The sequence below is a fragment of the Drosophila gunungcola genome (genome assembly GCF_025200985.1).
Source record: "Drosophila gunungcola strain Sukarami chromosome 3L unlocalized genomic scaffold, Dgunungcola_SK_2 000003F, whole genome shotgun sequence".
Taxonomy (NCBI): Eukaryota; Metazoa; Arthropoda; class Insecta; order Diptera; family Drosophilidae; genus Drosophila; species Drosophila gunungcola.
The window spans coordinates 4856681-4927635 of NW_026453179.1; the positions used below are offsets into that span (position 1 = coordinate 4856681).

Here is a 70955-nt window from a genome sequence, read left to right on the forward strand (position 1 = left end):
TGAAACTATACAGGGGAATGGGGAATTCCTGCAATCCATTATGGAAGATTAGGTACGCTTTGGAAAATTGACTGGATGAGTGTGGAATACGAAACTACTCATTAAATTGTATAACTCATTTAGCGCGGCTGCAATTTGATGATGCATTTTTCCCCTGGACACTTCGAGAATCGTTTAGACTGGTTACTTAGGGGACTTACGGATTCTGGCCAGGACTCCGGCTTGTGTTCCCTGCTGCCAATCACAACTTTATATTTAGCTGGTCGTTGATTTTAATGACTTTGCCTTACTTAACCGTGAATGTGTTCCAAAACATTTCCAGGGCGTGTTCGCGCAATGGACCAAAATAAACACCAACTTAATCACCGACGTCTCGGAACGAGCCCCCAAAAATAATCGGTAAAAAGTAGCTTTTCTCAGGTATGTATATATATTTCCATTATTATCACATTGTCGTAAAAATTCGGCTAAAGTTGAACAAAGCGTCGAGGAACTAAACCAGTTTGTTGCACCTCATCAACTATACTGCACAAAGAAAGTTAAAATTAAAGCGCCAAAGAAGCGCGAAAGATTTTGTACTCTGATTATACGGATATATAGGAATTTAAATGCAAAATATACGCATACACTTCCATATATGTGTGTGTTTAATAGGCCAATTTAATGTTGTCGGTGACGGGCCCTTTTGGCCACTTGAAAATGTTTTTCTCTGGTCAACTGGCCAAACACTTGACCCGCTTAGCAAGGGGATTGTGTGGTGGTCAGCTCAAAAATCAATAGACTCCTGCCGATGACAGGTGTTGGATGGGGATGGGGATGGGGATGGGCTGGTGGTGGTCACAAAAACCGAAAACGGAAGCCCAACTCCTGGCTTTTCATTTTGCAAGTGCCTGTCTCTGGTTTTGATTCGCTTGCCAAATGTAAATCACACAGAATTCAGCTTAAAGAGGTGGATTCCCTGCGGCCAGGTGCAGCCGGGCCATTAAAGCCAAAGAAGTCACATGCTAATTGATGGCTCTGTCTGTCTGTCTGTGCCACAAAAGCCAGTTAGCTGACTCGACTTGGTCTTCCCCAACGCACTTGCGTCAAGCGCGAGTGTTGCTGCCTACAACTGCTATCTGAGTCATGGCCGATTGTCAGCTGAGATACTTTCAAAAAGTGGATATTTTTCCCAGTTACAAGGGGTTTTTTTTCGTGCGAGATCAACATTCTGATTTGGTTCTGGCACTCTTGTGCTAATTTCCAAATCGGAAATGCTGCGGTTGATCTAGCAAAAAAAGAAGATGCCTCCGATTACTCTGGGATTTCTGGGTGATTTGCATAATTCTGTGTCGGCTATTTCCTAGGAAACATTCTACACACGAGTATTTTCACAATGGTAAGCAATCGACAGTCGAATGATTTGACAGATTCTTTTTGGCAATGGCTTAACGCCATCAAACTGGTTTTCCCCAAAGCTATTTAGCATAGTTCGCTTAAAATGCTCCACTTAACGCCCAGTTTTGATTGCTACCGTTTGAGAATGTCCAAAATCCAGCCCGAAATTCTTGTCTCAAGCTGTCAAGGCAAGCGATACGAAATTCTAAGCCAATTGGTTTAGACCCAACGAAGGTCAAGCACTTTCTAAGGCCTTTTGTGCTGGAATGAGGGGTGTTAGCTAGTGGGCTCCTGTGTATTAACATAAATTACGATTCAATCGAGCAGCTGCCCATAAAAACAAGTAACAATTTCATTAGACCAGCTGCGATGATGTTTTGAGCTGTTGTCACACCAAGATACTTAGATACTTTCAATGCTTAAACGAGGGTGAAAAGTAGCGACTAATTAGCGTCAAGTGTCAAGAGTTGCCGGCGGGGTGAGCTCATTTGTTTGCTTCACTTCGCTTTGCATTTTATGTAATGCAATATTTAATCAACTGCCATTGCATTCTAAATTTAAATTACTCGCTTTACTTTGCGGCGCGTGCACGAAAATTCCGTTGAACTTGAATGCTGGGCAGGTTGGTTTTGGTTTCCACCTGTGCAGGAAGTCGCGTTCGCCGCTTAAGTCTTTTGATTATGTCGGAAACGCTCGAATAAACGTAAACGGCAATGTAAATTTCAGCGTCTACCTGATCGCCGGCCCTACAGCTACATAATCCTCTTCTAATGTCCCATTAATCATCAAAGTGTGGCCAAACAATGTTGTGATCAGCGATTATCTAATATCGAAGATGACAGGGCGCGATCTGTATTACATTAGCAACTATATATAAGGTATTGAGCATAGGCAAATGCTCACCATTTGTATAATCGCTCATTCAAAGGCCAAGCTCAAACCGCACCCTCTACAAAGCATTGTCTTAATGGCAAACCACAAACATATTGACAACTAAGGCCGGCAGCTCCGAAAAAAAGAGAAAAAAGCCAGAGGCTCAGGTTCAATGAACGGGGTCCAAGGGAACGCTATTTTTAAGTTCGATTTAATTTGATTTGTTCGCCTTAATTGCGCGGATATCTTTCTCCCAGTTGATTCACAAACGGAAGTCCAAGTAAACGCACTGACTAACCGACTAAAAAGATTCTTGCAAATTGAACGATAATGCAAGGTAGGGGGATCGGAGCAAGGCTTGTAATTTAAATTTAGAAAGTAAAAGGTGCATTATGTGGGATAAACAAATGCTAAATACTGTACACTGGCTGACTAAGCGACTCGGCAAACTGATTGCATGTTATTTGCACATTTTCCTTGATTTACACCGCCGCTAACTACACACGAAATCAATAAAAGTCAATTTTAACGTGCCCATTACAAATGTAATGTAATAATTACACATACTCAAGAACTATTTGTGACGGTGATTATATAATGCCCTAAAGAGTCGATCGTGATATTTAATATAATTGGTATTTGATTGGCCACTTCTTGAGAAAAGAAAGCTAATTGAAAGTAATTATATAATAATAATGATAGAATGAATTAAAATATTTCCATGCTGAAATTAAATCCCAAAAACATTTCTAAAAATTGCACAAGGACCATTGATTTTTTAATAAGTCAAAATAAATTAAATTTGTATTGTTCTTTGGTAACCAGTTTTTTATTAGCAGAGATTTTTAATTATTTAAAACTGAAATAATATATATATACAACAATTGTAAATTGGAAATATACAGCCTAAATCATAACAAAGGGTCAAAATTATATTCAAATTTCAGCTCCATTACCCCGTTAAAATTAAAGCAACCACCTTCAAACAGACAATATACCCAATTAAATAGCATGTTCTCTTCGAATCGCAGTGCAACAAATTTGTGGCGGGAACTGAAAATATATATATACCTTGTCTATGGAATATAATGCCTTAACGCCATAGCAACAATTACGAGTACAACTGCATAAATTGAATGACCTTTTTGGTCAGCAACGTAACGACGACGCACAATATTGAATTAAGTTTTTTTTCTACTCTTTCAACATGATTATTATGTATTATTTGCTTAGTTTCAACTCCAGCTCCGAGCTCGTAAATTATGCAACACTGCAACACATAAATCTCGGGCCGGAGGCTATTTTAGAATGCTGCTACTTGCCGGCAGGTGAAAATCGCAGCGTGAGTAAACACAATGACGGCCCATGTACGGAATGCCACGCCTATTTTCGGCCAATTAGAATATATCTAATATTTGAAATTCTCAGGTTAATCGACAAAGGCAAAGCCAAATGCTTGCGTGTCAATAACATCGAAAGAATTTCGAGCTCAGAATTATAACAATCGTTACGCAACTGCCGGCATTTAATTAACAAATTGCAATTTAAATATTCTCGAATTTATTATGCACACTTTGCATTTCATTATAATTTTAAATGCTTTCGCGCCGGTTTGACTTGAATTTTTTTTTTTTGGCGTTGTGTTTGCTTTAATTTTCATACATTTTCAAACTGTTTCGATCGCTGGTGAATAAACCAATTAGAATGCACACAGCAATTACAATAAATAATAATCAAATCACCGAGTTCTAACCGGATGAAAATTTTGCTTACCACCGGCAAGCCAAGTGGGTTCAGATCATTAATCACAAGAACTTGGGCGCCCCGCCTAAGCCATTTATATATAGAGGTATGACTCAAAGGCCATCTTTGATATAGATTACGACGTATTAATGGGTGTTGAAAAGCAATGTAATGGCTCCGCTAATTGCCGGATAAACCCAGGCAAAGAAGAGGGCATTGGATCAGAACAGGGGCTACAGGGGCTGAGCGTTAGTCACGCAGCGTGTTTTGGGTTAAGATTTTTATATTTAATTAGCAGCATGTTAGGGGTAATTGGGTGTTTTTCCTTAACCTGCTTTGCACCACGTCATCCGTCGTCGGAGTTTTGACCTCTCACCTCTCACCTCTCACCCCGGGGAATTTGCCCTCTCGAAAAGTCAAGATTCCTGGGATAACTGGGATAACTGGCCGCCACATGTCACTCCACTCTCCAAGACAATGTTGTAATCGCCCTGCTGGCGATGATAATTAAAACTGATCAATTGCTTTCAGCGATTCAATTCCGTTTGATTCGAAAGCCTTCAGTCCAGAGGCCGTTAAATGGCACAGTGCATTAGCAACACGCTTCCCGACTTCGTGCCGTTCTACAAGACCTGCACAGATGATCGATGGAGCTATAGGCTATAGGCTATAGGCTATAAGATATATGGTATATGGCATATACAGCGTTTCGATAGATATAGCCGCTCGATCGGCAATCAAGCGCACAGCACAGCTGTCTGCAATTGCAGTCTGGGAATTGGAAACTGGGAACACCAGCTGGTGAAGGGCAGTTGTAGTCGCAATCCGGACTGCAATTGTATGCAAATGAACGCGTGCCGTGTCGAGAGCCTCAAATTGCATAATAATTGTTGGGTGAAATTATCGCCTTGATTTGAAACATGAGTTCTTTGGATTTTTTCGTACAATATGCAATAGAATTCTTTATTGTAATTTACTTTTGTTGCTGCTGCTGTTGCCTATACATACGGATTTATGTATAATGTGCACTCGCTGCACTTACTGCATATAATATATATGTTTGTATATATATATATATAATTTATGTGTACATGTTCATTATTAATATAATATTTAGCTTGTGGTTCTTTAAATATGTTTGTTGCTGCTCTTTTATGCTCTAGGTACCGTCTCTTCGCAATTTCGTATCGCTCCTCTTTCATTTGAGGTTTATCAACTATGTTATCGTAATGAAATTTAAAATTTACGTTTGCAAAACGAAAGCTTTAACAACTTAACTGAATACGGGTTCTTTTGTTTATTGTTTTCACTATATAATATATATATATATATATTTATTAATAATATTATGGGCGCTCGGTTAATGCGTTTCATCTGCTCTGCTCGCTTTTAATAGCGACTAAGACACTTTTTCATTCATATTTCTTAAATTTCAATTGTTTTGCTTTTCGTCAAATCTATATCGATCGATTTCTTACAAGGTTTAAAGCTACAATTTGAGATGTGTAAAAACGACAAACGTTTTTACTTGTCTGTTTTTTTTTTTGTTTACTTCTTGTATGTACAGCAAATGTTTTTTTTTGAGGGGATTGGAGGGGATGAGGGATTGAGGCGGAATGTTGCACATATGTGAGCTCTGTGGGTTTACATTGGTTTATTTTACTTGAAGGGGAACTTAAAGATTAGACCGTATATTTAACTAAGCATATTTAACAAAAATTTATACATCTGCTTGGCGTTCTACAAACTAAAAGAGTTTTCCTCACTTAGATTTAAGCTTTAGTTGTGTGTTGCGAATCTCTTTGTTTAGTTGGATTAATAAATATTTCAACAAATCGCCCGCAGCACGAATCGATAATAGTTATAATAGTCATAGTACATAATCAATAGTAATAAAATTAATAATCGTAGTTAATTTACACGAGTTCTATAGTTACGAGTTAAATTCTGGAAAAAACTAAATTCTAATTATAGTCAGGGGGAGCTTTAGAGTAATTCTTTGAATTTTTTTCCATTATTTCTGCTTTGCCTTTCTGCTTAGTTTCTTTTGTGAAGCATTTTAAGCAAATTAAGTTCAATTAAATAATATTAGAGGCCTAATTTCTAAACCTATTAAAATTAATTGTCAATTAAACAGGAGACATAGAACCTAAAGACTACTGAAAAATACAAACTAGGGACCAAAAAACTTGCTAATTAGGCGTGGCCAAAGTCCAGGGCGCAACTGCAGTCAAAAGGAAACATTGCACAAAAGAAAATGGTCATAAAATACAACAAAATCGAAAATTGAGGGAGGGGCAGTGGAATTCGAGTCTCGCAAATAAGATCAAATATCAGTACAAAACAATCATGTCGCCATAAATTCACCACATGTACATACACCGAAAGTTCTGATTCCTAGCAGAAATTTAAGTTCTGATAAAAACCTTTCTTATAAAACGGAGTTTGGAATACCAAGTTTTTGAAGTATTTCTCAAGACAATAAGTTTGAACGGATAAATCGGAACTCTGAATAATTTAAATAATAAACCTAAAAAAGCGTGTGAACATTAACACACAAAGATCGGGGTTAAAAAATATAAGGATCAGATTTAAAAAAAATTAAATAACCAATCCAATTCCACCAAACGAAACAAAAACTCTGGTGTTTCCTAACCTCTTTGGAACCAATTTGCCTTCTGGTTTGAAACCTTTCTAAGCCTGTAGACTCCTTCGAACTTATCGCTGTGTGGCTGCCGCCGAAGCTGATGCTGCCGCTGATCCCGATGCTGTTCCAGTTGCCGCCCCCGTCAGGTCGTCCCCTTGGAGATCCACGTTGGCGGCACTGGCGTACTGCTAAAACCATGACTGCCGATTGATGTCGTACGGCTTGGGCATGCCCAATGTGGCGCGTTGGTAGGCGGACGGCGGCGGCGGCGGCTGTCCATAACCGGCTGCTGCCGCCGCCGCGGCCGGCCCGCCCAGCAGACTCTGGTTAAAGATCATCCGCGTGTGGAAGTCATCGCGTCGTAGGTACTGCTGGTACAGCTGCGAGTTGGGATCCGCAAACGGATAAGCGGCTGCAGCAGCCGCCGCCCGCGAAGAAGGATGTGCCGCCGCTAGGAAGGGATACGATCCGGCAGCCGTGTTCAGTGGGTTCTGGCTCTTATCCGCTGCATTGCCACCCGGATTCGCAGTTGCTCCGCTGTGCGCCGGCGCCGGTGGCATATAGTAGGGGTTGGGAGCATCCCTGAACTGATCCAGATAACTACTGGCCGCCGCCGCTTGGTCGCCATACAAGCCCAGTGCTCCTGGAGCAGGCGCAAAATTGAAGGCACTGCCCGGTACCATTCCACCGGTCGATGTTTTCAGCGAAATGGCGGCTGCATCAGCAGCCGTTTGATTGCTGGTGGTTCCACTAGTTGCCGGCGTTGCTGCTGTGCTGCCAACTGGCGAGGATACTCCTCCGGATTTTAAACCCGCATACAATTGGAAGCCTTGATGCAGCGCCTGCGCATGCGCCTGTAGCTGATTATTAGTGGCAGCGGTATTGTATTGTGGCATGGCTTGGTGTTGCTGCTGCTGCTGTGCGGTCACTTGTTGTTGCTGCTGCTGTTGGGCTGCAGCTTGTTGTTGTTGTTGTTGCTGCTGCTGTTGCTGCTGGGCGGCCACTTGTTGCTGTTGGGCAGCAACTTGTTGCTGCTGTTGTTGTTGCTGCTGCTGTTGCTTGGCTGCCTCCGCTGCAATCGTGGCTGCCTTCTTTTTCCTTCCTCTTTTCGCTGGAGCCTTGACTTCGACTGGAGCAACTGCAGCAGGTTGTTGCTGCTGCTGCTGTTGTTGTTGTTGTTGTTGTTGCTGTGGCTGGTGTGCGGGATTGTTGTTGCCGGGAACATAATTACCGGGCAATTGCTGCGCCGGATTGCCGTAAGCCGTGGCCGCCGAACTTGAGGCACTGTACATATGAGCCGCCGGCGGCATGGTCTTGTCGAAGTAGTTTCCGGCATAGCCCAGCATCGACTGCATCAAGGGATTGCTGTAGGTTTGAGGCGGAGGCGGTGTTGGCTTGTTGTATGCGGCCAAATGATGCGTCTGGCTGAGATGATGCTGATGGGCGGTTGACGGCAGGTGCATCATGTTGCTGCTGGCATCACTGACCGCAGCAGCAACTGCAGACTGAGTTGTGGTAGGTTTGTCAGACACCGCAGATTGCTGTTGCTGAGCTGTATAATTGTGGTTAAGTTGCGTCTGCTGTTGCTGGTAGTTAAGTTGTTGCGGCTGCTGCTGTTGCTGTGGCAACTTTTGAGTCGGGTTTTGCTGCTGTTGTTGCTGCTGCTGCTGCAACTGCAGGATCTCCAGACTAGACTGTTGCTGGTGACCCATTCCTGCAAGAAATATATAACCAAATGATTAGAAGAAATGACAAATCTAGGTTTGAAAATAGGAAACACTAAAGTTAAAATTAATAAACAAAGTTAATAAAAGTTAAATGTACAATTTAAATCTATTTAAAAATACATTTTTGATAGATAATACACACGAGGACAGTAAAACTTTATAAGACATAATTTATTCTTGCAAAATAGTCTTCTATAATACAGTTAAACACAAATAGTAGTAAAATTCTTGTAAAAAATACTTACCAATCATATGCTGCGTTTGCTGTTGTCTCTCTTGTTGCTGCTGTGGCTGGGGCGTCTGCTGCTTGTTGCTAGCCACTTGCGGTGATTGCTGCTGCTGCTGTTGCTGCAGCTGACAACTGTTGTCTTTCGCAAAGTCCTTGGGGAAACCCATAGCCGCAGCTCTGTTATACATCTCAAATGCTTTATCCGGTGCAATGTTCCCAATCGGTTTGCCGAAAGCCATGGAACCCAAGAAACTATTAAACATTTGCTGTTGTTTGTTGAGCAAGGATTGCGTTTGGTTCTGTGTTTGTTGCTGTTGTTGTTGCTGCAACTGAGGCTGCGGTTGCTGCTGCTGTGCGGCAGTGTCGTCTATTTTTGGCATCTTATTTGCCGCATTTCCACTGTAATCCATGCCCATTCCTCTCCAGGTCGTTTGAGCGGATTTATTAATGTATCGGTTTTGGGAGGCTGCTGCATTTGATGCTGCATAAATGTGGCCATATCACTGCCATAAGTGGGCGGCACAATCTTTTGCTGTTGTTGTTGCTGTTGTTGCATGGTATCCACTGCATCTGCTGCTGCTGCAGCATTAGCTGCGGCATTTGTTGACTGATATTGCGCATAGGTTGGATATTTCGGCTTATGTTGCTGTTGATGCCCCAGCACCTGTTGTTGCTGCTGCGGTGTCTGCAACTGCTGTTGCTGCTGTTGTTGCGGTGTCTGCAATTGTTGCTGCTGTTGCTGTGGGGCTTGCAATTGTTGCTGCTGTTGAGGTGTTGTCTGTAACTGCTGCTGTTGTTGGGTTGTTGCCTGCATCTGCGGTTGTTGTTGCAACTGCCCAGATTGCTGCTGTTGCTGCTGCGTTGCCTGATTAACAGTATTGGTAATGCTAGGCGGCAACAGGCTGCGATTCAGGCTCCAATCATTGTTCGGCTTGGTTATAGAGGCAGTTGCAGTTGTAGAACTCGGCAGAGGATTAATCAAAGTGGCTGGATTATACAAGGATCGCTGTTGCTGCTGCAGTTGCTGGTAGCTGTCGTGAGTGGGCGCATAACCATTGTTGCTCAGAGCTGAAATACAGAAAGCAGTGGGTCAATGATAAGCATGAATTGTTTAAAGTCCCTGATTTAAAATTATTGCTATTGAAAAAAACATGAATTATTATTTTGCTCTTATAATTTAAATATAAAATGCAATTTTTACACTTAAAGGTCAAATCTCTTTTGTTGCTCTTATAATTTAAGATAAAATAAAACTTTTAATTCCGATTTTTATAAATTTATGTATTGAAATCGGGTCTATTGGACTTTAGTGTCTTTAGTCTTTAGCGATGCAAGTATATATACAACCATCATCATCTGAAGAATTTAATTTAATTTTAACTTGATGGTTAGGAAGAGTAACACAAACAAAGATTTCTGTACGATGTATCTGATGAAAGCCAAAAAGACATGATCATTTTAGTTTTACTTTTTACTTTATTATTATCGAGTGACCGACTATTAAAAACCTGTAACTCAGCTAACCTAACAGATCTTTCTCATTCTTCAGTTCTTAAAAATGTTGAAATAAACGCACATACTTTTCAACGAATATACCCATTTACTCTACAAGTAAATACCCCAAACATCTTATACATCTTTTACAGCAATAACTTTACATTCTTTTTATAAAGTAAATACTCACCCGCTGAAGGCACAGCACTTGTTGCTGGCTGTACAGGCGGCACCACAGGCGGCTGCACCTGTTGCTGCGGTTGCTGATAGGGGGACAGCACGGGCTGCTGATACGGCGAGTGCTGCTGCTCCGCCGGCGACTGAGCCAGCGGAGTGGGTGGTTGGGTGGCTGCCGAGGATGCCGGGGATTCCACGCTGTGCATGGGACTGAGCGCCTGCTGGTGGGCCGCCGGACTGTGGGATGGCTGCGAGGATTGCTGTTGCTGCTGGGTGGCGGGTGGATGATATGGTGAGTGCTGCTGCTGGTGGTACGGCGACTGGCCGTGATATGGCGACGGGTGCGTCGACTGCGATTGCTGCGGCGTGGTGTACGGAGAACTCTGGGGCTGCTGGTAGGGCGAGTGTGGATTCGGGGTGCTCGGACTCATCGACGAGTTGTAGTCGGATTCCTGGGAGCGCGGCTGCTTGTACTGGTCATAAATGGGAAGCGGGGATGTGGAAGAGTAGGCCGGGGTCTTGGACGCCTCTGAGCCCGAGGGATTGTAGCTGTTTCCACCGCCGTAGGGAGAAGTTCCACTCATGTCCGGAGTAGACACATTAGGCGACGAGGCGGAGGAGTAGATATGCTGGGAGTACTGGGGATACGGAGAGTTCATCTCCCTGGGGCTGCAACTCTTGTCCGGACTGCTTTTGGTCGTGGTGTCCTGGTAGAATCCCACTTTGATAGCTCCATTCAGGGGATAGGGTGAGGCTGGTTTGCCCATATCATCATTGGGCTTGGGGGAAACCATTATGGGAGACGCTCCAATGGGTGAAGGCACCGATTGGCGAGGTATAAGAACCAGCCGCATACGATCCGTACCGCTCATCGATGGCTATTCTTGGCGAATCCGGATCCTGGCTAAATGAGCTCCTTTCCGAGTTCGTGCTTCCGGTGCTGGGTTTTCTTTGACGCATCACCGTTGGCAGGGAGAAGTTATCCCCAGCAGGCGAATGAGCTGGTGGAGCCACCTTGGCATCGCCTTGATGATCTTGCGCAGACGTCTGCTGCTTCTCTTCCTCTTCGGACTTTTTACTAACCTTTGGACCACCGAAAGCTTTAAGCCAGGCGCTAAGATTGGGCTTCTCTTTTTGACTCGCTTCCGCCTTTGCTCCCTCTGAGGATTTCCCTATTTTACTGAGTTCCAAAAGAGCTTCAAACGGTTTCGGTGCCTCTTTGTTCGGTGTTGTAGGTGTCGAAGGCTTCTCTGATTTGCTTTCCTCGTTGGGACTGTCATCCTCGTCTGTGACTTTCTTTCCTGACATTTCCCCGAGAGATTTGCCCAGTGCAAAGTCCTGGGTTTTAAGAACTGTACCCAAACTCAGTTTCGGTGCTCCTTCACAGGTTTCCGTGATGAGAGCATTCTTCAGCTCCTTAACCTTAGTGGCCACCGGATTTACACCCGCGTGAGAGTCTCCGGTTTCCTCCGTTGGTTTGCCAGTGGCTACATTTTGCAGAAGATTACCCTTGGCCTTGCCTGGTTGAAGCCGTTCAATTGTCCTCATAACATTCGCCTTGGCTTTCACCTGCTGAGCTTGGGCTGCTTGAGCCGCCTGCTTTTCCTTGAGGGATTTGCGCTTGGCCTCCTTGGCCAGTTGCTGTTTGATGTGAGGCGGTGGTGGTGGATTCAGAAGCAGCTGCGTGGTACTCGGCTCCTTTGGCTTGGGAATGGGAAGCAGAGGTGGAGGAGCGGGTGTTGGCGTTGGGGTCACTGCCACGGGCAAGGGCGTGGGCATCGAGTTGTTGGAGCAATTCGAACTGGATGCTGCAGTGGCGGATGTGCTGCCGATGGAATTTCCTGAGTGCATCGAATGTGGTGGGGTTCCACAACTGCTGCTCACACTGCTCGGCGTTGGGGCCACCGATTCCGATTCGGATTTACTGGCGGCCACTTTCGGTTCGCTGACAAGTTCATTGAGAGCCTCCGCCAATTTAGTAGGTACCAATTCTGCTTTTGGAGCAGCCAATGCCACTGGTCTTCGAAAATCTGCTGCATCCAGTTTACTTCCGATTCCCGAGTCGAAATCATCCAACAGATTATAACGAGATGGTGAATTGCTAGCCGAACTGAACTCCGTAAAGCGTGGCGTGTGCTCCAGCCAACGATTTATGTCTTTGAGGGTCTGCTCGGTTTCCACATCCAAAGCTTCCAGATTTGTGTTATTGTTGGTACTGCGGTTGGCCTGCTTTCTGGGCTGCCTTTTTGCTGGATGCTTTCTTACCAGACCCCTTTTCACTTGGTTTATCGGCAGGTTTCGGAGGCGGCGGCATTTGCTTGTCGGGTCTTTTCTTAGCCGCCGTTTTGGCAGGAGCTTCTTTTACTTTGCTGGGTGCTGGTGGCAGGTGCTGGAGTTGGAGCAGGAGGTTCCTTTATCGGTTCTTGTGGTACTATCGGTACAGGTGATTTCTCTCTTGGAGGTTTTTCCACTACTTTCGGTACTTCCTCCTTTTTCTTAGACTTCTCAGAGTGTTTCTCGGAGTCGGCTTTGGCAGTTTTATCAGTTTTCTCCACTTTATCCGACTCCTTCGAACGCTTTTGATCTTTACTCTTCCGTCCGCGCTTGTGCTCCACAGGATCGGGCGACTTTTCCCGCTTTGCAGTGGCTTTTTTGCTTTCCCTATTGCTTTTGGTGCTTGCTGGTTTGGAGTCCTCGGAAGGAGCTAACGAGTTGGAGGCACTGGAGCCACTGAGGGCGGCACGACTACGTCGGTACTTGATCACATCGTACTTGTCCATGAAGGGCAGCAGCATCTCCAGTTCGGCCTGCTCGGCTGCAGCTGCCGCAGCGGCTGCCGAAAGCGGGGATTCATCCTTACTCTTCTTGTGCTTGGCGCTGCGGGATTTGTCCTTATCCTTATCTTTATCCCTATCTTTTTCCTTATCCCTACTCTTCTTTTCCTTCTCCTTTTTGGAGTTTTCTCCCTTTTTACCCTTTTTTGGCACCGGCGGACGCTCCTCGGAACTAGCCCGACTGCTGCTCAGGGATTTAAAGTCCCCGTCAGACTCTCGGGAGGATCTCTCGCCATCATTATCCGCTTCATCCTGGTGCCGAGCACTTAGTTTTGTGGTCTCCGCTGTGGGAACCTTCTTTACGGTGGTCAACAGCTCGGAGAGATCATCGTTAAGGGCACTTTTTGAGTATTTTTTGTGGAGATCAACCTTGAAGGGCGACATGCTGCGTGACCGCGAGCCGTCCTCATCTTCGTCTTCGTCCGCGGGCTGATCATCCTCATCATCTTCCAGCTCGGCGGCGGATTCAGCTAAAGCAGCCGCTGCCGTTGGTGGCATCTGTTTCTTTACATCCAAATCGGATTGCTCGCTGTCCAGTGAGTCATCTTTAACCTTGCGTCCACCCTTGCCCTTACCTTTTACTTGCCGTTTGACTGGGGTGGGCATCTTTACCTTGGATTCAGCGGGTACAACTTTCTTTTTTTGGGCCGCTATCGTTCGAGCTGTGGGCTTGATCAAGGATTTGGCTTTGGCCAAGGATATTTGGTCATCATCGCTGTAGTCCTCGCTCTCGCGGCTGTTGCTGGGATCCGATTCTGGATCCGATTCGAGCGCCGACTTCTTGGCACCTTTTTTGGTCTTTTGCTGCTGTTTGCTGGGCTTAGACGCGGACTTTTCGCCCTTAGTCTTGCGTCCCCGCTTGGAAGAAGCGGTCTCCTTATCCTTCTCCTTTCCTTTTCCTTATCTTTTTCCTTTTCCTTATCTTTATCCTTATCCTTATCCTTATCTTTCTCCTTTTCCTTCTCCTTTTCCTTGGCTACCTTGCCCGTTTTGCTTTTCTTGCCTGATGGCGGAGGTGGAAGTGGCGGTGGTGTTGGTATCCTCTCGGGTTCCATATCCTCATCATCCGTTTCCAGATCAGCCTTGCTTTTGGTTTTCTTTTTACGTCGTTTGTCTTTTTCCTTGCGCTTGCGTTTTTGGGCTTTTTGTGCGGCTTCCGCTTCAACCTCACTGATATCCTCTTCGGCGCTACTTTCCAGACGACCTGGCGCATCCTTCTCCGTCTCATCCTTGGACTTCTTGCTGAAGTACTTTTCACGGAATACATTCATCTTTGAGTCAGCGGCAGGATAGCTCAGATTGGGATCATCGTCCTCGTCATCGGAGAGATTCTCGAAGTACTTTTTGGTTGCCTTTTCAAAAGCATCCTGCAGATTGTTTACCATCTCTGTGTATTCTGTAGACGATCAAAAGCAATGTTAGGATTTTTATACTTTTTTTGTGCTTACTACGAATTTTACCATTATTGTGCCCGTTGTACAATCTGCAGTTGTTGACAATCAAGCGAAAGTCATTTCGAAATTCGCTGAATTTGTGATATTCCCCACTGTCTAGCTTGTCTTCCATCTTCAGTAGGTCCATTGGTCTGTTTAAAAAAAAAAAAGAGATTAGTTTTTAAAGTATATTTTATAATTCAAACGAACGGGTTCTTTAAAACTTTAAATTAAATCGGTTTTAAGCATCTTACAATTCGAAGTGAAATGTCTGGAAAACCTTACAATGTAGAGTTCTACCCACCTCCTGATTATCGAGTAATAGCGCGGTGCTATATCCTCTTCCACGGGATCCACAAATGGCCAGGCATCGCGATGGTTCTTCACATAGACGAGCACCTTATGCATTCCGATTTGCAGGACCTCCTCCGTTTCGGTGAAGCTAAGAATATTCGCATGATTGGAGGAGTTGTACGTTGAATTGTTGTTCGTGGTTACTGGGAGGTGTTGTGATGTGCTTGTTGCGTTTGTTGTGTGATTGTTGTTGTTGTTGTTGTTATGGGTTAGGGAGTGGTGCGTTTTGGATTTATGTTTGTTACTGAAAATATTAGTGGTGTGGTGGTGGTGGTGGGTGTGGTGTGAATAGGGGGTTTGGTGGTTGTGATTATTTTGATTATGACTATGATTCGAATTATTATGATATCCCTGCGACGTTGTCGTTGTTGCTGTTGTTGTAGCCGATGCCGTCGTTGGGTGGCTGTTGTTGTTGTTGTTGTGACTGTGGTGCGACGCGTGCTTATGGTTGTTGTTGTTAAGGCTGCTGTTGTTGTTGGTGGTGCTACGGTTGCTACTATTTACATGGCTACATATTATCGGGTGTTGGGGTTTTGATGAGCAACAGTCGGAATGTTTTTTTCGTTTGTTTTTGCAGGTGGGTACAAAAGTTTACAATAACAATGATAAATATGTTAATCAATTGATCATATTATATACAATTTTATGGGTAAATAGATGAAAGAAGCCAACAACATGCAATTGCGCATAAACAAGAATGGAACACAAACAAGTGGAAACAAATCATGAAAATTTACAATTGAGGAAAGAGGACATGTGATAGGAAAGGAGCCAGAACCTCTGCAATCGGTCCAAACTCAAAATCAACAACAATACAAGAGTTGAACATCATGAATGCTTTTGCATAAAATATACAATTATACCTTGATTAAGTCTGCTACCGAACTGTGTTTAATTTATTAAATGTATTTACATTATTTTATTGGCCAATTTCTTTATCACTTTTAAATGTAATTTATTTGAATGCTGTTTGTTTAGCTATTCATTAAGAAACTTTTTACTTAAATAGAAAACTGATTAACAATTAACAATAATAATGTTGAACGGTAATGTAAGGTTAAACATTCGAGATTTAGTATGATATGAAGTTTATGATTAATCAAGATGTACGTATATCTATGACATGATGCCCCACACCTCCAACAGCAAGCAGAATAAAGAATGATTAAAGGATATGCCGAGAGAAAACTGATAGTACGATTGTGTTGTGTCTGGGGGTCGAATTTTTCCACCCTCACTTACTCATCGCCACTCTTGTCCGAGTAGGCACCGCTGTTTCGCTCCGCCTTGCTGGACGATGAGGACGCCGATGAACCCGCCGTCGACTTCTTGGACTTTCCCGCCTCCGCCTTGCTCAAGTTCCGATCAGCCTTGTCCGCCACTTTGCTGCTGCTGCTGCTCCCGCTGCTGTTCAGCACGGCCTTTTGTTTCTTTGAACGCACGGTGCTGGCGGAGGTGGCACTATGGCTGCTGCTACTACTGCTCTGCGGTTCCTGCGACTGATGCTGCTGGGATTGTTGTTGCTGATGCTGCTGCTGTTGTTGTTGGGCGCTTCCTCCCGGTATGAATATGTTTCCGGTAAGCGAACTCAGCGAATTATTTGTCTGCCTGCCTGGCAACTTAACATTGGCCGCTGGCGCCATTGAATGAGCTATTGCTGGGGGCTCTGGTTCCGCTGCTGCCGGCTGATCAACCTGCTCGTCCTGCTCCGTTTCACTCTCATGTGCCACCGGCGAGGGCAGACTGAGATCAGCAATACTAGTGGCCACCGCTATGGCCGCCGAATTTGTGTCCAAAAGCTGCAGCTGCCTACAAAAGTTCTCCTTGTCCTCGGGACTTAGAGATGTCGTGGGTTCTCGTGGCTCTGGCTGATGTTGCTGGTGGCCACTGCGTCGTCGCTTTGGCTGGGCACTGTTGTTGCTGCTGGTGCTATTGGTGTTACTGTTGCTATTGCTGTTGCTGTTGTGGTTATTGTTGTCGTCCTCGCCCTCGTCTGCTTCTGAAGCATACTTGTGTCGCCGCCGATGATGATGATGGTGTTCGCGATCTCGCTCACGATCTCTATCCCGATGGTGTCGCTTCTTCTGCTTCTTGCCCGATTTTTTCTTCTTGTGGTGGTGATGATGATGATGGTGGTGGTGGCCGCTCTTGCTCTTCAATTCCGCCGGCGTTTGCGATTTTGGTGTTTCTGGAGAGCGAAAATCGTCGCCAGTTGCTGAGGCAGCTAATAATTCCTCCGGTTCCTGTTGCTGCTCCTCCTCACGCGGCTGCTGTTCTGTTTGCTCTGGCTGATTTGGGTGCTGCTCCGCCTCAAGGGCCTCGTCGTCGTCGTCTTCGTCGTTTTCTGGCGAGAGGCAGAAGGTTTCCCTGTGGCACAGAAATTCGCTCGAATTAGTTGTGGTTGTTCGTCTGAGGGAGCTTGCGTATGTTGAAATACCACTAGCCGTCGATGTTGACTGGGATCTAAAACATACAGCGTTAAATGAAAAAAATGTTATTATAAAACTTCAGCCAATATCCAGAAATATATTTTCATTAAGACTCGATTCTGATTTAATGTTTTTTGTTTGACATGGAAGATTTCAAAGCGAAGATATGGCAGTTATTCACGGAAATGAAATACATGAAATTTGATTAGTGTGAACTAGTGTTAACAGTTTAGAGCCAATATAAAGTAAACATGAAATTTAGTTAAGTCTTGGCTATCATTAGTCAAAATTGATTGAATAAGCTTTTTTACGATATGATAATCTGATGATAAATGGATATTTGTTATGATTTTGTCAATGTCTGCGGCTCGTGAATGGAATAAAAATGCGAACTTAATGTAAAATAAAATTAAATCATAAGATAAGACATATATCGAATAGAAATATATCAAAACGCATGCTTACAGAGTATTTTTGAAAACGAAATCCAACCAATTCTTCCATATACAAAACTAAATGATGGGCAAAACTCAAATTAAGTGCTGATCCTCGTTCCGCTGATTCTGGTCCAGGTTTTCGCGTAGATGCTGATGATGGTGATTTGATTTAGTTTCTATTACTTCTTTATTAATTGCAAGCGAAAATTGTTTGGTTCAACAAATCATAAATTACGACAACTCAAAAGATCAATTGAAACGTAAATCAAAGATGCTTTTGGTATGCAAGTGTGTTTATGAATTTGTTCCAGGTGTTTGGGTGGGATGTGGCAGTCGCTTCCGCCAGCCTTTTTAGGAACATTGGCGTGCTAACCGTCTGCGTGTGCGCTGCTGGGATTGCTGCTGCTGTTGTTGTTGCTGCTGTTGTTGTTGCTGCTGTTGCTGTTGTTGTTGTTGCTGCTGCCGCGGTGTTAGCCAGTGTCCGTTTTGCCGCTCCGGGTACAGGTTCTCCCGTTCGCGTCGCTTGCGTTCCTCCTCCTGGCGCGCCTTTAACTCAGCTATATTACGAATGCGACTGGAGTTACGCACTTGCAGGAGTCTGGGTCAGAAAGAAAAAAAATGTATTAGGGAAATGCTTTAGATATTTTAAGAGGGTATGCTAATTAATTTAAACCATTTCACTCACTTTCTGCGCCTCAAACGCTCACGCTCGCGGAATAGCTGCGGAAGCTTGGGCAGAAAGTTGTCATCGAGTATGTGGAAAAGTTCGCGCTCCTTGGCGTTTGTCGAGGTCTTGAACTTGGCGGCCAAGTTCTGCCAGTCCTCCTCGGTGAAGCAGATGACCTGCCAGACGGTGCCGTTGCTACCGACACCCTTGGTGTTCGATATTCCGCCAGAAGAGGCTGATCCGTCACCTCCGGATCCCGAACTCGACGAACTCGAACTGGAGGCTGCCGCGGCCTTGTCCTCGCGATAGAGTCGTGTGCCGTAGAAATACCAGTAGCCGGAGTTCTTGGCGTCGTAGCCCAGAGGCTCCACGCGCAGACTGTCCGCCTCTAGATTGCTGAGGATGACCTGCACATCGGCCGAATCTAGGCGAAAGTGGCACAGGTCGTGCAGGATGTGCAGGCGCTTGCGGACGGGCAGCGACTGGAAGTCAATGTCCGTGTCGAAGTGGTTCTCGGTCTGGTGCAGGCGACACTGTTGACGCAGGAAGCGACGCAAGAACATCTGATAGTTGCTGTGTGTGATTTCTTTGGCTACCGACTGTAGCGCATCGCAGCCTTTGAGCAGGCGCACAATTAACTCGGGCACTAAGGCGACCTGATCCTCATCGCTGGTACCATCGGAAAGCAGCGCCGATTCGAGGTCCTGCAAATTGGGTAGGAAGTCTTAATTGTCTTGTTATTGGACTGTTTTAAGCAAACACTTACCTCGATGTCGATGTCGGGCAGATCAAAGGCGGAACTAAACAATGAACAGAAATGCGAAATACACGGTATCTCCCACCATGATTGAATGTCTGTGGAAGAGGAGGTATACTTTATCATAAGTGTGCGACTATCAAGACTAGTTTAATTTCATTTGAAATTATTTTAAATCCTATTTAATTATCAAAATTATATTAACAAATACCATGATCATCAAATTTATTTAGTTAATTTATGAAAAAATTTTAAAATGTATTGCTAGATTGAAATAATTCAATTTTAACGTTGATAACTGTAAGCTAAACTAAAGTTTTTACAAAATAAAGGGTTGACTTGTGTTTTAAGAACAAAATAATCCTTTAAATATTTTGTACAATTAAAAAACGTAGTTTTATACATGAGAACATTGTTTTGCGTTTCAATCAAACTTTGAACTGACTACTTTATAATAAGCTGAAGTACTTTTTGTATCTCCTATTTGTAACTCACCTAATAGACCAATGAAAGTAGAAACCATTTATGTATGCTTGCTTATTGAAAACGTTGTGGGATTTATGAGATGTGACTAAAACTATTCCTGGCCCTCTTTGGTTCCTCTCTGCGTGGAAGTCGGGCTGTATATAATATATATAAAGAGTGTTGTCAGGCGTTAACGAATTAGGCTCAAGTTACACGGCGGAAAGTCTCCGAAAAGTCGTAAGGCGGCAAAATGTGTGCAACATGTGTGTGTGCGCGAGTGTCGTGGAGATATTTGGCGGCGATATATACACAAACATCTGGCTTTATCACTTATCAAACATTGCGATGCACGCGAGGGAATGGGAAAGGCGGTGGGGGTGGTCTGAGTGGGTGGACGGTGGGCGGTAGGTCAAAAGAAAGTACACGAGCACCCCTTTCGCGCGCTTATTTTCACGAAGAGAAAATCAAAACAGACAGCCGACAAACGGCAAACGTGTGCGGCCGAGCGGGCCGGCACTAGGGCATATAACGAATAGCCGAACCGCTCACTTTTTCACGTTTGCCTGCCATCTCGCTCTCGCACGTCACTACTATTTTGACTACTGCACTCGAGTATTTTGCAATTATAATGTGCAATTTACACGGTTCTTGAGCTTTTGGTTTCATTTTGACCAGCTCTCGCACGCGATTGTTTTGGGTTGTTTTTGGATTTAGTTAGGGAACAATAAGCTTAATTCAATCCGATTTAACTCCCGATTTCGGAGCATGCGCGCGGCGGCTGACGACCAACCGCTTTTCTCCGCCTCTGTTTTTTGCCTGCTGGCCAGTGTGTATTTATTTTTATTAATACATGTATATATATTTTTCAGTTACGTGCGAAAATGTCATTTAACTTTAGAGACGCCCATTTCCCAGCGTTTCTTCCTTTCTTTCTGCTTTCCCCTTCAATTTCTTTTTTCTCACACACGCACACGCTCGAATGCGAAGGCACGCACACAGTCTCACGGACAGGGGGGCTCCATCTGCCTCTAAATATTATTAATTATTTCACAACAACAACGAATCGCACTACACTAATTGCGCCGGGTGTTAACTATACATTTTGCTAACCCTTTTCGATCCCGTTGGTCTGTTTGTTGCTGATAACTTGCGATACGCGTTTTTGCGCTCCTGGTTAATTTTATTTTCCTTCAGCGAGCAGCAAATAGAGATGGAAAAACGTCGATGCCAAATCGTTGTCATCGATGTTTTCAATCGGTGCAATCGATGTTCTTAAAAGTTACACCAATTTTTGACGTGCAAATCGATGTTTCCCCACCTCTACACTGCTTTCCCTTTGCCAGCGTCATCATCGTTTTTTTAACAGAAATTTCCTAGCACTTTTAATTGCCGTTAAGAAATGTGAAATAAAATTTTTAATAAGTAGTGACGTCCTGGAATTCGTCAACAAGCTAAACATCGATAGTTCAGCTGAAAACGGATATGGGCCAAACCATAGCTCAATAAGCTTGAAAACAATCAGAACATTTATTTGCTTCTTATAATTATTATTAAATACAGTACTAAAATATACATTTAAAAATAAAATATTTAGCTCCTTACATCTTAATATTACTTGTTCGCTATATTTGTAATTCTTTATAATCAATATTATCGTAAGTAGCATTTTAATCAAGAAGTAAATAAATATTTATTCCGTAGACTGCCGAATCTCTGAATTGCTGAAATTCGATCAGCTGTTTGTCAGCTGTTCTGCTCTTTTCGACTAAAACTGAGAACGCAAGACTGGTTCAAACATAAAAGTAATCATCAAATACATGCAAAAAAAAGAGTTCAGATTGTCTATAGTTTGTTAATAAGTCCATTAGTTCGTCTTTCTGATATTCCCAGGCATTTCCTCAAACAATGCTAGACAGTTTGTAACGGCTGCTCGATGAAACAGCTGTTTGACAATCCCAGCAGGAAATAATTTGGGTCGTTCCCTACATAACTTACATTCAGAGGTTCAGTCGTTTAAGGAATGTCAACAAAAATGGTACGAACTTATACAGCAGACTTCTATAGAAGGCTTAATATTTGTTGTATTTCAATTAGTTAAATTTAGTCAAATTAAATTAATAACCGTTTCCAAAACATATACATACACATTAAAAATTTATTAGCCCAGTTGTTTAGTCCATTTGTTGTCTTTTATTATTTTGTTTTCTCGTTCTCACAAATCGATATTATCGATAGTCTTCTGCCGCTTGCTTTGCGCTTGCCATTTGCCGACCCCCACCTCTCCACCCCTTGTTTCTCTTTCTGTTTTCCATCCCTTCCTTCACCCTCCTCCTACACGAGCAGCTGTGAGTCTAACCTAACATTTTCGCTCATAAACTACATGGTGGCGTGCTTGTGTGTGTTGTTGCTTTGCATGCACGTGTGCCTGTGTGTGCATGCATGTCACCATGTAGGTCGCCATGTACATTCTAGAGTAACTACATGGCATAAACCGCGAGTGGAGGGGCTATCAATTAAAGATTAACCAAAATAATGACGAACTATCAAGAGCACAAACGAAGTTTTGGTTTTACAAAATATTTGCAAGCTTACGAGCTAACTTTATGGTAATTTTAGCCGAAATTCAATTACATCCGATTCTCTGCCCGGGAAGTCCCACCATGTAGGTTTCGTCTACATGGCGATTCTAGCCTACATGGCGAGACATGTGAAACTGGTTTGGGCAAGGGCGGAATGTCGAAATCGGTTGTAAAATGGAATGGTACCGGAAAAGCCTCCCCAAGAACACAAAAATAACCCATTTTTAAACACAATAAATCTGTTCATATTGTTTTAGTGTAAAATTAGCCTTTCTAAGTGTAGCTGTTCTGTATGCTAATTGAACAGATAAAACTCCTATTTTTATAAATTGAAAATATTTGAAATTGAAAAAATAATTTTGGGAAATTAAAGTATTTTTTTTTTTGGCCATTAAAATTAATTTATTATCAAAATTTTTGTTTTTACAAATTATAATTCGTAAACTTAGTTTATGATAAAAATAATTTACATAATTGCAAATTTAAAATATCTAATATATTAATTAGCAATGATCCCACAAAACCAATACACAAATATTCAAAACCGATAAAATAAATAAATATTAACTACTGCAAACAGAAGAGCATTTAAACATCGTTAAATTTGTTTAGCATTTTCTCTACGCTCTTTTGTTTTTGCTAACTTTCTCCATTCCCCACATATTAACTGTCATTTAAAACCCGAACCAACTGCTTGTATTGCATACATACGAATGTAGTCTTTATTTAGTTTTAATTTAGTTTAGTTTCATTTAGTTTAAGGGGCAAAGTTTTAGATACATAGAATTAATAACCAGTGTAATATGTAATGCGTATTTACAGATGGTGCCGCAGCTGTGGCAGCTGGAGCAGCGCAGGCAGGTGGGGCATATGTGCATCCGGATCGCGGGCTCGCATGGCGAGTATCTGTTGGGGCTACGGCTCGATCTTGCGGATCTTCAGACTTCCGCTTGGTCCACGTGGCGTGATATGCGCGACTCCGGGCGAAACGCCCGTCGCCCCGGTTGCCGTGCTTACCAGCTGGGGCATCATCAGTGGGCCTCCATTGCTGCTGGCCTCTCCGTTTCCGTTGCTGGGACTCGATATGGATCCATTATGCAAGCGCCGCTTTAGCACGAACCGCTTGCCAGTCGTGGCCGTCGTCGTGGTGGTCACGGTGGCCAACGAGACGGTTTTCGCTCCCTGCGCTGGCTCTTCGTTTACGGGATCCACTTCCATGTCCGTGCCGGCATTGTTTTCATCGTGCTGAAAGTAACGCAAGCTTTAGTGACCATCTTACAGCAATTATATATCAAACAGCAATCTTCAGAACACGAAGAAAACCAAACCCAATCAGCACCTGTCGCAAACTCACCATTTCGCTTGTGGGATCCTCGTCGTCGTGACCCTCCTCCTCCTCAAACTCTGCGCTCTCCGTATCTTCAGGATACTCCACCAACTGCCCGTTCAGCGTGGGGAACTCAATCACCGGCAGAATCTGCCTTTGCTGCTGGTTGCCATCGTCCATCAGCTGCTGGATGAGATTGGCAATGTCCTCGCGCTTCTTGGTCACAGTGAGAAAGTCGAACCAATTGGTCAGCTGCTTGATGGGCAGCCTATAGTCTCTGATCGGCTCGCTGAAGAACTGCTCCACATACTGCAGGAGGTACAGGCCGCAATCGGTGAAGTTGTTCTGCTGCGGCACCTTGACGCAGTGGCCCGGCATGTTGTCCTTGTTGAAGACGTGCGCCTGCGCATCCGGCTTCTTCACCCGGTACTCACATGTGAGGTAATCCCGCAATGTGGCCACAACGCGACTTCGCGAAGCGCCCGCCAGTGAGTCGAAGATGAGGATCAGCGGTTGCTTAACGGCTGGCACCTCGTCGGAAGCAATGTTTCTCGCTGGACCGATGGGAGTGGGCTGTGAATTGGATTGACTGGGGGTGCTAGCAGTCGTGGAGGTTGGCGTGGCCGCTGGCTCCTTGGCCGAGTTTGAGTTTTCACTGTCCTCCGAGGCCATGTCGCTGTCATCGCCCTCCGCCTCGTCTCTTTCGCTCTCATCGTCTGCTATCCGGCAAACGTTGTCGGCGGTCAGAGCTGCAGGCAGTTGTCCACCCTCTCCGCGTTTCGTAAGCGGGGTTATGGTGGTGTTGCCAATCTGCAGCGATACCTTCTTGCCCCTGGCTCGCTTCAGATGCTGCGGTTCCACGGGCTGATTTGTGTCGAACGTCACAGGACCTTTTAGGTTAGGGAAGCATATTATGGCTAGGAACCAATGCGACTGCTCGTTGATGGGAACTATAATAAAATCCTTATCAAATATATCGACCACTTTGGTCCACTTTTGCACCCTGGCGTGACGCTTCTGAGCTGCCGTTTGTTTCATGTCCGCTGGGCGTGTTAGCGTAGTTAATCTCTTGTAAAAAAATGTGCTGAAGATGTGCGTCCTCTCGCGTTGAGGCTCAGGAATCAGAGTGTTTCTCAGCCAGAGCAGGTAAAAATCAATGATGATATCGTTGAGATAGGACTCCTTGGTGAGGCACACGTAGTCCTCCATGCGGATGCACAGGCTTCCGGTTCCCTTCGGCGGATACATGAGCAGACTGACCTGCTCATCTGCTCTCAGCTGGCGAGGCGCTGGTTGCGAACTCTTGTCCTGCGTCTTGCGATCGGAGTCAGCGATCCTCTCGAGAATCTCGGCTGCATCGGTGGAGGAAATCTCGTCCACGCAAATGAACATCGACTTAATGAGTTCGCGGGCGGACAAGGAGACGCTATCGAACAGCAGAATAAGGCGGCGAGTGTGATAGCTGTGCGTCTTGAAGCCGATTTCTGGAATTATCAAGGGTAAACAAATGTATTAGTAAGGAAATAAGAATTCTTTTATACTAATCATACAATGAATACCTATTGCATAACAGAAATACACCTAATTTGATTTTTTTTGTTTAAATAAAATTTTATATTAACTAATTAGAAGCTTGAAATCACCAAATCGTGATATTTGAAGTTTCTTGCTTGTTAATACATTTTATAAGATCCCCTAAAACTAATATGGGATTTAACTGTACTATACTATGAGCAGATCTCACTTTCGAGGCACGACAATCAATTTTATAAATGGCCTGTGAAACCGATTTTTCGTCCCATCTTCGAAATGAGCATTTAACACACTATTTTTTATAAAAATAGAGTAATTGTTAATACAAAAAATGACATAAAATAGTCGATACTATAATGTGTCTTAAAACAATCTCAGGACTGACGCACTTTAACTGGCCATTTTAAATAATGATCCATAATTAGTTACTCACGTTCATGGGGCTGATCGTCGGGCAGCTGGAGCTGGTTCTTGACATACTGCGCGCAGGTCTTGAGAAGATATAGCGTGACCAGTGGTCGCGCGGGTTCGACGTTTCCAAAGTGGGCTATCACCTTGATGACCTCCTGCTTATGTATGTGCAGCACGAACTTCTCGTCCTTGTCCTTGAGGATGCCCGCAAGCCGGACGCCCTTGGAGGTGAAACAGACCTGGGGATAACCAATTAGCGGATAACCAAATTGTACTATACACATTTCAAGGGCAGGAGAAAAGGGGTGAGGCCTTACCGGCTCTGTAATCTCGAATTTGTAGGGCACCAAACGCACGCAGCTGCAGCTCAGGGATATGGAGAACTTTTCCGGTTCTGCGATATCCGACAAATCCGTAACATCACCGCGGGAAAAGTCTGGAAAGGTAAAAAAAAAAAAAATCAGACGGTCTTTAATTATGTACTCTTTTCCTCGTGGCTGCAGTCACATTTTTCAATCAATTGCGATTTCGGATTCCCTCGGCATTACCTTCGTCGTTCATTGTGTCCTTATATAGCGGCTGCTCTGTTTGTTAAAATATATTATTAAAAGTAACTACAACTAGCGAATCTAAGGGATTTGCAAAAGAACGAGGAACGATGTTTTCACGCATTCGCTTTGCTTTCTTCTTCTTCTCGGCCGACCATTAAAATGGCGTGCTCAGACTGGCAGGGGCGCCATCTGGCGGATTGCCGCGGTAGCGCTTTGTCGACGGCGTTGCCAACACGAAATTACTGCACACACAACATTGCAATGCATGAGGGATGCCGCTAGCTAAAAACTAGCTAAATTATCGCAAAAAAAAAACAAAACTGTCGGAAAAAAGCTAGTGTTTACTATTTGGTAAATTATTGGTAAACATATTTGCAAATTCATTTGTAAACAATTTTTTTTGTCGCTTTTTAACAATAATTTAATGTCTCTTTTATCAACGCTTCCTAACAATAAATTAGTATGCCAAATTAATACTCCAATCTAAAAAGTATCTATCTAGTCAAAAATAAGTATCTAAATCCAATGATAAAAATATACGTTACTCCTATTTATCGAGATTTAGTATCTCAATCTAGTATAAAAATATATGACTGGTAAATTTATGGTACGTTTATTTTGAAGATACATATGGTATAATCTTAAACGCTTCTTAATACGCTTCGCAAAGATACTAAATAAAAGTTACCTATTTCGGTCATTGTTTTGGAAAAGCTAAAGCCGTTTGTATAATTAAATAAAAACCTAAATATTTAAATAGATACTAACAATACATAAATAGCTGACTGACACATTATCAAAGATTCGGGATAAAAATAGGTGCTTCATATGGGTCCTACCTTTATAGAAAAGTTCCTCATCGATCTCTGGCAGATTTGGCTCGCAGGCAAAGGCGGCGGGAAGATCATGCAGACTGCCATTGGAGTTCAGTTTGGAATTGTTTGACGATTGCTGTGAAGAATATAAAATAATTAATATTATAAAAAAAAGACATACAACGAGAAATAAACATACATTTCCTGTCTCAGAGTTACTTTCGCCGTCATCAGCTTCGTCCTCGCTGCTCAACAGCACCACGGGATCCACTTCGGCCACTCGGCGGCCTCCTCTGGCCCTTCCTCCCCTCATGGCCAGGGATCCCCGGCCCCGTCCTCCAACTCCCACTCCCGATCCGTAGGTCACTCCGATTTGTTTGCTAAATCTTGCTGCTGCCAACTCTCGCTTCTTCTCCGCCGCAGACACAGCTGCCGATACGGGTTCGCTGGAGGACGAAGAAGCTGGCGATGATGAAGCACTGGGCTTGGGCATGTAGGATTTGCGTTTCGGCGGCTCCGGGAAGACGCGTTTGCAACGTTCGCAGCGTGCGTGATCCATTCCAGTGAAGCCACACAGCTGGCAGACGGCCAGGAAGCCATCGATCAACTTCCTGCCCTCCGAGGGAGCAGATGCCGTGGAGCCGGCAGACGATACCGCCCCAACTGATGGATTTCCACTTGCCGAACTGGCCGCTTCGCGTTTTGCCTGCTCCGCTGCGGCATTTGCTTGGGCGTAGGCAGGCGAAGCACTGGAGGTGGCAGGACCAGAATTGGCGGATGCACCTGCTACCGGTGCTTGATTATCCTGCGAGCGGTTCATCTGAAGACTCTCCTCCGCACGTGAAATCAGTTCGCTGGTTGACTCCTGCACCGTAAAGCCCACGGTGACCACAAAGTCCACATTGGCACCGCGATGCTCGACACATTGGATGGAGGTTGTATGGTCGAATGGCACGCCCACCTGCTCGAGGAGATCCTGCACCGTGCAGGATTCGCGTGGCAAAGTGAAGGTGATCAAACGCTGCTCGCCGCTGGCCAGGATCACCAGCATCTTGGCACTGTTCTTATCGCGGTCTGCAATTTCCTGACCGGCTCGGTTATTCAGTACATGTTGCGAGTGGATCTCGTAGTTGTTGTGCGAGGTCTTCATCACGGATGATCCCTGGGTAGCCGCTGGTGGCGCTGGAAGTGGAGCCACCACTGCCGCCGGTATCGCCCTTTGAGGCTGCATAATTCTGGTGCCCGGGGCCAAAGCTCCAGTAGGTGGTTGCGTGGGCGTAATTTTGGCCGTTGGCCGAACCATGGTTCCAGGAGTGTTGGCTCTCATGGGTGCCAGGCCCGGATTTGGTGCCGCAACAGGAGCTGGCGAGGCCGACAGGGTCTGCCTCTTCTTGTACTCCGCCAGTGTCATGCTGGCTCCACTGGCCGGGCGAATTCCTTGCGCCTGACTCTGCACCACCTGCTGCTGTTGCTGTTGCTCCTCTTCTTGCGAGGCAGCTCCTCCAGGATAGTAAGTGGTGAGGGTGGTGCCCGTTCCAATTTGCATGGATTGCAGTTGGTTGGGGGCCACCGCTTGCGTCGGTGGTGCAGGCTTCTGTTGCTCCTTCTTCAGCACTGCCGCCTGAATCCGCTCCTCCAAATCCATGCCTATGTTGCTTGGTTGCACCACTCCTGCTGCGGGATTTGCTGCAGGAGCCGGTGCCGGAACTGGTGCCGAAACAGCTGAGGTCAACGTTACAGGAGCCCTATAACGAATCGGAGAATGCCGCACCATCAGCATATGCTGATGAGGCTGCTGCGCTTGGGGATTTCCGTCGGTAACCATATGGGTGCGATAGATGTGACGCGGCTGCTGCTGTTGCAACTGCTGTTGCTGTGGCTGCTGCTGCGGCTGGCCGAGATTCGTGCTGATGGTGATCTGTTTCATCTGGGCCTGAGTCACAATTTGCATTGTCTGACCGTCGCTGCCGCTGGTCTGCACCATCAATGGGGCTCGAGTGGGTCGCAAGCCGGCAGGACGCATGTTCCTAACCAATCCACCGGGCATTGAACCCACAGCTCCTCCTCGCGGGCGAACTTGCCGTACGATTGTGGGCGTAAGCGTGGGCCTAGTGGTGATTAGCGTTCCTGGTCTGCTCACAACAGCTCCACCTCGAGGAGATTTCCTGAACGCGGCTCTGACAAGTTGGGTTCCTCCTGACGCAGTGGTGGTCACTAGTTGCGGTTGCTGTTGAGCCACCAACTGCGGCTGCTGCTGTTGTGGCGCCTGCTGCTGTGGAACTTTTTGCACTTGCAACTGCTGGTAGACAACGTTTTGGGTTTGCTGGGGCACAACACGAGCCTGAACCAAGTGGGCTGTTTGGCCCGTGGCCTGCAGTTGCATCTGCTGTTGCTGCTGGACTTGTTGCTGCTGCACTTGCTGCTGCTGTACGTGCTGCTGGATGACGTGCTGTTGTTGCTGCTGCTGTTGTGGAGAAGTGGCATAGACGACGCGATTGTTGTACGGATGAATGGCCGTCTGGCGCATAATCAGTTCCTGATGCTGTTGGGCCTGGATTAACACAGGTTGCTGCTGCACAATCACGTGCGTATTGTTCAGCATCTAAGAGTGAGGGAAATTTTTAACAAATATTAAATTTGAAGGGTGGTATTAAGGCCACTAGATCCCCAACTTACCCCTATGGGTCTTTGTGGCTGCTGGGTGGTGGTCATGCGGTAGACAATCTGCTGGTGCTGCTGCGGTTGCTGCTGGGCCGGCGATGTCTGCAACTGCAGCGTTTGTGGCTGCTGCGCTTGCTGATGCTGCTGCTGGGGGCTTTGCAGCAATTGGGCTTGCCCTTGGGGAGCAGCTTGGACTTGGTAGGCGGGGGCATGTTGCTGATACTGCTGTTGCTGCTGCTGCTGTTGTTGTTGCTGCTGCTGCTGCATCACTTGCTGCTGTTTCTTTTGCTGTTGCATATGTTGAACTATGGCATTTGGTTGCAAAACTTGCTCAGAAGTGTAGTAGATCTGCTGCGTGTGCTGAATGGCGGGTGGTTGCTGCTGGTGCTGCACATATTGCTGCTGTTGCTGTTGCTCCAGATGCAATTGCTGCTGCTGTTGCTGCTGCTGTGCGTCCTGTTGCTGGTAGTGAACCTGCTGCACTTGATGTTGCTGGTGGTGCATTACAACTTGCTGCTGCTGCTGCTGTTGTTGTTGTTGTTGTTGCTGCTGCTGCTGCTGTTGGTGCTGCTGTTGCTGCTGAGCGAGATCATCGCCTCCGATTATGTGGTATGTGGGTGCAGCCGACTGCTGGGGCTGCTGATATTGAGCAGGAGCTGCCGTTTGGTAGACAACTTGCTGCTGGTCGTTGAACACCAACTGCTGGTCGTCCTGCAGAACCAAGGACTGGAAGGTATCATAGTTTAATAATGTATTTATAGAGGATTTTTGATACTACTCACCCCCACCTCATCTTGAGGCACTTGCACTACCTGCAAATCCGAGTAGACGGGCTCCTCTAGGGGCACTATATATTGCTCCATTATCAAGGACCTAAAAAGAAGAATTAAAGTTTAATTTACTATAGCAGCACATTTAGTACAGGTTAAAGTCTCAAAAATAAACAATCATGCTATATTCAAACTACTGGTTTTAGTCGTAATCACATATTATGTAGCCCAGTAACAAATTCCTTAACATTCAATATGTAAATTTATTTAACACTGGAGATTATCTTTTTTTACACTTTTCAGTTTATAAAAAAGATATGATAATTATTAACCAAAATATCACTAAACAGACAGAAGCTCAACGTTTGACACGTATTTATGCTATTTAAAACACATTTAACGAACAATTGTAATTGCCCATTGCAGGCGTCTCAACTTTGAGACATTTACGCAGGCCTCAAACACACACACAAAAACAGAGTTAAATGGAAAGATATCAAGCGTATTTAAACAGAAAATTAAAATATTCAAGTACGCCTGAGGAATGGACAACTTCCTTGCAAATTGCCCTGCGTATTCAACCATTTTTAAGCAAATTTATTATACAATTACTGGGCATTTCTTGTGCCTCATTTTTGGCCATTCCCACACACACACACCTCCTTCGACTTTCCAAAAACGGCTACTTCTTAGCGCCGCTCGCTGTGCTGGCACCCCGAAACACTTGATCCTCGATTAAAGCATATTTGCGCTGGCTTTTCACAATTATCACACGTTAATTACTCGCGTTTTTGCTTGAAAACTCTGGCTTTCTTTCGTGCAATAAAAATGGCGTTCACAATGCAGGGCAGCATTCGGTGTATTTTTGGACCTGGCAATGCTCGCCCGAGAGCGCCACCTGGCGGCCGCGAGGCTGTTTACAAACATTTTGCAGCGTTGCTTTGGCAGCTGGTTTATCGATGTCTCCCCTGTGCCGTCGTCTTCGCCTAATGTTTAGAGGTCCCTCTGATTGGCATGTAGCTCGTTTGAGGGGACCTCTAAACGGTCGGGCCACTGGAGTTTGCTTAAAATCTTCGTATTTTTGCACTGAACGCGGGCGTTTGCCGTTTGATCTTGTTGTGGACCCCATGATGGAGTTAATCGACGATTGTCGAGTGATAACGATTTTTAACTTCAGTTGATACGCGGTTTTGGGCAGTTTGTGTTTTGTTGTTTGCTGCGCGCTCTGGCGAATTGGGTGAAGAAGAAGAAGAGAGGCAACAACAAAAGCAGAAGGAAGTGATGACACAACGGCGATAGGCGTGAGACGATAACTCTGAAAACTGTAGGTGGAAGAAATAGTTACTTCAGTTTAAATATAGATCTATAAAAATAAATTCTGCATAAACTCAAGAAAGCATAAACGCTTAGCACTATACAATTTGTTGATTGTTTACTATGTGCTGAAATTTGAAGGTTTTATGAAAACAAGATTACAAACGCAACAACAAAATTATTAGATTTAAAACAATGTGGTTTGAGAATATGTCGAAATAAATATTTTTAAAAATGTTAATTGTGAATTGAATTATAAATTATGTTGAATTATTCACCTAAACAATAAAATTATTTTTAATTTCTTAACTTGTTTAAATCTAATTGACCGTAAAATACAATAAATATATATATATATCAAATTCCAAGACATCCATCGTTTTTTTCTATCGAAAGTTTATTTTTTTACTGGCTCATCCCTAATTACGCAGCTTTTATTATTTTTATTTTAACAACAATGTCGAAGATATTTACCCCGACAAATCAAATACGCCTCACAAATGTCGCGATTGTGAGGTTGAAAAAGGGAGGCAAACGCTTTGAAATAGCCTGCTATAAAAATAAAGTGCTTTCTTGGAGGAGCAACAGGTAAAATCCACGATATTCCGCACGTGCTTGTGGTGAAATGTTTTGATCTTTAAAAAATCACTGAATTTTTGTTTATTACAGCGAAAAGGACATCGATGAAGTGCTGCAGACCCACACAGTGTTCACCAATGTCTCCAAAGGGCAGGCGGCCAAGAAGGACGAGTTGCAGAAGGCCTTCAATAAAACAGATGAAACGAGATTTGCAAGGAGATCCTGAGCAAGGGAGAACTCCAGGTGTCGGAAAAGGAGCGCCAAAGTTGCCTGGACTCCCAGCTGAACAGCATAGTCAACTCCGTGGCTGCTCTTTGTGTAAATCCCGAGACCCGTCGTCCATACTCCGCCTCCATCATCGAGAAATCGCTGAAGGATGCCCACTTCTCTGTGAAGATGAACAGGAACACCAAGCAGAACACACTGGAGGCCATAAAGATGCTCAGGGAACACCTGCCCATCGAAAGATCCCGCATGAAGCTGCGGGTTAGCTTTGCGGGAAAGGAGGGAGGCGGCAAGCTCAAGGAGTCGGTGGTCAAGCTGGCCAACACCGTGGAGCACGAGGAATGGGACGAGGCCACATTGCATCTCACTTTGCTTATAGATCCTGGCCAGTATCGCGTCATCGATGAGTTGGTGAGGAACGAGACCAAGGGCAAAGGACTGCTTGAGCTGCTCGAACTGAAGGAAGTTGTGGAGAGCGAGGAACTGTTCTAGAAATTGTAACCCCCGTAAAAGTCATCCGTTTGGTAACGTTTATGTAAAAAATAAATAAGTCTATTTGAAAATTATAACGATTTTGATTTCTCAAAAAAAGATTTATAGAAGTATTTTTTTTTCTATTTATTGCTTTGTCTTAATTGAAAATTTTGTTTTATGTAAATCATAAAACATTGAATTATAACTTGGTCCGTTTCTCTTTGACCATGTATTTTGTACATACATCTGTTTGCATGTTTATAAGTGAATCCTCTAGATTGTGAAAGGAATAAACAATTTCTTAACAAATATCAGGTGTTATAAACATTTATCATAAAATGTCATGAGTTTGGATACCCTTAAATAACTTCAAGAATTTTAATAGGCTTGAATTTGATAAACGAATTTTTTTTAAATATATGTACGGGTACATGTTATGGGAATAAAATGTAAGATTACAAGCTTAGTTGCCCAGTTTCGTATTGAGATTAAGAATTAAAAGGGATCTAATGTTCTTTACATATATATGTGATTATTTATATAAAGTAGGACCGAGAGTATAACAAATATACTGCAAAATTGAACATTTCTCTGCTGGCCAGCTTCACTTTCGTTTCTTGAGGTTTTCAAAGCGGCGTGAGAGATCGTCGAAGTCAATCTCTTCCTCGTCGTCCTTCTTTTCGGCACCTGCGCCCGGAATATCCGGCAGATCGTTGGGCACGTTGGGCAGCGAGGGGAAATCCAACGCCGGAGGAGCACTTGGCAGAGTGGGATTACCCGGTGGCAGCTTGGATCGGGGTTGTGGTTTAGGTTTGTTGGCGTTCTGCGAAGAGAAAGTTTAAAAAATTAATTACATTGTTTTTCTAAAGCCCTAGGCATACAATTCAAAAAACCTTCTTTATCTGATGTCTGATTAGCGTATAATAAACTTAAAAATATTTTTGGTAATATGATTTCAATGAAGTATTAATTTGATTTGCCTAACTTCATTTTCGATTTAATAGACTGAGTAATTTCTAGTTTTAGAGCTTATCAGTAAAGAAGGTTTGGTACAATAGATTTTATAAGAAAATAAGTGCTTGGTTGGGTTTAATCCAATGTCCTGACCTGGAGATTAACGGGGTTAATCGAGGTGTACCGCGGCGGCGGATCATTTTCGGGTTTGGGGCGCTGTCAAGCAAAATTAAAGAAAACATAAGGCAAATAAAAATAATAAACACGCTCATAACAAATCAATAGGCATAATAATCAAATGATAACAGGTGGACAGACAGTGGGCAGCAAACTATGAATCATTTGGATGACTGACTTACACGCACAGTTGGCACAGACGGGGAAAATACGTCACACAGAGATTAAGAGTGGAGAGAAGAACCCATGGAAGCGTTTTTCGTTTGTTTAGTGATGTTGCAGAACGATAAGCGAGTTAGTTTTTGGATTACCAGCATTCTACACAAAGTAAACCTACCAAAATATTCTCATCCGGGCTGCCCGAGCCATCCGTATTGTTCGATTCACGCTGCAACAGCCCAAGAATCATGCAAAAACATGCGAAAGCTTAACAATAAACTATTTTCAATGAGGGTGGTACCTCTAGCTGCAGTTGCGATTAGATTACCAATAACTTGCTTATTTTTTATACTTTTTTTGAGCTAAGGTTCCGAAAACAAAACATTTTTTCAGATATTAAAGAAATATATAAGACTTTGGTATAGAACTATATTTTGTTTGTTAGTTGTCTTTGCAAGAATAAAAATGAATTATGCCAACATTTTTACCATGCCTATAATCTTCAAATTTAATCTGATTGCAACTGCATATGTCAATACTGTTTGGTTTTTCTCTGGGGTGTTATAAACAATCATGAAGTATATTTACATTGATAAAGTTGGTGTTCAGATCCTTCTCCTCGGCGCACTTTGGAGGTAAGACTGCTGGTGGTGCCGGCTGATTGGGCGGTATGTTGTAGGCAAATGGCGGAGGTGGCTGCATTGGCTGGGGGGCAGCACATGCTCCGCCTCCACCGCCTCCTCCTCCTGGTCCACCAAAGGGTGGGTAATTAAAGGGCTTGGTACTCGGTGGCATCGGCATGTCGGGCAATTGTGGCATCGCCGGATAACCAATGAAGCCCATTTGCGGTGGGGGAGCACCACCACCACCACCGCCGCCACTCAAATTGTTCCGATCGGACAGGTCTATGAGATGCGGCTGCTGGGGCTGCTCCTCCTGCATGACCTGTGGATCCGGTTCGTACTCGATGTTGTAGTTCTTGGCAATGGCAATGAGGTACTTCTCCACCAGAAGCTTGGGCGGCGCCTGCAGCGTGAGCTTGTGCATCAGTTTCTCCGAAACAAAGTGCTCCCCCGTGGCCGTTCTCGATTGCTCGGCAAATTGCGGACCGTATTTGGTCACAAATATATCCGATATGATCTTTAGCTCCGCTATATCGCTCTGGAGGCGGGGACAGACCCACACCAAGCTGGCCACCGGCTCAGCGATCCCAGTGTCCAGTTCCTTCATCTGGGTGATGAGGCCAAATCTGGCGAGCAACAGGTCACAGTACATCTCCACCATTTCCATGGCCTCGACCAGGTAGTCCTCCCTTTAGTAATTATGCGTGATATAAATATAGGGTGATGTTTGATATTTGAAGGACACACCTTATTATATGCTCCACACGAATCCGAGCCCTCTCCGTTTTTCCCGTGGCCAAGTAGTCGGCGATCTCCTTCCTGGACTTTTGCGTCAGCTCCGCCTTCTTCTTCTCCAGCAATTTCAGGCGATTCAGAGCCAATCGAAGATTGGTCTTCAGCTTGTTGTAGTTGGGGCCGCTGGAAAACATCTTAACTTCGCCCTTGGCAGACGATTTACTTATAAAAACAAGGAATTTAGCGACGGTGATTCATTAAGTCGGGAAAAACAAATTAATATGACGTCACAAACTGTGTGACCGTACATCGGTTTCGCAAAAATGCTGGCTCTCGGCTCTACGGTCACACGAAACAGCCGCAATACGTTTAAAGCTGTTTAAAACAAGTTTAAATATTTTTTCAAATGCTTATTAGGACGTCTTGTGACTTCTTAAAGTCAATAATTTATTTATATGGTACTGACTGGAGTTAACCCCAGTCGGCTGATTGTTGTATATCGTTTTTACTGTTTACTGTTCTATCTTGTCTACAAATAATTACTAAACTCTAGTTTATCTCAAATATTGTTAAATACAAAAAAAATTAAATTTTAAAAAATTCAGTTTTAATACCCTTAAGGTTTTTGAAACTTTAGTAGTAGTTTGGCCTGTATTTTTACTTGCAGCTTTAAATACGCGGTAAGTATCGAAAAGCTGGCTTAAAAATGGTGTCGATATTTTTAGTTAATTAAGGAAAGGGAATAAATAAGGTAAAGAGATTCACCATCCAAGTCTCCTGTTTTATATTCGGTTTGTTTTGTTGAGCTTTATTTGTTGAATTTTCGGTAACACAAAAACCTTTAACAATTATTCCGTTTACAATTTGCCATTCGATGTCGTTTCGCCGCCGCCGCTGTGCAATTGTGTTTGGCGCCCGGTCGTGAATCCTGCGACGAGTCGAGTCCTTCGCCAGACACAACAACAAAGTTGCAGCCATCCTTGATCGCAGGTGTGTGTGTTTGTGGTGTATGTGTGTGTGAGAGTGTGAGTGGGGCTAGGAATCGCCATTTTTAAGGACTCGAAATATTAACTAAACTGAAACGAAATCATTTAGAGATGAGGGGGCGGTGGCGGCGGATCGGGACACTCCTCCTCCTCTGTCTCGCAAGGACACGCCTCCATCTCGTCGATGGCGCAGCCCTCCTCCTCGCAAACATCCGCATCCGGGGCGGATGGCTCTGATTTGGGATCCCGGTAGCCGGCATACACCTCCGCCCGCTGCTTGATGATCTCCTGGATGATGGCCGTAAGGATCTCGCGCGAGTCCACGATGTGACCGACCTCCTCGGCCACCTCGGCGGACAGCCACGGGCAGACGCTCTTCATCAGCTGCTCCTTCTTCACGGCATCGCTGGCCGGCTCAATGTTCTCGAGGACCTCCGGCACCAGGCTGGCAATGTGTCCCTGGAGCAGCTTGGCCGCCGTCACGCTCTTCTGCATCTCCGCATCCAGCTCCTTAGGCAATTCGCATCCTGGCGCAGGCGGCGCTGCTTCTCCGCCTGCAGGCGCATCTCCTCCGCCTCCAGGCGACGCAGCTCGGCCAGCTCAGCCTCCCGTTGGGCCAGGAATCTGTGAATGGTCATTAAAAACAATATAATTTCAGGTCATGGATATGGTTATAGCCACACAGAACCAAACTGTATATATGTTGAACTTAATGATTGCAACGTTTGTAACCCTTTTTTGGCTGTTAAAAGTAATATTTAATGTAATGTTATTGGATATGTAAATCATAAAATACACAGAAAAAAATACGATGTGATTTCTATATGATTTGATAATATATCTCTTCATTTGACCTATTATTTGTGACCAGTGCTGTTAATACAAAAATACAATAAATTGTAAATGCATAGAATTTAATATACTATATGATGTAAATATGAATTTAAGAACATTTCGGAACACAAAAAAATTATATAATTTTAAAATAATTATCTAAGTTACGTTCGAAATTTAAATTGTTGTTTACTTCCGTGCTAAAAAAGCTAATTTAAAAATGTTTTTTGGGCACTGCTTTAAAGTCGGATAAAATTATAAATTTTCTTTGAGATTTTGAACTATATAGTTTTGAGAGCCTGTATGTTATCAAGTCAAATTAAATATTAGAATAAATAATATTTTATATTTGAAATAATTAAAAACCGCAATGAAAATCCATGCGAACAAATTTTAAATTGAGTATGAAATAGTTTCATTTACTAACTTTTTTTGAACAGTGTACTTACTCTTCCTGCTTGCGCCGCAGACTGGCCAGCTCCATCTCGTGGGCCACCTCCAGCATGCTCTGCTCGATGCACGCGTCCACCAGGACATCGATGATGGGCTGGGCCTCGGCATCGAAGTGGAAGAGTTCGCCGTCGCCGATCTCGGTGCCCACGTCCACGCCCACCTTGGCCGGGATGAACGGAGGCGTTGGCGGCTTCTCCAGGAACAGGTCCGTCTGGGTGTCGATGGAGAACTCCGGCGGTCGCTGGACCAGCTTCTCCAGATACTTCTCCGTCTGAATGGTCTCGTGTTTGCGGCCCTTGACCGGCGGCGGAGTTCCCAGGACGTTGCGTTGATTGCGGCACTGGATCGTCCGCTTGCGCAACATATTGCGGCGCCTCAATTCGGCGGCCTTGTCGAAGGGATCCACATCCGTCTGGAGCGGAAAGTAAGTGGATTATTTGCGGGTCAGGGCTGGCAGAGAACTGAGAACTGAGAACTGAGAACTAATAACTGGGAAAACCTACCACCATGGAGGAGTTGCCGAAGTTGCTGCCCTTTATGACGCGACGGTCGTACATGACGTTCTTGTAAGGCTCCGGCGGCGGGACGATGGGTCTGCAAAGGTAGAAATTGGCAGGCAAGGAGGTGCCGGCAGGTGAGAGAGCCATCAATTAGTAAGCCTCGACCCAGTTCAACAAACTCCACATGCAGAAAAATAATTGCCTATTCTTCAAAAAGGCTCTCATGTGAAGTTTATTATATTCGTTTAAAAATCTAAAGTAATAAACTATATGTCCTGGTCTAGGAACTTATTATCTTAAACTATTTTAAAATAAAACTTGTATTTAGTTTACGTAAATTTTAAATATAATGCTTATTTACTATTTTTAAAGTTAACCTAGTTTTTTAATACGTTAGTGTTTGTAGTGTTAGAATTGTTTATTTAAAAAACAAAAATTAATATTGTTAGGTCAGTTTTTTCGTGATAATGGTAGTTGTTTACTAATCTACGTTTAGCTTTTAAAAAGAAAGAAAAAACTATCCTTAGTGTGTAAGGTGTTTTACAAACTCTCTATGCAGAAAATATTTGAGAAATTATGAAGTATAAAAAATTACCTATTAAAAATGGTGTAAAACAAGATTATTTAAATTAGAAATTGTATATAATATTTAGTTAATATAAGTAGTTTTTTAATCCGTCAGAAGCACACAATAACATTACATATATGTACTTTATTAATATTGAATTTGATGAGCTGCTTATATGATGTTGTAAGATACGTTTTCTCGTGCTCAAGGTATTACTAATCTGTAACTTTTAATAGATTAACTTAATTATTAGTCATTTGATCTTTGTTGGTTTTGAGCTTAGTTCATGCCCTATGTTCAGTGCACTTAGCTTTTCCTAGACCCAAATCTGTTGCACCATCAAGGCGATAAACATCAAATTTGTGCATTTCTCAACGCCCTCGCAGGCCGCTTGTCAAGTCATCTCCGATTCGAATCAATTTCCCCAAAGTTCAGTACACTTTTGGGTCAGATGGAGGGTCGCCGATTTAAAGCTTTAAAGTTAAGCGAGTCCAGTCCGAAGTTGCTGAGTAATTTATGACTTGCTAATTTATATGTATGGCCCCGGCGGCAAGTAAGCGGTGAAACAAACATTTCTTACCGCATTTGCACATACGCTGGCGTACATAACATTGCCAGACATTGCACTAGGAGAACTTGGCACCTGAACTCGTGACCTATGCAAATTTTCTGCTACTTTTGGCCCACAAACAGGAAGTCACATTGAAGTTGCTGGCGAATGTCTAACAACATTTCTCTGGGTCTGGGTCTGAAGACCAAAGCAATCAGCTAATGGAACGAAAAACCGCTGGTCCGGCTTCCTTATGCCTATTACTTGGGATAACCCTGCACAGAAAGTATAGTATATTTTCTTGAATTTTTCGTACACAGGGAATATACATTTTAAAATTTGCCAATACAATGAAAAAAAAAACGTATTACAGATTTAATGAAAAGTCTTAGCTCTGTTTGTCGACTTAAAACTTTTAGTAATTTTTTGTGTTAATGTATTAAAATTAAAGATTTATATTTTTAATTTGACATAATAATATTAGGGCAACATGTATACATAAAATGTATTTATCTGACAACATATCAAAACATTTTTTTTGCAAATATAAAGAACCAATAGTCAAAACACAGCCTAAGGCACCAATGTTTTTTAATTGAAAAAAATTCTATTTGAGCTGAAAATAATAAATTGTCATGTACTGTGTATTTAACTGTGTGGATTTCCCTCAATAAAGGGTGGAAAAATGGCCTGCATTCGGTCAACTCTTCTAAGCCATTCTAATTTCAACGTTGAATGATATCTCATAATATTGTGTAACAAAAAAAAAAGAAAACCCATTTACCAGAAAAACATCCATTTATGAGAGACACCCGCCAGGACCTAATTTGTTTTTGTTTTTCCATAGGTGTCCTTCTTGCCTCTTTTGGTGTGGCAATTGAACTTAATTTCCCTCCATTTGTGGCACTATTTTTTTTTGCTTTTTTTCGCCCATTGTTGCTGTTTACGAAATCTTGATTTAAATTATTTAAGCCCTGAGTTGGGAATATAGGATATTCACCGCTGGCACGACACATTCGAGGGTCCTTTGTCCGTTGGGTTCGCATGTTCTTTTATGCAAGGCAAACGAGTTGCCCATTCGAAAATGCGCTAAATAAATTAATCAAACCGTTCAGGGAATTTACAATGTCCAAATGCTATTGGAAAAGCATATCTAATTGAATTGTTGGAAAGTCAATAAAAGGTAAGAAGCGGGGTATATTTATACAATATGGAAAAACTCAGATTGGGAAGAACCTTCGATTCTGTCTGCTTTCCTCAGTTTGTGTCCTTGTTTAAATGACTATTTAAAAGTATTAAAGAATTCTATAAACTTAAATATTGCTGGCAAGAGCTTGGCAATTTTTAAACGCTTTTCATCAAAAACTGTTTAAATTTAGTAAACTAATAAGTAAAATTACTAATTAATTGTTTGGCTATGTTTACTTTTGGAAACAATCGTGAAAGGCTTCTCTTTGGTTAGCTTTCAAGTTTCTTATCAGTGTTCAAGAAATTGAATTGAGTCATTAGATCTTGTCAATTAATAAATGTTTAAATATCTCTAACGTTGAAGAGATTTCTGATTCAACCTATTATGAGGTCGCATTAAATTGTAATTAAATAGTAGCACTTTGTAGCAAAAACACATTGATAATTGCAATGTTTAGGTGTCAATCGATAAAGGTAGTAAGCCAAGTGGTTGCGGTCTAAAGGGGGAGCTAAGTTCTGGTTCCATTTCCATTCCTGCCCGCCTGTATATTTCTCATTTGAATTTATGGTAATATATTTTGGCCCACTTTGCCTTGGTCAGTTGCTTGGACCTTCCCCCCTTTTTGCTCTTTTTTTTTTTGTATTTAGGGGTTGGCCTTTTTATTACCTTTTGTCGCTGCTGCTGTTGTTGTTGTTGTTGTTGTTGTTGTTGTTGCTGTTGTTGTTGCGTCGCTGCTGCAATTGCTGTTGGAACTGTGCCTTGGTGATGTGCAGACCGCCGGCGAGGGATTGCGAATCGTGGGAGGATTTGGAGGCCGCTGCTGTGGCCGCTGCTGTTGCCGCTGCCACTGCCGCCGTGGCACGCACACCATTCAGCCGGGTGGCGGTCACCTTCTGCTCCTTGGCCTCGCCGATAACGGCATCCTTGGCGTAGTAGCTCTGCAGGATCATGGGATACGAGGAGTAGGCGTAGACATGCCTGCGCAGCATGGTGGCCGGTATCATCTGGACTTCGTGCGGCGGCGGCAGGAAGATGCCCTGCGGCACAGTCGTCTCGAACCGAGGCCGTTGGGCCATGGCCGGATCCATCCAGGCGCCGGAACTGGCGCTCTGCCGTCCGCCGTAGCCGTTCTCCTCGGGCGCCAGGAAGCGCAGCTTCTGGCTCAGCTCATCGGCAAAGCTGCGCACCTCCTGGGTGCTGCGCGAAAAGAAGGATCTCGGCGGCGGCTGGTTACCGGCAGGCTCTGCTACATGATGATCCTGGTGATCCTGGTGATCCTGGTGATCCGTCGGGATGGCGGCCTCCTCACGTCTGATGGGACGCACGATGGCCTGTTGGGGTCGCGTGGGTTGGGCAACGGGCTCCTGCTCCTCCGATGGCTGATGGCGCAGCACCGAAAATGCGTTGGTCACCACGTGCTGGAAATTGTAGGGACTCTGGTACCGCTGAACGTTGAAACCGGAGGAGTTGTAGTTGTAGTTATAGTTGGAATTGTAGTTGGAGTTATAGTTGGAGTTGTAGTTAGAGTTGGAGTTAGATGTGGACGAGTTGCGTCCTGGTGCATAGGGATAGCTGCTGGCGAAGGAGAAGTTCTGCACGCGATCCGGTCTATTGGCGGGGATGGGTTCCAGGTCTGGATCTGGCTGAGGTTCAGGGTGTGAGAGTGCTGGGTGCTGATGCTGCTGCTGCTGCTGCTGCTGGTGTTCCGTCTCTGGCATGGTCTCCGCTTCCGCCTCCCTGGTTATCCCTGCTCCCGGCCACCGGTCACCTCGTTCATTATAAATAGCCACCACACGGTTATTTCGCCCAGCGCACCGAAAAAAAGTTAATCAATAATTTTCCTATACTTTTTTGTGTGGTTCTCTGGTCGCCCGGTCAGGTGTTGCTTCGCTTGGTTTTGGCTGTTTGTCCGCGGAACACACTACCGCACGGTTCGAATGGCAAACGCCAAATGACCAAAGGACTCACAGGACTACCACTCGGACCCGGCTTCGTCCTTAACTCGGCCCGTGGTCAGCAGTCGGTTGTGCAGTCGGAAAAATATTACAAATTGATTCTATGAAATGTGCCACCTCATTGTCCTTGAGTTTATATGGTAAACGTTTTTGTAAGGAAACGTATTTAAAACATTTCTTAAGAAGTAATGCTGTGCAGCACCATTTTTTTGGATAGGAATTGCGTTTATGGGTGTGATATCTTTGACAAAAATTTGTGTTTTTTTTTCAGTCAAAAGAATTAAAACATAAATAATTTAGAAATTTTAAAACTACTGTTCTTTAAGGTTTTACAAAAAACTTAAATTAATTGCTAACATTTCTTTGTGACACTTATAAAAAATCGTAACCAAATATTGGGTTTTTTCTAAAAAAAAGGCTGTCACTTAAATATTTAGTAATCTCTTAAAATATTTGGTTTAAAAATGATACTATTGCGTTTACTATATATTGGTAAGGGAACAGCCACAGCAAAACTATTCATTTAAAATCCAATTAATGAATCTCTGTATAAATCAGAGAGATTACCCCAATTTTTCCGAGTGTGACTTAAGGTTCGCGTCGTAGTTTGAGCCACCTGACGGGCAGGTGTTGCAATAATAATGCGAACTGTTAACAGTCGACGGCGTTGGCATGGCCAAATCCAAGTTCCCAGGAATTCTACTTTGCATAAGAGCTTTTTCTTCCACGCAGGTCGTTGGGTCTCCAATTAAAGGTCCTGCCTGGCGGAGGACCTTGAATTTCATTCAATGGTGTCCACATTTCCTGTCGCATTGCTGGAGATGACTTCACGCATTTCGCTGGCTGACATTGAAATCGGAGGTGGGTGGTTCTATTACTTGGAACTCCACCCGGCTAATGTCAATGGCCAAGGTCGATGGTTCGGACTGCCCGATAAGCGGAATTCAACAGCAAGCTGAGCATAATTAAGTGGATTTCTTGGCACTCGAAGGAGGTGCCCATGTAGGGGACAAAATAAGGAAAGGTCAGGACAACGCAGATCGGAGATTATTGTTACTAGGTTTGGATGGAATATGCATCAGAAGTTTAACAGCTCTGCCATATGATTGAGGAACTGATAGGACTGGGTTGATTTTCTGCCGGTTTTTGAAATGATTGGAATCGTTGATTGACCTCAACCTTTAAGGTGAACAACTAAAAAAGGCACCAATTATCCGAAATTAGATACTTGACGAAATTCTTTCTAAGGAACTAATACCTAACACATTTACTAATTAAATGTGTTTTTTAAAGGATCTCCCTAAAACAGTACTATAGAAGTACACGTTTTTTAATGAAGTTTTTCAATGTTTCCAAGTCAATCCAAAAAAGATTAGAAAATAATTGACTTAAAGGATAACTATTAAATCTATTTAAATGTTTCCCTAATAATACCAAATAATTAATCCAATAAGTATTGCTTTGATGACCTTAATGCCATCTTTTGTTAAGGAGCGTGAGAGTTTGGCTATAACTTGATATCGACACATTAAAGTTTACTGTGTTTTTATCACATTTTGGGATCATCCTTAATGCCTGTTTGACCTTAATCCGACCCAAGACCAGCCCCCGTCATTATCTCTACTCCGATATGTATATTTATTTATTTTTATGATAGTGCGTCAGTTTCTAGTTTTGAGCAGTCAGCGACTTGCACACTTCTCATAATTTCCCCGCAAATCCCCCTTCCCTGTTGTTCGTCATTTGTTTCCTTTCGGGACACGAAGGCTTCTGTTCAAAATGTTAGCCGGCTTGCGTGTCCTTTAGTTGAGCCTCTGTATTGACCATCACCCGAACACGGCCGGCGTTTAATAATTTATTTACGCAATTTATGACTTTCGTTTTTGGTCTCGGATTCCGTTGACCCCAGTGGGGAGACATATAGGAAATCCCATTCCCAAGGCGTTAAATAAGTCTTTATGACTGCAGGTAACTTTTGCAACTTTCAGATACCCATCATCAGATTATTTGATTCATTATGTCGATTTTAGTTGATCACTTATTTCGGTTAGAAATGCTAAAGCTAATGCCATGAGAAGTAGTACAAAAAGTACTGATATTTTTGAAGACTAGGTGGAAATGCTTTTTCCATCATGGTTATTATTTTAAGACATAGTTTACCTATTTTATCAAAAAAATCGTATTTTCTTAATTTGTTTTGGATCCACAGATAATTTAATAATTGTTTTGTGATTTTAAAGTTATAAATATTAAACCTAATACTTATCAAACAAAGTGAATAATATACATATATTTTAAATCTATTAACTGAAGTTTTTATTTTAGTTCTCAAAACTATGGACTTAACCGCTGAATTAGGACTAAAATAAACCCCAATAGTTGTACCCCAATGACAGGGTATGTAAGGAAAATTCCTTGGGTGTTTTCCGTTTGCTACTCACTTGGGACAACCTTTGATTTTGATCGGCTTGGGGTGGCTGGCCCACCAGAAGGCCTGTTTGCAGGGCGGCGCGGGACAAGGATTCTCGTGCCACTTGAGCTGCATCTCGGTGACCTCGGTTCCTTTGATTCCAGAACTGAGGAAATCCATGCCCATGCCTTTTCCCCCGCCATTGGGCTTGTATTCCCGCTTCGGGATTGTCGGCATTGTTCACTTTTCCTTTGTTACGTTTGTAGGTTTTTAAAAAAATATTATATTTACAGGGGTAAAAGTCAACCGATTGCCGAAACTACGTGTAAAAAAGTGATTCTATAAACTGTCACATTTTCACAGGTTTCTTTGTTATCTGCACGTTATTTATTGAAGTTATTAAACTTTTTATTCAAATTATATTTCTGTTTTTGTTGTACTAAGCTGACGTTGGCTAGAATTTGTATCCCAAATAAACAACAACGGCGGAATTTCCGCAGTTGCCATGGAAATTTGATGTCGGCATTGTTAAACTGTTGCTGTGTTGGGATGGGTTTTTGGCATGGGTTCTGTTTGCCGAAACACTCTGTATGAATACTCGATAAATTTTGTAGATGGTTTTCAAAGCAAATATATCGAAACAAAGTTTATATTTAATATACACATAAGTTGTATGCCCTGTGCTTTCTCATACGAATTTCCGCCTGCTCCATTGCTGGTCACTCAACTTGTCTATATATATTCACTACTGACTGTCCCTTAGTATGAGGAATCTATTTTTATTTCTTCTATTCAAACTCAAGTAGGCACAAAATACTTGAAGGAGCTTTTTTAGCTTTAAGCTAGAAGTGCATAATTCCTATTTTCTTAATTTTAGAACTAACACTGAAAACTGTTGTTTTTCATTAAACTACATTTATTTTACAAAAAATATAAAATGGAAGAAATATTAAAATTTAAATAAGAATTACCATAAAATAAATATGTAAATGAATATTTATATGACCTGTATTTCCGATTAGAAATTAGAAATGATTAATTTTTCTTATTTCTTTTTCTTTTTTTTAACTTGTCATTTGAAAACACAACTTTTACGTTTAAACTGTAACTGAAATGTGTTGTTAACAATCAGGCAACTCTTTGCGATGTTTTTTAAGTGATGTGGCAACCTTGCCTTGTATTTGTTGCAAGCAGTTTATCTCTTGTCGATGTTCTGCGGCCGATGAAGTTGCTTTATTTTTCGTAAGCAGTTTGGGCAGTGCAAATTAAAAACAAGCAGTTTATGCCGCGAAATTCAAGAATAAATTTTTAAATGCTAAACTATTGAGCAAAAAAAATGATAAATTAAATATACTTATACATTCTAATTCTATTATTCGTTATGGGAATAATAAGTGTATTTTTTTTTGGTGTAGACTAAATTACATTTATTATTAACATGTACCATTAATTTTCAATAGTTTTTAAACACGCTGGACATATAAATAAAATAAACTACATAACAAAAAAAAAATATATAAAATAAAAGACAATTAAGAAAATTTTTTGACATAATAACAAAATTTAAGTTCAATTTATAATTTGTTTAATTAGAAATCGTTATTATTGGTTAGGTTTTTACAGGAGATATTAACTAGAATGAAGAATATTTCAACTGTGGTAAGTGATATTTTGTGGATACATATAAAATTGTGTTGCTTCCGCATTTACCAAGTTTATCTAGCAACTCATCTAAATAGGGAATTATCCCAAACAAATTACTTTAATTCCTCGAAATTAGGCAATCTGGCTATCGATTTCTTCCTCAATTAATCACCGCAGAAGTTAAATCATGATGTTAAACTATTTTGACGTGGCCCCGCCTGAATCGAATTCCCTGGAACGTGTCATTTAATTAGGTTTCCATGGCATATCCATATCTTGGACTATTGCATGGTTGTCATTTGTACATATTACCCCCCTTTTTGTCCGAATTACATTGCATCCTTTGTATTGTTTGGCTTATTCATTAACAAACATTTCGGGGGACTGTGGACTTCGGGCCCGAACACAATGACGTGGCTGGTCAACGATGACGATTCGCTTTATGCGGGGGTGATAATGGTGTCCGAAGCCCTTGAAAATCACGGGCTGCCTAATAAGATCACAGGGGCAATGGGTCATTGAGTCAACATTGCATAAGTGGCCATGACATTGGGATTGGTTAAAGGCCACACAGGCGACAACTGGCGACTGAGAATCTTGTCCAGCAATTTCCCGATCATTTGCACAGATACGAGGCAAGAGTATAAGTGCCCGGATTCTGCGAAGTGCCCCGGAAAAAGTGTCCCACTGAGTGTGTTGGCTGGTTGTCAAACAAATCATTTATGGATACCCGTACCTCCCGAACTCCTGTGTAGGTGTGAGCTGCAGTTTCCCAGGAAAAAGTACGTCCAGTTCGAGATTTGATTAATTTATTATCCCCGTTTGCCAAAGGGAAAGTGATCTTCGAGTACCTAACGGTAGGGGATCGTAAAAAACGTTCGGTAGACAATTGTTGTGGGCACTTTTTTATGAGTTCCTTATGTGCGGCAGTGGCGCCAACAGAAAAATAAAATAATTATGGCTAGCATAGTGTAAATACATGCTAACGTATTCAAACCAAATAAACTAAATGTTCGTTGAACTTACAGTTTTTACAAATATCAACAATTAGATTAAAACAAATATTAAGTAACACTTAAAAATTTTTGAATATTCTAGATTCAAATTAACACCTTTTACAAACAAATTTATTTTTAACATATTCAATATATTATTGAGTTATTTTAAATTTATATCATATTAACAAGGCTTAAAAATTATTGGTGATAAAACTGGATTTTAAATAATGGAATATCTGAATAAAACAAATGTGGATTACTAATTTTAGCAAACGATTTTAATTTTTTTTTCAAGCCAAAGCCATTGATTTTAAATATTTGTTATTTCTAAATGGTTTTCATCATCCCTATTTATTTCAACTTTTTCGTATATGTCAATCCATACTGATTAATTGCTAGCCGTATTTGCAGGAGTTCAATAAATGTGATGAGGTAATTTCGCAACAAAACGGACCTAAATTTATAAAGAAGCTACGTTCTACTTAAGCCGATAAACAGAGTCACCCAAATTAAAATAAATATAACCATTTTTCTCCTAATGACAAGCCCCATATATAAGAAATGCAAAACACGCAAACATATTTGTGGCTCTTTGGGGGTACAAGTTTGCATGACTGAAATATTTCCGAGTATTATTGATTGCCGACATTCGGAGCATAAATGGCTCTTTAACTTCTTCGTTCGCCTGACAAATGTGCGAGGTAAGTGAAAATGCCGCTTTAGTTGGTTAGTGGTTAGTCAGACATTAGACATTGTTTCCCCTCCCCCTTCCCCTTCCATTTCACCATTCGGTTGACTTTTGTGCGTCGAATTTGCATTGGGTCGGGACTTGATAACAGCAAAATCCGTTTGTCGATCGCTTCCAAACTACACGGTGGAATATTTTAAAAATCGAGCGTTGTGTTGCGAGCTTTTTGTTACTTTACAAACGTACACACACACACACACACACACACACACACACACTGGGGGGAAATAGAAAATGAAATAAAAATAAAAACGCGATCGTCTGATCGTCAACAACAATGAGAATGAACAATATAAATGGTCGCATCGGAATTGCTAATTTGCTTTTCAGTTGACTCGGGCTTTTGGCTTGGGTTTGCCTTTGGGTTTTTGTATCTGTTTCTGTTTTTGTTTTTATTTATTTGTATTTTTTTTTTGCCGAGTGCCGAGGGCCACTGTTGGGTTCCTGGTACGTTTGACCCTCCCTTTTGGACCCCCAGTGGACCCCAGAGTCGAGTAGCCGGCCGATTGATTTTTGTGCGACATTTTTGACATGCGGATGTGCCATGTTAACGAGAAGACAACTGTTCCCCTTTTTCGCCCCGAGTACAGCTGCATTTTGGGTTCGCATTCTCGGCCCCGGGCCGCAACAAATCCTTTTGCACATTTACAATAAATTGAATTTGACCAATGCTGTTGCGGTCGAGGATTCGCCCTCCCATTTTAGGTTTTCGCCCGGGCCAGTGAAATGCCTGAAAACCGCAGGAAATTCGTCGAATTTGCCATGCGGTAAGCTGCTGAGTTCCAGGCGGCAGCAAGGATTTCAGGAGCTGACTGAGTCCTTTGTGTGCGTTGGCGTATGCATAATTGATGCGAATGCTTGCGGCAGTGCTCGGGCTTAGGAGCCCGAGACCAAAAACCATTCCTCATAATTGAGTCGCCCACTCGAACTCGAAATAGTTTCTTCCAGCAAAAATAAAAAAACAAAAATCATTTGCTGCAGCTGAGATTTTTTTGTCTGGCAGTTTGAAAATGAAATGCAGTTGGGAAAAGCCGCAATTTTTCAATTACATACTGAGAAGTTGCGCTGCCAGGCTGCGGGTGTGATTCCCATTGAGCAAGTTAATATGCAGATAACTGGAGTCTGGATTAAATATTTATAAAAGTCCTATTTAATTGTTTTGCAATGTAATAAATCATCGTTAGAAAAATAAATAAACTTTCCCTGATAAGTGGATATATTAAATCAAGGTTATTTCTTATTTATCGTTCATATATTGAACGTATTTATTATGATGTGCTATAATTATTTATACATAATAGTATAATTTGACTTATGAATTTATTTATTGTAACATTTAAGAATTAATCGGTATAGTAGTTTTATAATCCTGTCGAAATATAAATTCTATCGGTCTTGGAATTTTTCCCGGCCCTAAACATGAACAAACATTAATGTTGTAAATTAAAAACTTTTACTATCTAATAAATTATATAAACTTAATATTGTTTTTAAATTTAATAATTTTGAATAAAAGTTTATGGATATTGTAAATCTTTTTAAAAATCAGCCACATTTAAAAAGGTTTTGCGTAATGGATGTAATTATTGCAATTCATTCAATTGTGTAATTATTTGTGGTTGCAGCATTCATTTTTCTTTATGGACGGTTGACCTTTACCTCGAACATTTCACACACCCACATAAATAAATAAAAGATATTATGACCAGCAGCACCGTTAGGCGCCACCTGTAGCAGTCTTAACCCGTTTCAAGGATAACGTTTCAAGGATAACGAAGATTGCCGGGATAAAGATCTTTTGTGCTGGGCACACTTTCACTCTGCTGGCCAGACAGATTTCCCCGGAATTTACCTGTTACACACGTGCAAAACTCTCCGAGTTTTCCTGGAAAAATTGTAAATATTATTGTTTTGGGCTTCGATTGTAATCGATCTCTTGGGTGCTGCCTTGTTTTGGCTCATAACTCAATTAGCCAGAAAATCTCCAAGGACTACGTGTGGTGTTAAAAAGTGAAGATCTTTATTAGCCAAGGACTATCTGTTGTGGCCACACTACAAGACAATTGGTAGATGACTTCCGTTTTCCGTGGAAGCGATCCGAAAAGTGTGGAAAACGTTCTTCCTGTTGGGACTTTATCGGGAACAAGTGTTAAGGATGCGCGTGACCGGGACCCGGAAATCGAGTCACGTAGCGGTAGCGGGTTAAAAATAATTCTTGGTTAGAAAACGTGTGATGATGAGGTCTTTTACAGTTAAGGGTTATAAAAGGTGTTGGATTTTCACTGTAGATCATAGGTGATTAATTTTATGTATTTTCAGCCTACCGCTTTTTAACAGAAAATATATATATTAAAAAATATACAAAGTAAAATTTGTCGACTTACAAAAATTAATCAGTGCTAAAATCTTACAGACTTAAATAAAATGTTTGATTTATTGAAAGCTTCACAGAACCCATTTGTGTAAAGGGACTCTTTTTTAGTCATTTCAAGCCAGATAATTTTACTTACCAATGTAACATATAAAAGTAGCTCTTAGATACCAAAACAAAAATGTTATGAATAACATATTTATTAACCTTACATTTTTCTATTATTATTTCACCTATAAAAACCCAATGTATTAAAATTAAAAACCACTAAAAATAAATTTTAAGTGTTTCGGTTCTTTCTCCTTTCCTCATAATTTTACAGCCATTGCTTCGACCGACGGAAGTTTCTAAACAAATCATCATCAAATCACATATTCATAGAACAATTTCATGCGATTCGGCAGTGATTCAACCCCCTCTCTCTGATTTATCCTCTTACGACTTAACGATTGCCTACAAATTGGTATTTAATGGCACACCCCTCTCGCCTTATGAGCAATATTACTGGGATATCGGGCGATACGATCTCACTTCATCAAACTTTCAACAGTCATCCACTTCACTCGCAATCTATTGTTTATTGTCAACATATTTGCCTCGCCATTGAAGGAGCATATTCCACAAAAGAGATTTTGTGGGCCCATAAAAACCGAGGAAACTATGAAAGAAATTAACCAATCAATGGATTTTTACGGACTTTTTTCTTTGTTTCTTGGGTGGCGCTGCGTGGGGCTCTCAACGAATCAGACCTGGTTCATAATGTTTTACAACTCTTGGCTTTCCTTGTGCGGTTTTATTGGTTCATTGGTTTCATTGGTCTTATTTATTATTTGTTAGAGGGTTTCGAATCGTTAAAAAAGCAACTCGTTTTTAATTATTGAAAATACTTCTTATATATCGTATGTTTATGGCTGGTAGCTGGGCCAGCTCGAAATGGTTAGACAAGTTCATAAAACGAACCCCTCCCCCATTCGAGGAAACCAAAATTTGAGAATATTTATTACACTTTTTCGGTGGCTGTTTGCTGGCAAACAAAAGGCCGCACACAGGAAATGTGGATGGGTCTAAAAAAAAGAGGAAAAACAGAACATATATCAATGAAGTTGTCCTCGAACGTGTGTCCAGGATGCGTTTAAAAAAGAAATCCCTTCCGCTCGCGCCGCATTTTTCGATTCCTTTCGCTGGCCAAATGAGCTGGACTTCCGTTGCAGCGCGTGCAGCAGTGCCACGCCCCCTTGAGCATGGCCACCCCAATTTTCAGTTGATATATCTATCGCCAGATACGATGTGTGTATATATAGAGAAAATATATTTATCTGGCAGCAACTATGCTAATCGTTGGTATGCCAAATCGAGTCAAGAACTCGTCTAACCAAGGCGACGCCATTTGCAGTTTCACACTTTTTTATTCGAACCAATTTTTATGGCCAGGCGTGCCAAATTTGTAAAACTGCGCCAAAGAGACAAGTGTAAAGCTGGCTAGCTGGCTGGCTGGCTGACTCCTCTCATCGTGGTTATAATAGCTATAGTTGTCGTTGTCCGTTGTCGTTGTCGTTGTCGCTTGCCACCGCTTCAGGTTGTTGGCTTGCATAATGGCCAACAGCCAGTCGCTGTCTCCATAATTTGTGCAATAAATCAAATGAATCTGAATTTCACTCAGAAAAACAATCGAGAAACTGAGAATTGAGAAACTGAGAAACTATCGGGGAGGAGTGACTTCAAGGCAAGTCAGGCAATAATTATTAGCCGAAATGCCTTGGCAACAATCAAATTCAAAAGACCAAAAAAGCATATCAATAAAAGTCGCGCACGCAAACAAGCGATTGACACGCAAAAACACATTTAAAATTGATTAGCCCGGTCAAGCTGAAACCGAAATCAGGCATCAAAAATGAAAAATCCAAAAATCCAAAAATCCGAAATCCCAAATTCCAAATTCAAAGCTCTAATCCCAGCCTGTAGAAGATGTCTAGACGAAATGAAACCCCCTGCTTATCGCGTGGTGTGACATTCGCCCGCGGCCCGAACTTCTCCCAAATCTCAGCCAATTTCTGGCGGCCTTATAACACACACTATGCGTGTGTGTCGCGTGCTATATGTTATAGCCAGCAATCACAAAATTATGTTTTAGCCAATCAATTGGAACATTAGTTGAAAGAGAAATAAATGCTGGCTCATTTTCAAAAGTGAAAATTTCGATACCCTAAAAAAATAAATATGTTTACGGGTACAGAAAAAAAATGTTGAGTAAACTTTTGTTAGAAATAAAATTGAAAATAAATCATAAAAATATGCAATATCACAACAATTTAAGAACTAGGAAACTGTATTATTAAATTTATAAAAAGAATTACAGCTTTGTTACAAAAGATTAAAAAAATGAAAAGGATAGGATGGTATTGTTCCAAGCTACATTATAAATTTTTAATTGCATTTTCAATCGTTTTTAATTTATCTTAAGCATTTTGTTTTTGCACTGTTTCTAGCAACGTTATGTAAATAAAAGCTAACATTAAAAATATTTGTATTTTATATTTGAAATTTTTACCAAGCCATTTAAATAAGTCTTAGAAAACAACTTATTGAGTTAAACTATTATGAAGTGATTTTTAAACAGTTAATGAATTAAAATTATTTTAAAAATCATGCTTTTTAGCCATTAATAATATGGAAATGTACTTAAACTTTGAATTTTAGCTGGTTAAATCCGTAACTTTTCATTTACATAACAAACCTTTTATAAAAATGCTCAGTTACTATGCCCATTTGTAGAGTATCCGTGACATGGAAAACTTTAGGCTATGTCTAACTGATAAGCAAAAATGTTTAACTCGCCGCGGGCTCTCCGAAAATAACTAACTAAATGTATCGGATAGAATGTCTGCGCCTGCGTTTCACTCTCAATTTCTCGAGAGGATGGTGATGGACGGATGGAGGAGGACTGGATCGACATGGACGGATGGTTAGGTGTGGAATGAGGAGGGGGGCATAATTATTGGGTCAACGTGCGTCGTCATAACGGACGCATCAGGCAAACGAAAAAGGCAAGGGCAAAACTAATTTCGACCAGCCAGGCCCTCTTGCGGGCAATTTCCAGTAAAAGCGAGTCAAAGTCTTATAATACTCCGTGGCATCCACATTTGATTTTATGAGCATTGATCAATTTGATGGATATTTTTGGCAAAAGTCTGCCGATCGATCGGATCGATGTACCACCTTAAGGGCTTTCCAAAAAATGCTTAAACCAATTTTAACTAAAACCAAACTGAAAACAAAAAAAATCAAAAAGGAAGAAGGAATCAGAAATCAGCGAGCTTAATTAAACGGAATCTCTTCCTGGGCCCCGGCTCCTGGCTCTTTTCGTTTGTGGAGACGCTTCCACTGCCCTTTCTGTTCGACTCTGTGTTTTCCGAGGCTCCGCGATGAAGCTTCAATGGTGGTCGTCGCCCCAGAGACACGATAAACGCGTACAATTGTTTGCACTTAAGATTTTTACACATGATTCAGTAGCCAGAAGAACCGCGAGTCCCGGGATCCTGGCAGTCATGTCTGCATATGTTGCACTGCCACTCGAAATCGAAATCAGAAGCTCTGGGTTCGGGTTCGTGTTCGGGTTGGGGTTCAGTCTCGGCGAGACCCTGGTCTGGCCCGTTCTATCAGATGCAATATTTGCTAACGAATAAATTGGCATTTCACAAGTTGCCCCTGACAGACGGTCGGTCTGTGCCAGCACAAGCAAACTGGTTACTCGTCTCCTCAATCCGCAATCCTCAATCCATCCTGGACGGGAATCCGGCCCCAAACATGCATTGCAATCATTTTTGTTGAATCTAAAATTGACGCATCTCGGCTATGACTTCGTCATTCTTCTTCAGCTTCAGCTGCCGGTGCTGAATGCCACTGGAATCAGAATCTGAAACTTACAAAAAAAAAAAAAAAAAAAAAAAACAGAGGGCAGTGAAGGAGCCCTAAGTTGTTGGCCCAACTACCGTGTTACGCGATGCTGGCTAAAATGGCCAGCGCGTCGCGCATTTTTCGACGACATCTGAATCTGATTAGAGGCAGAAGGCAGCTCGTCCTCGTCCGTCCATCGCTCCAACTTGACGTTGGCTGACGGGCGGCCTCCACACAACCACCGAGCCACTGAACCACTGCACCACCACTAGCACCACTGCAGCCAGTGAGCCACTGAGACACTGAGCCACCGGAGCCACCTACTGCGAGCACAATTCGCAGGAACAGACAACGAGGGATCCTCCATGGCGAACAATGGGGATCGATGGCAAAAATCATTAAAGAAATCATCCTATTTTAAGTTTTATCTAAAAATAAAATAACTAAATGTCAACAATTTTTTGGTAATGAAGATAAATAATAGAGGATCTTATGACCATAGCCATATAACTAGGAAGACTTCTTCCAATTTTGCTGTGACAATTTATTATTTTATATTAAATTATTTACACATCCCTCAGTAGAATCTTTTAAATAGTGTGATTACTATATAAAGCTTGAGAAAATACAAAATAAATCCAGGGACAATATTTTTACTTATATTTTTGCTATATAAGGTTAAACCTTACATTTTACTTCTAACTAATTACGTGTTAAGTAAGATAAGATTAATGCTTTTAAATTTGGTAGAGAAACAGTAATAGTAATAATATGATAATACGATAGCATTCAATAATAAATAAATTTAGGTGAAACACTATCCCATTTGCCATTTTTATCTCTAGATTTTTATTAGCGTGATTTAATGTCAATAGTAGTTTTAACTTAACCAATAAAAGGCTCTCTGAAACTTTAATGTTGATTTCGCTTTTTAAACTAAACTAAACTTTATAATATATATAAATTATTTGCCCATCGGTACCACTGTACTTATTGTTTAAATTTTTGTGTGTGAGGCTTGCTGGTTTCTTTTACCGAGAACTTTAAATCTTCTGCCCCTCCAAAAAGTACACTTCCTTTACTGGTTAAGCTTTAAACAATATATTTCTGTGCCATAAATTGAATTTCATTGTCATCTCTATGTTTTGTCTTGCCTTGAAACAGTCAGTGATTTTTTTTCTCGATTTTGGCCAAAAATTATTTATAAAGAAGAGAAAAGAAAACAAAACGCAAGGGGCAAGAGAAATAATGCAGAAATCTACTTTTGGCTGCCACGTTTTGCACTTTGCATAAATTGTGTGAAGTCGTAGCTTCGGAAGATTCTTAAAAAGCCCAACTGCCAGCATATCCTGCACACTGCGCACTGTCCATAATCGTGTCCTTGTACAACAAAAGCAATTGCTACTGTTCGCCGCATCGTGGGCCACATCATGTGGCATATATCATGTCGTCGTAGACATGGCGATTGCCACGCCCCAACGCCCGCTCAAAACTGCCTCGAATCTGCGCCTGCGCACCACCACCGATCGTCTCGCAGCGTAAATTTGCATAAAATTATGCAAAATCATGCAATGCGCTTAGTGTTTGTTGTCTGTCTTTTTTTTTGGCCTGAGTGCGCTTCGTTTTATGAATGGAATCGCCTGCAGATGAGGCTGTGAGTTGAGTTGAGGATGTGGATGGGCATGAGCATCGGGATGAGGATGAGGATCATCGAGCGACTTTGCCTGCCTGCAACTTGTTGCCGCTGTTGTACATTAATGAAATTTGTTAGTATCACGACTTTTATGCCTGTTGCCTGCCAAGTTTGCTTTTGTTTCCCGACTTGATTTTGATTTTCCTCACTGTGAGCTTCGGTTTTGTGTCATTTGCATTACAATTCAAATATCTGCACATGTTTATGAAGCGTTTATAATGCGATTATTCCATTTTAGGCTTTGCTTAGATTTGGTTATATAAACGGCATAAATGGTCAAGGCAAATGTTCAAGAATATTTTTGTCTTATAATATGCTATATATTATCGCCTCCAGATACAATTCGCCATAAAAAAATGTACCACACTGAATTGCATATATTATATTTCACCATGTTTCATAAATACAAGATGTTATAATATTGTTTGTATCTAAGCGGTGCGATAACTTAACATCTGTATCAAATATCCTTCAATTTGGCATTCTATGGGCTTTATATTCAGTTTTTGGAAAAGTAACATTTTATCATGCTACTTAAATTAAAAAATTCAATTTTTTCATTACTCATTTCCCATAAATTGTAATGCGTCATTATATTTTGTTAAATGTTATATAAAACCTGATAGGAATTCATTCCTATTAACGTGTTAATATAATTTATTTAATTATTGAAAACAATTTTTAGTGGAGCACACTAAATAAAACCATATTGTTATCACCCAAAAAATGATCGGAATGTTCCTCTTCAGGACTCAAGTTCGTTGACCCTTAAAACACTCTATCGTGCCATTCCATCATCCTTTAGGATCGTTTTCTTTACAATGGCCATTTGAGAACTCCTACCAGTCCCTTCTCCATTCGCCGTTTTTCGTCTACAATCCAATTCCAACACAAAGGCTGTGTCAATCAAAGTTTTTGTCACAATGTCTTGGCTCGACGCATTTAATCGCAATTTTTAACATATCGATCTACGATTTGCGGAGAGGGGACTTTAAGGGGGCATGGATAAACCCAAACTGGGTAAGCATTTAGCCAAACGATGATGCGTATCTGGGTAGCGCTATGGGATGTGCCCGATGTGTTGGATCTGTCTTTGGGGTGTTCCATCAGCGAGTGTGGCAAAAAAAACTCTTTTTGGTTTAAATGCTGACTTTTTCGGGTTTTATCGCATTACAAAACAGCAGTGCGCATATCTCTGTTACCATCATACCCACACAATGCGTGGAGTTTCGGGCCTGGGATTTGGATTTCGGATTGGGATTGGGATTGGGATTGGGTTGGGATTGGGTCTGAGATTGGGCTTGGGTTTCGGTTTCAGTTTCTGTTTCTGTTTCTGTGTTTGTGTCTATCCCAGCTCACAGTCTGTTTGATGTAATTTATGACAATTTATGCAGCGTTAATGTCGCTGGTCGCCCCGTTGATCGATGTCTGTCACATCGATCGCGTTCTACGGATGCTGGCTGCTTATATAAACTGCAGGGGCCAGACCCGAGATTCTTATCGATTGGCTGGCTATACCCCAGCTTGTCTGTCTTTGGGGATCTCCACTGTATTTGGCACCGCCGGGTCCGAGTTATGTTTATCAACAACGGCTGTTGCATTTATAATTGATCTCGATCTCGGCCCAAGCGATTTGCATGATCTGCGAGCTACCCGCCTAAAGAGGCCAATCGATCGCATGTTTTATGGATGTCAAATACAATTGCTACAATATTCTAAGTGGTTCGCCCAAGTTGCGCAAGTCCTCCTTTCCTCAGTGCTTACTGGTATATATAAAATATGTAGAAACAAAATTGTTTCTGTCCCGAGCTTACATATAACAGAAAGCAGAAAAAAACTGTCAGTCAGTCAAAGGCCCAAATCAAAAACATCCAATGCCAAAATGAAAATCAAGTTGCTGCCGCGGTGGGAGAGGGCTCACATCGAGGTACCGAAGCAGGAATGCCCTTGTCGTCGATTTTGATTTTGCATCCACCGAAACGATCCACTGATTCGATGAATAAAGGTCCATTTAATAAACATGAAACGCAGGTAGTCTGAGAATTTGTTTAAGCTTTCGAAGGCAAAATGTAAAAATCTGGCATAGCTGCTTCCGTAAAATGTATTTTTGGGTAGCATTGACAATGTTTTTAGACTCTATAAAATACAGCTCTTCATTTTAATAAGGCCAAAGGTAAAGTCAACCAAATAGCAAGTGTGTCAAGAGGAACCTATCGCAAATTTATTTTCAATCAACCAAAAAATACAAATTGCTGCACGACATGTGTCTTTTAATTTAAGACGATGAAATTAAATGATATTAAACATGTTTTAAAAAGTTAAGAAAATAGTTTTAAAAAGAAACAAATTATTAAAGTTTATGAATGTTATTATTATTATTTATTATAATTATTGTTATTATTTTTTTTTGCTTTAAATTTTGGAGAAATGAGGAAGGAAAAAAACTATTTGATGTATCTCTAAGTTAATTTTCCATTTGAAATATGTTTTGTTTTTAGAAAAAAATAAATAATAAATATAAATTAATTTAAGATTTTAAAAAAGAAACAAATCAATCTTCAAGATGTCTTAAAAATATTACATGAATGTTAAATAAAAACAATCTTATAACTCAAATAGGTAAATATATAATTATAAGTTTAAAATATTGCTCAATAATTTTTTTTGTCATTTTAAATCTGAAGAACCGCTCTTTAAATCTGATAATATATCTCGAAGGTCTATACAATGTTGCCGTAATCAAATATCAAGGGTATTTAGCGAAAAATTTGTGTTGTTGGCATATATAATTTATGCACTGGACGTTTTGGCTGGCAGCGCAAATAAGGGCATGTCTGGCCAGTGGCCATCAGCTGCAAAGCGGCGACAACAGCAATCGCAGCAACAGCAGCAGCAACAGCAGCAACAGCATCAACAGCAGCAGCAACCAGGACATGTTTGCCATGCATGCAGCAATGCGGCAGCTCTTGGCCTTCAATTAAACAGCAACAACAGCAAGCACATAAAATACAATAAATAACTGGCCGGTCCGGGCAAATGAAGAGATATAAACCAAGTCCAGCCCCCCGCTTCCTACCCACCAATCCACCAATCCAGCAACCCACCTACCTACTGCATACGCAAAACTTATGAGGAGGCCACAAGGAAAATAAAAGACGGCCGAGTAAAGAATGAAAACCGTGGCCAGAAAACGCCCTAAAACGTACAATCAGCGACTTTTTTCCTCTTCTCTTCTCATTTTTGCTGCGTTTTCGCACGCACTGGCAAATGGGGGCTGCGGTGAAAGAGGGTCGGTGGGCGTGGCAGCAAGGGCGAGGGACAGGCGTTCGAAACGATCCGATCGCTGGTGAAAAATTCCGTTTGTGACAATGATAAAATAGTTTAACCTCGGCAAAAATCGCGTTTTGAATTTGAAATGCGATTTTTGTGGTTGCGTTTTAGTTTGGTTTGGTTTGGTTTTGTATTTTTTTTTTTGGTGTTTCGCTTCAGAAATTTATTTGTCGCTGACAATTGACGAACTGCCGTGTGCTGGGGGCTACTGTTGTTGCTTGGTCCCAGGAATCGAGGCTGTTGGAATGGCATTATTTGGTGTCGCGTCGTCGTCTTCGCTGACGTCTTCTGGTTTCTTCTGGTGGATGAGTTCTGTGGAGGCGTCAGCAAAAGAGTATAGCTTTCGGGTTCTTGGACCAAAGTAACTTATAGAAAATTTAAAAAAAAATTCAGAACAATCGGCTTATTAGCTTTTGCGCTATGATGTTAACAGGCTTCAGAAATGACATTCGTGGAAAGATCGACTTCAACCGCATTAACTTTGTCAGATTTAGTCCGACTTACTTGAAATTTTGGCAAAAACTTTTAAAATGTTATACATAAAACTAAAAAAAAAAAAAAAATTAAAGCCCCTAGGCCCCCTTTAAAAACATTACTAAACATCCTATTTTTCAAATTTGGGTTCAAGTTGAACTTGTACCGTTCTTCCTTCAAATCCAATCTTTTTCACCTATAAATCCCTTCCTCGCTTCTTTCATGCAATCTACGTGCCTTAATCGTGTATTACTGCATCTGTCCCATTGCTTTTCCGTCCGTGACTGTCACCATAAGACCAGTAGCCCCAAAGGCAACCGCAGCAGAAGCGGCAGAAACGCTGAATACGGGTAGCATATCATAAGCTGCAAACATATTTTGACTACGAAATCAGAATGGCAATGCGGACAATGCAAAGAGACAGTGACTGCTTGTGTGCAATGACAATATAAATAAAATAATTGCTGACATAAATAAATTCAAAACTCTTGTAGACAGTTTTTTTGCGGTTTTATTTCTTTTTTTTTTTTTGGTCTTTTAAGTTGTGCGTGGAACAGATTTTTGTTGTTGTGTGGCTGCCTTGGCATTATGTGCGCAAATTGTTAATGGTATTTTGCATGCTCGTGGCGAGACTGCGTCGGAACCGAAAATGCAGGCGGCTATCCTAGGCTTTCATTGTCGCCGTAGCCCCAAAACGAAAGACTTAAGGCACGAACTTGCCAACCAGCCAGCCAGGGTGAGCTGCATTTTTCGATGGAGTGTGAGTGTGTGACGCGTGTTTTGGGACATATTCTATTTTTATAAACAATTTAAATTCAGCCAATTGTCAGGGTGTGTTCGAAGCTCAACGACAGCAACAACAGAATTATGTCTGCATTTTTCGCGCCTGCTTTTGTGGCAAATTGACAACAATTGCTGTTATTAGCCAGCTCGGCGTGGAGCTCTGATTTATGCAGCTGGAATGTCTGTCAAGGGCGTGGACACTCGCTATCTCGAGTGAGACACAAAAACTTCCGCTTTTTAATTGACTTCTAAGCGAGTGACGCCCTTTGCCACAGCCATTGCAAAAAAAAAAAACGAAGATGTTCATAAAAATTCTTTTCAGCCAATCACGAGTTTTGCTGAAGACCCTGATCCATGGGAGCCGCACTTGAGTTCATGAATATTAATCGGTGGGAGGGCAATAATTAAAAAAGAAGCTTAGCCCGGGGCAGAATTGAAAATAAAACACATTTAATTTCAACCTGCAAAGTTTGCACACTTTTCGCACATTAGGCAGGAGATTAACACTTGAAAAGAGCGGAAAATGAGGCTGGCACTAAAATAGTATATAGGTAAAATCTTCTTTATTCTTCCAACTAACCAAAGACTTATATTTTTTCAGTTCGGTTAGTTTCTTGATCTGCGCTTAATCAGCAAATCAGCGTCAAATGTTGTGAGCTTGATGGCAGTCGTTAAATTTTGTATGACGAGGGGGGAATACAGCCCCATTGAGAGGAAGCATCCTCGGTTTTATTGGCGATCGTAAAATGGCAACAAGCTCCGGCCCAAATTAATTGCCGTGTGTGGGTTATTGTGATGGAATCAAGAAAAAAAGGGCTCACCAAAGGAAGTAATGAATCAATTAAGTAGGTAACATCTTTAAAATCAAGGAAAAGATATTAAAGTCAGGCAAGAAAACACTCGAAGATGCCTTAATCTTTGATCGAAAGTTCCTTCAACCTGCTCTATATATAATATCTTCATATGTCTGCCAAAACTAATTCCCCCATGCCCATTGAGCACTCGCAATTGCCTTCGTTATATGCGCCAATTAGACAATAACTAATGAATTTATTGTGTGAGCCCCGCATTGTTGTGGTTTAAGACACAGCTATATAAACATATAGATTATAATTGCATGTCAGCTAGCCAAGCTGATGGGTTTTCTCACCACGATCCTCCCCCTCCTCCTACAATTGCATGTGCTTTGCCAATTAAACAGCAATGGAAGTTTCTCTCCTTTTTTTTTTAAGTTTTCCTCTTGTTGATTACTATATTTAAAAGTAGCCAGCATTACAAGAATTTGAACAAATTAAAAGGCATGCAAAATATTTATTGTTCACAAAAATCGAAATAAAAAGAGCCGACCATAAATATTTGCTGATATGATTGAGTGTTGACAGCCGACAAATTGCCAAAAAATAAAGAAAAAATATTTATTGTTATTATTGACTTGACCAATTAGCAGGCCCGAAGCTTGGAAATTTTTACTATAATTCTCCGTTTAGCCCTGCTGTGGTTTTGTAGCTTGTTGTTTGCTGTGTTCTTGTAGTTGGCTTTGATCGTGAGCGGGTTTTCTAATTCGCCCCCAAAAGCCAACGCAATTTTTCAGTGTTTTTGTTTGTGGTTTTTCTTCTCTGGTTTGATTCAATCACGTGCAGTGCTCGACAATAGATTCTCTGTCGTTAAACTTGTGAGCAGTTAACGATATTTTGAGTTTTTTTCTGACCGTCCCTCCCTAGCTGCAGGTGCAAACTGTACTCTAAGCCATGTTAATATGGCCGCCATGGTGTGGAGCCCGCTGTGATTGTTGCTGTTGTTAGAGCCACGAATGCGGCGAAGAGCAATAAAAACAAAGCGAACGGCAAATGGCCAACAACATTATACAATGTGTTTTTATACAGTCAAAACTAGCGAGTGGTAGTCTCTTATTTATTAATTATACTATTAAAAAAAAATATATGATATACATTTAAGAAATATTAGAGAACACTTCCATGTAAAAGGGGGTTTCCATTTTACCAGAATTTATTTAATTGAAATATAATCTGGAAATTCAAAAAAAAATGTGTCGCAATATTTTACTTACAATAGTCTTCTTTGTAAACAAATAAATCGAATGTTAAAAGAGTTGTATTTTAAGAATATCAAAGTCTTCATAATAAACTGAATTATGTTCAAAATGCATGGTGAATTTATAATTCGACGCCTAAAATGATATAAAATAAAAATTACGAAGAAATATGTTAGAAATTTATATATTTGAAAATTATTCCATTTATACTATATATAGCGCCTTAGATGATATAAAAGTTAATTTACAAGGAAGAATTTTAGCGTTGGGGTAACTTCTTTAAATCGTTTTTAAATTCTATTTCAAATGGGTTTGTAGGAAATGTCACATATTTATTATATGGTTCTGTCCTAACAAAGTTTTTGTCCACCATTTCGAAGGTTTACTGTCTGTGAAAAGCACCAAATGCTACCCATACAAACGCAGTGCGGGGAGGCAGTGAACTCGCATGGCCGCCGCACGAATAACGTTTCGTGACAACCGCCAACAACAATTGAAGGTTGAAATTACATTGCTAGTGCGTGTGTGCATATGTGTGTGTCCATGTGTGCGTGCAACGCCATTCGGGCGTACAGGCAAACAAAAATTATATACATATATAGAAAAATGAAACGGAGGCCACGCAGCAATCGCAATTGGCCCCATACACCCATCCGTTCACCCACCCCAAAGCCACCTGCATCACAGTTGTTTTCTGTTGCCGATGTTCCTCTTTAGCTTCGACTCTATGCCTGATTATTAACATTATTAAGGGGTGACGGTGGAGGGGGGGACTTAATTTTCAATGCCTTCGTTTTGATTGAGGAAATCGGTTGTCGCATTGAAAATTCAGTGAAATTTTCGTTTTGGTTAAGGCCAAATGGGCGTCATTTGTATGCGAGGAGTGCATTTTCAGAGCGGTGGTCGCTCTCATATATTAAGACCCTAATTGAAGTGGGAAAAGACAAGGGCTTCAGCTATAGAGCCTTCTGGCAGATGTCCCATTAAGTATTTACGGGAATTACATTTAGTATTTTGAGTACATATCAGGAAATTTTTAAAGCCACCGTAAGTATCCTTAAACCTAAATACATTATTTCAGAAAGTAAACGCATATTGTCCTAGTATTAAAACAGCCTTTTTTGTTCCAAAGTAATAAAGAAATATATTGCAAATTTTTGAATTTTTTTAGAATTCGTTATTTTATAAAAAAATGGTTAGACCCATTCCAATACGTAAATGTTTTAGAAATTATAAATTTGAGTTCTATTTAAATGATGAAATATTAAGTATTTGCGTTTAATATTTAGCACTAAACAACTAAAAACCTTTTTATACTTTCTTTAAAACAATTGATTTGCCAATTTTTGTTTAGCAATTATTTAAAAAAAAAAATAGAATAACCATTTTTAGATTATTTATTTCTTTATTTTTATTTTCCTTATATTAAATTTATTAAATATTTTAAAGGTAATCTCGTTTATTAACTGTACAGATTTTTACTCCCAAGCTATTTTTTTAATATTCTGCCACATTTTCTGTAATTTATTAAACCAAAACAAAAGACTTAGGCAACGAACTTGTTATTAAAAAAGGTTTTTGATGTTTGGGCTTCTTTCAGCCGAATATTTAGAGCAAATGCATTGAGCAACGAACTTGTTTGCCATCAGGCTGACATTGTTGATCAACTGCGTTTGGGGCCTGATTAGCCAGGTGGCTCAGGCTGACATCCAATCGGAGGGGATCCGATCCCGCCGAGATGTCTGTCAACGCAGACGCAAAATGCGGGGGCCATAAAATTAGTTGATGCTGTTGGCTGCCGTTTTTATGGCGTTTCTTCTACGATTTTATAACGCAGCCTCTTTTGTCTGATTTCGAGAGGCCCGCTTGTGTGACTGTGCTGGTATGTCAGGTCGTTTCCTTCGACAATATTTTCAAATTAACAACATTAACAGAGACCTTTTAATTAAGTTTCTTCTCTGTCTTTCTGGCATTGGGAAACTTTATCGATTTCAGTCGTTGATTGGTCGCCGCGGTTCGGTTTGGTTTTGGGGTTTTGGGCTTGGGGTTTCAGTTTTAGTTTTTACTTTTTGGTTTTTGGAGACACATGTGAAAGCTTTCTGTTACAAATCGGCTAAAACGACCATCAGGTGCCATAGACCGTCTTAACTGCCTTTTTAGCTTTCGCTCGTTATCGGACTGACCTCTTCTTTGGGTTTGGTCATTTTAATGGTCGCAGCCAGCGACGCACACAAATCTAAAAAATTCGTTCCCATGATTGTCGCCAAAGTGTTTTCGTATCATACATCGAATACGTGATTGTTGTTGCTGCCTTTGAATATTTTGTTGTATTTCTAGCTTTTTCTTGTGCTCTGCTATACAAAAACCAAAAAAAAAAGTCGCCAACAGAAAGAGAAAAACTCTTCTGATACCCATCAAGTTATCCATCAAGTATTGCCTCCACTGTTTGTCTCGCCTACCCGCCCCACACAGCTGAACAATTTCCAGTGTGTGTGTCTTAGGCGCTTAAAGCTTTTTAAGGGTTTTTAAGATTTTTATCTAACAAACTCGCTGTGCATACTTAATTATGTATTTTGAAATGTGAGACAGGTTGGCAAGGCATCGGACCCGGTATCTGTACGTATGTATATTTAGGTACGGAACGGCCACAACTATTTCTGAAGACTGGGTCCCCAGCTACTGTCGTTGACAACTGGGGGATAGCAGGTGCAGTACAGTTTCGAGATAACTATTAGAGATTGCCTGTGACTTTTTCTGAAAGGTGAGAAATGTCAGAAGGTAAAGGGCATCATTGAGTTGCTAAATAGTAAACATAATCTAATCAAACGCCCTAGTCTAGAGCTTAACACAGGAATTTCAAATTATCTGAACTTTACAGGCATTTTATTACCCAAGTTTGATATAAATAGGAATATGTTTTAAAACATTGTATAAATTGCTTGTTTTATTTAAAGGCTTACCGTTTCCCATCATGACCTGCAGGCCTTTATATAAACTTGCCATAATATCAATAAAAAGTGGATTAAAACCTTCGGTTATTCCGCTTACTTATCGCTCTCATCTCTGCAGCCTGTTTTTTCTGGGCTCCACTTATAAGTTAATTTACAAAACTTAAGCCACTGCAGTTGGAACCACGAGGATTTCCCTGCTGCGTATGCGTAATGCATATAATTTGCAACCTTACCGAAACCAATAAAAAAATAACCAAAAAAAAAAGAACAGAAAACCCACCAAACAGAGGGCTTAAAAGTGCAAACCTTGGGGCATTCAAATAAAGTTGTGAAGTAGCGGTGGCATATAAATAACAGGCGATTCTATTGATTAAAATCAAAAATGAAATTTATACATCTCCATGTAACTTATGAATGCTAGCCAGGAGCGAGGGAGATGCCGATCCGATACCGGTCCATAACTATGTGCCAGAGCATTTCATTTTTCAACAATTGGCCAAAACTACGCCTCAATAACCAAAACGGGGCGTGTGCTGCCACAAAAGTAATGAGCAGTTGGCCACGCGCGCTCCCAGAAAAAAAGGGGGGAAAAAACATTAACCTCGCGGGCAAAAAGGCAGAAGGATGCAGCGAGAAGCAAAGCCTCTGCTTCGACCTGCACTCGAGCCTATAATTATAATTGAAATAAATTGATTTATTTGCTCAATATCGAACTCTCCTTCGACTCCGGCTCGAACTCTATGCCAAAACGCATAAAACCATAAAGAAAAATGGCAACAATACAATTCATGGCAACTCTGGGCTCGTTGTTGCGCATGGTCGTGTACATGTGCTTAATTGTTGTTATTGGTTTTTCGTTTAGGTCTGGCCAAAACAAAAAAAAAATAACCGCTAAAAATATATTTGTGCCGCTGGCCAAAGTTGTGGCTTAAAACCCGGCCCAACTGCAATGACGATGACGACGTCGATAAGGTCATGAGCAAGTGTCATTGCAGCGCATAAATTATTTCAGGGGGTAAGGATTGAAAAATAAATAAACGTTGTACAGGTTGCCTACAAACCAGCCAGAAATTTGTAAGAAGGGCGATATAGATGAGTTTTTGAGGGGGGAATTTGCTAAAAAAAAAGATATAGCTTAAAGAATGTTACGTCCTCCGTTTATCTGAAAAATTTATTTGAATCATTTTTAGCTTATTATTTTTATTTGAAATGTTCTCCTTTGATCTAAATATTTAAGTAACTTGTTTCCAAAGAAATCCAAACATTTTAACCCACCTTGTAAAACACAAAGATTAATTAAATAAACAAAAATTTAATTATTAAACAGTACTTAAGTTGCTTGTAATATAAGAAAATTGTACTGTTATTATTATTATAAATTTATCAAGTAATAGTCCGTTATAGTTGTAAAGTATGCAATAAATGTAAATAAGAAAGGTTAGAATAAAGAAATGTCTAACTACTTATATCAAATCAAATCGTGTAGTTCGGGGTGTGTTTTCTTCTTATTTTATTATTAGCCAAAATAGCGATTAAAATTCCTAGCTCGCGTCGGTCTTCTATTTTAAAAGCCCTTTCAACTGATTTGTTTGACTTGGGCAAAAGCAAGCGCCTCCGCCAGTTGAACGGCCATTATATCTTATCATTAAAATATTTTTACGCCGCTTTAAATTATTATACAAAGAGGTACAAACAACAGGGAAATATGAACGTTTGTTGGCTACTGTTAAATGAGCACGTTGGGCCTGGTCAGCCGTGTCCGGGGCACTCCTCTTCGGGGCTGCCTTCTAACAACACTTACAAGTGCTGGAACTACATAATCTAAAAGCAGAAAAGCAGAAGCAAACGCAGCAGCAGCAGCAGCAGCAGCTACAATAAAATTGAAACTGATCGCATTTCAGAATGCGCGGCACGTCGCGCAGTTTATTAAAATAACTTGGCTAGAGGGACGCACTGGAATTGCGGGATCAGAGAGCTCGGGGAACCATCTCACCTGCTATGGGGAAAGAAAAATTAGTTTAATCATAAAAATGCTCGACATCGAACGGCAGAAGCAGAAGCAGAAGCAGGAGCAGAAGCAACGGCAGCCCGCGAAGAATCCAACTCTTTTGGGGGCAGCTACCTGTTTTGAGCAAGAAGATGACTTCAATTAAAAGCTTTTAACAATATCACGTACGGCAAATCGCAGGGGCAGGGGCAGAGGCAGGGGCAGGGGCAGTGGCAGGGGTATGACTCTGATTACATCACAGTCCTGTGGCGGCCTCAATGGAGGTTTTCCTTTTTTTTGCGTTTTTATTTTGTTGGTCGGTTATCAGGTGTAAAGCATCGCGCTCAAAGCGGTTTCAATGAAAACGCGTTTGTGTCCAAAGTCTTTTGATTTTCGCCACATCTCTGGAGGATAGTGGACCTAAAGATACCATCGCCGGCTGGGGTTTTCTGCACGTGCTATATATCCACCTCCGCCAGCCAACCGCAGATCAAAGCGCGTTATCTGCTGACCAAAAAAAAATAAAATAAGAGTTGACCATGTCACGTCAGGGCGTCAAGTCTTTGTCGGCATAAATGTTTTTTGTTCGCTCATGTCACTGTCAGCAAAAGTTAATAACAATAACAGTAACAGTATAAGCAATTTCGGGACAGCAGCAAAAACCAAGTATTCGACACATGCGCAACTTTCGGTCACTTTTCGGCAATGAGTTTCGATTATAAAAATTTCATTTATGCCTTATGGGCGATTTGCAATTTCTGCGCAATTTACGCCGTCATTTTTTTAGCGTTCGGTGAATAAGTGCCCAAATCGCTTGGCGCGTGCGATTTACGAAATAAAAACGGCGTTTATGCTTCAATTAAAATTCATTTAACCAAACTTGTAAATAAATACAGAAATTATGTGATATAGGAGGATGTTTTGAGGGTGATATTTGTGACTAAGATACTAGCCAACATATTTAAATGCTTAAAAATTTAGTAATTTTAAAACTCTAAAGTTTTAATGTTATAAATATAAAATGGCATTGATAATAAAATGTATCCCAAAATTATTGTATTTATAAAAATAAAAAAAATTTCATACCAAAATAAAAAAAGTTATGTTAACAGCATTTTGACTTTTCTGCAAGTTATAGGCAGTATCGACCTTTTTAACACACTTTTCCAATTCGCAATTTTTATGGCAAGGTCAAAGGAAACTCACCACGCGCCGCACGAAACCCACCCCTTGGGCAGATGGTTTGTGGACAGGCTAAGTCGGGGGTTAGAAGGGTTCACTTCCGCTTCCTATAAGACTCGAAAACACCAAGAACTCGAAGCATAAAAACAATTGGAAGAGTTGATTGGCCTTTGATGTGTCAGGAGGCGATTGGTGAGCCAGGAAAAAAGTGTCAGTCGGAAAATGTGTGCCACTGTTTTTGGTTTTGTCGCTAATGATATGCACCCCTGGGCCTAAAAGGCCGCGACCCCTCAAATGCGATGGATATCGTTTGACGCAATCGGTTTTTTTTCCTTGTTTTTCGAAGGAAACGAACATGCGTGCCGTAGTTGTGCCATAGTTTGCAAGTTTGGGTTCTGTTTGAAGTCCCAGTCACCTGGGCACAGGAAGAGGAAGAGTCGGAGAACGCGTTGCCCTTTTGACTGCATTATGCAAATGTTCCTTGAAAAGAGATTTTTATTGACATATGTTTTTCCCTTTGCCTGGCTTGTACCATACGTATGTATATGTATTTCGTTGGGTTTCCTGTCGCCACTTCGGTGGGTGTGAACAGAGTTTTAATTTTCATACATTTTCCAGCCATACTTCTTGGGTTGGGTTTTCTGTCACAGAGTGCCTTGGATTGCATTTCGAACCGATTGAAAGTGAGAGCCCAGCGCTCAAAAGTGAAGTTTATGGAGATTTTACGGCTTAATGAATTATTTATTTTTCTAGTTTTCCTCTTTGTTGGATTTTCCCAAAAAAATAAAACCAAAATCGAAACTATTCAACTCAGATCTTGAAAGTGAGTTAAGCGAATGCAAGTTTTGTAACTTTAAATGAAGCTGAGTTTTGATTTTAAGATATATTTTTATGGTGGGTTATATGGCTTATTGCTACTAATTTATAACTCAAAAAGTTTTTGGGTTATTAAGCCAATATGATGGGATTCAGAAAGTAGTTAAAGTCGTTAAAACAAAAGTATTTTGAAACACATTAAGCTATAAAAAGTCTACAGCTTAAATATGAAGTTTTTAATAAAATGTATTTATCAATTATAACTCATATTTTTACGCCCAAGGTTTTTTAATATTTTAATGAAAAAAACACTAACTTAAATAAGTGGTTTGGAATCTTAAAACGTACAAGTTGCAACATATAAACTGTTTATGGCGTCGGAAACTGATCTGCTGATCAATTATTATTTTAAGCCGTATAAATAATAGGTAAAACATAATTAGTTAATTGTAATTGAACTACAACACAGCTAAAATTAGGAAACTTTCTTTGTAGTAATATCATCTAGCTACATTTTCACCGTTTTCCCTATCAAATATTGGATTTAAACCGATCCAATCCGCTTTACCATAACCTACTTAACTACTTATCGAGCGTTGAAAGCAACGCTTACCCCACGAAAAAACGAAAAAAAAAAATTTGTTTCCAGGTGTTGCAATGCTTTTTTCGTACCTCCTCTATGTCGTTCGCCAATAATTCACGACCCTGACGGGTTCGCTCTGCCTATGGGACGTGTCACAGCGCCGCAGAGATAAATTAGTTAATAAATAAAAGGGAAAAATGCTAACTAATTTGCATATTTGCCCTTTGCGCGGTCTCATTGACAGTTGGGCGTCGGGCCGCGGGCTTCAATGCCAAAAGCCAATGAGGCGCACCAAAAATGCATTTAAACCCAAACGGGGCGCTTCAGCCTCAGCTTCTACTTCTACCAATTTACCCTTTGGACAACAATTGCCACTTTGTGCTCCGCTCGCATTTTATTTTTTCACCGTTCTGTATTTTTTTGGCGGGACGCAGAAATTTTCTATTTTTGGCTGCCCTAATTTGCATATGACA

At 41.5% G+C, this 70955-nt stretch overlaps 5 protein-coding genes across 12 annotated transcripts; 1 reads left to right on the forward strand and 4 right to left on the reverse strand.

Moving 5' to 3' along the window:
* Window positions 1-4927: 4927 nt before the first annotated feature.
* LOC128258143 (protein split ends) lies at window positions 4928-20881 on the reverse strand. The gene is given in 16 exon segments (XM_052989573.1): window positions 4928-8354; window positions 8613-9011; window positions 9014-9664; window positions 10281-11085; window positions 11087-12481; window positions 12483-12644; window positions 12646-13992; window positions 14034-14497; window positions 14562-14686; window positions 14839-15396; window positions 16131-17351; window positions 18128-18352; window positions 18440-19125; window positions 19188-19276; window positions 19674-19798; window positions 20754-20881. Coding segments are annotated over 15 exon segments (9798 nt in total). The 5' UTR covers window positions 19702-19798; window positions 20754-20881; the 3' UTR covers window positions 4928-6711.
* Window positions 20882-22913: 2032 nt separating this feature from the next.
* LOC128258130 (uncharacterized) lies at window positions 22914-31348 on the reverse strand. 3 transcript variants are annotated; one of them, XM_052989553.1, is made up of 9 exons: window positions 30950-31348; window positions 30333-30393; window positions 29536-30246; window positions 27059-29461; window positions 26884-26995; window positions 25811-25929; window positions 25516-25732; window positions 23577-25033; window positions 22914-23467 (listed from the first exon to the last, which is right to left on the reverse strand). In XM_052989553.1, exons 2-9 carry the CDS (start codon window positions 30381-30383, stop codon window positions 23138-23140), a joined length of 5400 nt encoding a protein of 1799 aa, XP_052845513.1. In that variant the 5' UTR covers window positions 30384-30393; window positions 30950-31348; the 3' UTR covers window positions 22914-23137. The 3 variants fall into 3 exon arrangements, with proteins under 3 accessions (XP_052845513.1, XP_052845512.1, XP_052845514.1); XM_052989552.1 differs by having other exon boundaries at window positions 30303-30393; XM_052989554.1 differs by lacking the exons at window positions 26884-26995; window positions 27059-29461; window positions 29536-30246; window positions 30333-30393; window positions 30950-31348 and adding an exon at window positions 26042-26216.
* A 160-nt stretch (window positions 31349-31508) lies between these two features.
* LOC128258139 (ribosome maturation protein SBDS) lies at window positions 31509-33466 on the forward strand. The gene is given in 4 exon segments (XM_052989568.1): window positions 31509-31614; window positions 32001-32192; window positions 32274-32383; window positions 32386-33466. Coding segments are annotated over 3 exon segments (756 nt in total). The 5' UTR covers window positions 31509-31614; window positions 32001-32061; the 3' UTR covers window positions 32901-33466.
* On the reverse strand, window positions 33393-35838 carry LOC128258138 (IST1 homolog). 6 transcript variants are annotated; one of them, XM_052989561.1, is made up of 5 exons: window positions 35543-35838; window positions 34761-35484; window positions 34351-34401; window positions 33990-34052; window positions 33393-33705 (listed from the first exon to the last, which is right to left on the reverse strand). In XM_052989561.1, the coding sequence occupies exons 1-5, from the start codon at window positions 35722-35724 to the stop codon at window positions 33487-33489; spliced, it is 1239 nt and encodes a 412-aa protein (XP_052845521.1). In that variant the 5' UTR covers window positions 35725-35838; the 3' UTR covers window positions 33393-33486. The 6 variants fall into 6 exon arrangements, with proteins under 6 accessions (XP_052845521.1, XP_052845523.1, XP_052845525.1 ...); XM_052989563.1 differs by lacking the exon at window positions 34351-34401; XM_052989565.1 differs by lacking the exon at window positions 33990-34052 and having other exon boundaries at window positions 33393-33669.
* Window positions 35839-36310: 472 nt separating this feature from the next.
* On the reverse strand, window positions 36311-42543 carry LOC128258144 (uncharacterized). Its single transcript, XM_052989574.1, is given in 5 exon segments — window positions 36311-37035; window positions 37038-37140; window positions 37800-38215; window positions 38307-38397; window positions 41277-42543. Coding segments are annotated over 5 exon segments (2076 nt in total). The 5' UTR covers window positions 42329-42543; the 3' UTR covers window positions 36311-36621.
* Between the last annotated feature and the right edge of the window lie 28412 nt (window positions 42544-70955).

What these genes read in the sequence shown, in the direction of transcription:
- LOC128258130 (XM_052989552.1), bottom strand. Translation starts at nt 30,383, where the DNA reads ATGGAGCAATATATAGTGCCCCTAGAGGAGCCCGTCTACTCGGATTTG. An exon ending in AGCCACAAAGACCCATAGGG is followed by an intron (nt 29,462 to 29,535) that starts GTAAGTTGGGGA and finishes CCTCACTCTTAG; the next exon opens with ATGCTGAACAATACGCACGT. An exon ending in TGAGGAACTTTTCTATAAAG is followed by an intron (nt 25,930 to 26,883) that starts GTAGGACCCATA and finishes TTACCTTTCCAG; the next exon opens with ACTTTTCCCGCGGTGATGTT.
- LOC128258138 (XM_052989561.1), bottom strand. Translation starts at nt 35,724, where the DNA reads ATGTTTTCCAGCGGCCCCAACTACAACAAGCTGAAGACCAATCTTCGA. An exon ending in TGAACACCAACTTTATCAAT is followed by an intron (nt 34,402 to 34,760) that starts GTAAATATACTT and finishes GGGCTGTTGCAG; the next exon opens with CGTGAATCGAACAATACGGA. An exon ending in TTAACCCCGTTAATCTCCAG is followed by an intron (nt 33,706 to 33,989) that starts GTCAGGACATTG and finishes TTCTCTTCGCAG; the next exon opens with AACGCCAACAAACCTAAACC.